Source organism: Impatiens glandulifera, chromosome 4, assembly GCF_907164915.1.
Source record: "Impatiens glandulifera chromosome 4, dImpGla2.1, whole genome shotgun sequence".
In the NCBI taxonomy this organism is placed as follows: domain Eukaryota; kingdom Viridiplantae; phylum Streptophyta; class Magnoliopsida; order Ericales; family Balsaminaceae; genus Impatiens; species Impatiens glandulifera.
The window spans coordinates 46,495,902-46,556,849 of record NC_061865.1 but is presented as its reverse complement, the minus strand read 5'-3'; the positions used below and the strand labels follow the sequence as shown (position 1 = coordinate 46,556,849).

General features: G+C 31.9%; 3 protein-coding genes and 1 non-coding gene across 4 annotated transcripts; 3 read left to right on the top strand and 1 right to left on the bottom strand.

Annotated features, from left to right (window-relative positions):
• The first annotated feature begins 21,887 nt into the window (after positions 1-21,887).
• On the top strand, positions 21,888-31,389 carry LOC124935235 (cucumisin-like). Its single transcript, XM_047475682.1, has 10 exons — positions 21,888-22,133; positions 22,224-22,588; positions 28,416-28,516; positions 28,590-28,836; positions 28,956-29,472; positions 29,569-29,656; positions 30,104-30,248; positions 30,331-30,442; positions 30,564-30,777; positions 30,854-31,389. Exons 1-10 carry the CDS (start codon positions 21,888-21,890, stop codon positions 31,387-31,389), a joined length of 2,571 nt encoding a protein of 856 aa, XP_047331638.1.
• Positions 31,390-31,829: 440 nt separating this feature from the next.
• LOC124934310 (multiple myeloma tumor-associated protein 2 homolog) lies at positions 31,830-36,267 on the bottom strand. The gene is made up of 4 exons (XM_047474821.1): positions 36,145-36,267; positions 34,745-34,834; positions 33,304-33,565; positions 31,830-32,255 (listed from the first exon to the last, which is right to left on the bottom strand). The coding sequence occupies exons 1-4, from the start codon at positions 36,185-36,187 to the stop codon at positions 31,958-31,960; spliced, it is 693 nt and encodes a 230-aa protein (XP_047330777.1). The 5' UTR covers positions 36,188-36,267; the 3' UTR covers positions 31,830-31,957.
• A 7,967-nt stretch (positions 36,268-44,234) lies between these two features.
• TRNAK-UUU lies at positions 44,235-44,307 on the top strand. The gene has a single exon. It is a non-coding gene; the product is annotated as a tRNA-Lys (tRNA).
• A 10,780-nt stretch (positions 44,308-55,087) lies between these two features.
• LOC124936635 (uncharacterized protein At2g27730, mitochondrial) lies at positions 55,088-56,655 on the top strand. Its single transcript, XM_047477149.1, has 3 exons — positions 55,088-55,367; positions 55,444-55,512; positions 56,457-56,655. The coding sequence occupies exons 1-3, from the start codon at positions 55,218-55,220 to the stop codon at positions 56,484-56,486; spliced, it is 249 nt and encodes an 82-aa protein (XP_047333105.1). The 5' UTR covers positions 55,088-55,217; the 3' UTR covers positions 56,487-56,655.
• Positions 56,656-60,948: the final 4,293 nt, after the last annotated feature.

Sequence of the window (60,948 nt, the reverse complement as noted above, 5' to 3'; positions counted from 1 at the left end):
TTTCCTCACATTACTCGTTTTGCAGGTACATCCCTGATGGAATATTCGGCGCACTACCAGTTCGGTACGGCCACGATCCTTGTGCTCAGAACCTGCTGTGTACAATGGAGGCTTTCCAATAGAAGAGCGCCACGTATCATTCTTGAAGATTCGACCGTTAGCTCCTAACCAGTATTTAACCAATCCTTAGAGCAACGAACGAAACACACGAAACCTTACGAACAACCAAGCATTCTGATTTTGCAGAGAGACTACTCAATCATCTTGCTTACTAAACTCATTCTTGAAGCTTCTTTCTGATTGTACTGTGTGTGAATCGAGAGAGAGAGCTAGAATCAAAACACCATTAGCTGAGTGATATTCTTCATCTTCTTGTAATTAAACAGAAAGTGTTTTGTTCAATAGTGAGCTAAGTGTGTGTGTAAAATGTATTTGATTCTCATCATATAGTGAATCCTTCCGGTGGTTGGAAGAAGGGGTGACGTAGGAGAGTTTCTCCAAACATTCATAAACAAACTATTGTGTTCTTCATTTTCTGTCATCTTTTCCTACTTTGTCTTGTGCTTCAAACCCAAGTAAACAATTCCGCCCTGAATATGTTTCAAGTGTTTACACAAGTTTGCGTAGAATAGAAAGTGAATTAAATCCCTAACAGGATTTCTTTCAAACCGTTTTTCATAAGCCTTCATCCTTAGCCAGACCCCCGTCTCTAACGATAAAGCCGATCCTATCAAGATGATATCCACAACTAGAACTTTTCTGGGGAATGAAAATTTTTTTGTATTGAGGATGAAGAAAGACCTTTTAGGTGACGTGACAATAATCACGTTGGGTGGTGATAACAATCACGTTGTTGTGGGGGCTGTAGCAACCATCACTCTATGGGAATGATTACAATTGTGCCGAGAATATGGGTTATAACAATAACCTATAGATAAGCTGAGTGATTAGAATCACTCTGGTAGGAAGTGGTCATGGAAATGACCGATACAGATACCTATCAAGAGATAGGGCTTACTCTTGTAGGGGATATGCGAAAGCATTAGCTTCGAGGGGAATGGGTTATAACAATAACCCTTATGGTTGCCAACCTATTGGGGATGGTTTATAACAATAACTCATATGTGGACGCCAATCTGTTGGGGATAGGTTATGACAATAACCTATATAGATGCCTATTGAAATAGGGCTTTAAGAATCATAACAATGATCTTTTGTGCCTATTATCTAGGGCTTTATATATGTTTTGTACAAAGTGACCTTCACATCTGATTGAACCTTTTGCTTCCGCTGGGGATTGTTTACAAGAGGGGTTGTCCTAATCGACAACTTATTTTTCTTGGGCCTGACAAAGTGTCCTTCTCAAAAAGATTAGAACCGTTGACTCCGCAGGGATTTAATACTCAAGGAGCTTCCCATAGAGTTTTTCCTTTGGCCTTGCGAATGGTCCTCACAGTTGGGTGAAATTGTCGACTCTTTGGGGAGTTAAGGGCATGGTTTAACATAAACTTTTTTTCCTTTGGATTTACAAAGTGTTCTTCATAACCTAGTTGACATCTTAACCAGTTGTTTTATCACACTGTAAGGTGGAGAGCTTTAATAAAAATTGTTCGGGGAACAAACTATTCTTAATTCTGTCTCGTACAAGGTTTGAATACAGAAAAAACCCTGGTCTTACTTATGTAAAAGGGTGACTTGGATTCGAAACGTGTTCATGGCTAAGACATGAGCATTCTTGTGTTGAAAGGGATTGTCTCATCTCTGAAAGATCCCAAGCTCCTTATTCTCCTATGTTAAGATATGGATGATAAATTCGATCTCGTGTAGATGATTATCCAAGATATTAACTTGCGGGGAAGGTAACCATGATAATCATGTTCAGTTATATTTTTTGTTGCTTTTTCCGTGGGCCACAATTGTTCGAAAATTCGATTATTCTGGGTATCATCACAGAGAGAGTTTCAACTTTCCGGTTGGGGAAATTTTCTCTTCTTTTTGACTTCCGGGGTATATCTGGTGGAATCGATATGTCTTGCTCTTGCGATAGACATCGGGACAACCACCCGAGTGAGCATAAACGATGATTTCAACACCTCAACCTACATGGGAGTGTTTTCTATTTTTTTTGTCCTTGTGGGTTTCGGGGGGAATCAATACGTTCTACTCTTGCGATAGTCATCGGGGCAGCTTCCCGAGTGAGTATGAATGATGACTTCACCTCGACCTGTAGGAGATTTTTTTATAGATATATATTTTTTTGGAGCCTTGAGTCTAGTTCTCTCTGATCTCTTATACAAAGGGTGTTAGGATCGGGATCGCCGAAAGGGGACCGAGGTCCGGCTAAAGGAGACTTCTTACAACACACACTGGTTGGCACTAATTCGGTTAAGAATTAACACCACACAAACTGTCATAAACTCTTGAACCGGGTTCAAGTGCGGAAGTAGTTTGTTTCAGTTTGAAACAACACACACAGATCGGTTAAAGAAGATAGAATGAAGAAATCGATTGGGATAACGGGAAAACCGGTTCGGTTGGTTTAAGGAAAAACCGGTTCGATTGGTTTAAGGAAAAACCGATTCGGTTGGTTTGGGGGAAAATCGGTTCGGTTGGTTTGAGGACCGAAAATAAATAAAGAACACAAGACAAATTTTATGGATATTCAGAGCAAACTCTCTTACGTCACCCCTCCTTCTCAAAAAGTGAGAAGGATATTCACTAAGGAATATTCCACAACACAGTACACATTACAATCGAGTCTTATTTTCTGCTTGATGTTCACTTTACAATACTCACACAGTATTGTAATACACTTTTACAAATATGTAAATACACAGAACTTTTCAGTTCGTTCCTATCACTCAATAGCTTGGTAGATTTCTCAAGGTATGTTCACAAGAGTGAAAGGATCCCGCAATGAGTTTTTTTTTCTCTCTCTCTCTCTAACTTTGTAATCAGATAGCACGTCTTGGAGCGTCTTGCTATTCTTCAGCTCTTCAGCTTCCTCCTTTTATAATGGAAATATGACAACGGGCATATTTTTCTCTCATCCAGTAATTGGTCAACCGTGCCGGTTTGGATTAGGTAGCTTTGCTTTTTGTACACATGGCAGCCATGCATGAGGCGACCGCCTGAACCATGAAGGTTGCTTGTGAACTTGGATAAAATCTGCAATCATTAGATTGTCGCATGCCTTATCTCAGAACCTTCTTTTGCATATTCCCAAGATATATTCATTACGTCATCTTCAGATTATTCATAACTTTGAATAATCTTCCTGTTGGCTTTAAGATCTTCAATGCGTTGAGCCAGCCGAACATTATCGGTTAGCACCTCTAGTCAGGCCTGAATTTGAGCCGATCCGGTTTAACTTCGAATGTGTTTGAGCCGATTCTGTTTAACCGAGAGGATAGATCAAGTTATGCATTTCGGTTTGGCCGATCTTGTTGATGGCTTTAGCCGATTCGGTTGAAGCTATTCGTTTTTCAAGAGGTTGAACCAGCCGGATATGTCCAAACGTATATTTTCGGTTTGCAGTTCATTTAATAACCAGAGCTGAAGGAATTTAATTAATTGGAGTTCATTTAATAACCGGAACTCATTTATGACCGAAGTCATTTAATAACCGTAATTCATTTATGACCGAAGTCATTTAATAACCGTAATTCATTTATGACCAAAGTCATTTAATAACCGAAATTCATGTATGACCGAAGTCATTTAATAACTGGAATTCAATTATGACCGAAGTCACTCCTCATTCAATGCCGAAGTATTTAATTAACCGGCCATGCTTCATTAAATACCGGTTGACCGATCTCCTCTTTAGGAGCATTAAGTGTGTGTTGACCGATCTCCTCTTCAGGAGCATTAAGTGTCGGTTGACCGATCTTTCATAGAGCCGAAGTCGAACTACTGGTCAAACTGTCGAACCGATATCCACGGCTGAGCCGATCTCGCCTATAGGTAAATTTCGATATTTTGCTCAACTTCCCTAAAATGGAAAAACATTAAATATTATTTCCAGTCAGTGAGATTCAATCCCTAGTCACCTGTGTGATAGGCAAGAATGCTTACCACTGCACTACAACACCTTCTTGTTATATTTAAACCAATTAATATACTTGATATGACTTAGCGGTTTAACATATATATTTATCTGAACTTAGTTTTATCTATTCATTAAACTTTTCATAAGTTCTAACAATTATATTCTAACAAAGGGGAATGAGACGTCCTTTCTCAAATTGCGGCTTTGGCTTAGCTTTTGAGGGTTTATTCCATTTCTTTTTTCAAAAGTCTTCCCTTGAGTGTTAGTTTTCTGGATAATCGCATAACACGAAAACAAGCTTATTAAGGATATCCATCGATATGAGTTTTCTGGAAACTCAGGGTTTTGATTCTAGAGATCAATCATAGTTTGGTTAAAGGAAATGCCCCTTAATTTCGCCCTTACTTGATTCCTAAAATCCTTATCACCGGTTGGTAGAAAGAACCAGGGTTCCCAATGTCCTAAAACCCTATTGGGATAGAACTAGAAATAGTTCATTTATTTTGAGTTTGAGCATCTTGAGTTTACTAAGCTTCTTGAGCTTACTAAGATCAATGAGACCGGGCATGTACAAAGATTGCCTACGTATCTTCCATTTGTTCTTGATATATTCTTTTATTATTTTCTTTGGAAGAATTAGGTCTCACGTAGTTCTCCCATTGTTATGATGATATAGTTGTACAAAACTAGAGGTCGATTAGTCCACCAAAGTTGAGGACTAACTGGGGATTTTCAATGTAGTAATACAATACTAGACGTTGATTAGTCCACTCTCAGTTGGGGACTAACTATTGGGAAAATTCCTAACAAGGCTAGAGCTTCGATTAGTCCACTCCTGGTTGGGGACTAGCTTTGGGGAATTGTAATATGGTCCTACAAGTCCAGTGGTTCGATTAGTCCTTTAGAGGCTATGGACTAATCATTAAGAATGTTGACATAGTCGTACAAGACTAGAGGTCAATTAGTCTACTCTTAGTTGGGGACTAACTGATGGGAGTTATCGCATAGACATACACCATTGGAGGTTGATTGGTCCAAGAGGACTTAATCCTGGTAAGGATGGATCGGGAGCCGTCGTGATCCTGCTAAGGCTAGATCAGAGCCGTTGTAATCCTGCTAAGGCTAGATTAGAGTCGTGGTAATCCTGCTAAGGCTGGATCGTGAGCCGTGGTCGCGAAACGATATTAGACATAATATCGTTTTAGAGAGTCTAGATTGCTAGGAGCAATAAATTCTTCGCCTTCAACTGTTGAAGGCGAACTGCACCTCTAGAGAGGATTTTCTTGATGAGGAAAGGACCTTCCCATCGTGGTCAGAACATGCCCTAGGGTCTAATAGTTCACGGGTTACTTTGAGCACCAGGTCACCTTCTTTTAGGCTTCTGGGTTTAACCTTTCTATTAAAGGTATCGACCATTCATTTTTGGTAAGCCTGGGTTTTGCATAACGCATCCAACATATGGTCTTCCATCAATGTCAACTGGTCGTATCGAGCTTTTACCCAATCTTCTTCAGCAACGTGAGATTCCAACAGGATTCTTAGTCTGGGGATTCCAATCTTGATGGGTTGTACGGTGTCCATGCCGTAAACTAGAGAATAGGGAGTGTCGTCTGTCGATGCTCGAGCATTCGTACGATATCCCCATAAGGCGAATGGCAGCTTTTCATGCCAATCCTTATATGTGTTGGTCATCTTCTTAATGATCCTCATCACATTCTTGTTTGCCGCTTCGATTGTGTCATTGGTTTGGAGTCGATATGGTGAAGATTTGTGATGTTCGATCTTGAATTCTTTGAGAAGGGATAAAATCTTTCCTTGGAAGTGTCTTCCATTATCCGAGATAATAGCATGAGGTACTCCGTACCTAGATATGATGTTAACACAGATGAATTTTGCTACTTGAGTAGACTTGAGGATCTTATAAAACGATGCCTCGACCCATTTAGAGAAATAGTCAATGGCTACGAGTATGAACTCGTGTCCATTGGAAGCATGAGGATAGATTTTCTTAATGACATCAATGCCCAAGGTCGAAAAGGGCCATGGTGATGTCATGTAGTATAGCAGAGATGCTGGAGTATGCTTTAGGTTAGCATAGATTTGTCATTGGTGACAACTTTTCATATAGCTGACACATTCTTGCTCGATGTTTTGCCAATAGAATCCGAGGCAGGGTATTTTCTTGGCAAGGGCAAGTCCATTCATGTGTGGACCACACACACCTGCGTGTACTTCTTCTATGATCCGTCGTGCCTCGGGACCCTCGACGCAAATCATGTTTTGACCATCAAAAGATCGTCTATATAACTTGTTAGCTATCCAAGCATAGTTGGTGGAATACTGGCACAGGGCTTTTCGTTCCTTAGCTCGGAAGTGGGACGGATATTCTCCATACACAATGTAGTTTTGAAGGATATCGAACCATGGTTTGGTGGGCACTTGAATAGAGGCTACACTCCGACTTCGAAATCGGATTTTCGTTTCTGACGGATCTTCAGAGGTTTGACCTTAATTCCAACAGGAATTTGGGTCATAGCTGCAAGCGTGGCCAAAGCATCGGCAAAGCGATTTTGGCTTCTTGGGGCATGTACAAAAGACACATGATCAAACTTGTCGATAAAACAGAGTAGGCAAGTGTGATAAGGTTTGAGATTTTCTCCTAATACTTGCCATGTTCCGTTAACCTGGGATATAACCAGATTAAAGTCACCAACTACGTCTAATTTAGTTGCTCCTCTTTCGTATGCGATTTTGAGACTTGAGAGACATGCTTCGTACTCAGCCTCATTGTTGGTTACGGAATATTCTAACTTAATAGAGATGGGATTGTAGGTTCTCTAGGGATCTATTAAGAGAATTTCAATCCCGTAGCCATGTTTGGAGGAGGCTCCATCAAACATTAACTTTCATGTGTCTGAAGAGATAGACATTATGGAGTCATCAAGAAAGTCGAGTTCAAAAGAAGGCTTGACTATGTTAAGTTGATCCGCTAGAAAGTCCGCGACAACACTTCCTTTAATAGATTTTTGAGCCATATACATGATGTCGTATTCGGAGATCATCATCATCCATTTAGCGAATCTAGGCGACAACAATGTATGTTGAAATAGATAATGGATTGGGTCAAGCCGGGACACCAACTTAATGGGGGTGGACTTGCATATAATGTCTTAGTCTTTTGGTGACCCATGCGAGTGTCCAACACACTTTATCGGGTGTTGAATAGTTCAATTCGTACCCTGTCATTCTCTTGTTTAGGTAGTAGACGACAATCTCGAGCTTATCCTTGTTTTCTTGAGCCAACAGGCTACCCATAGCCGAGTCTGTCACTGTGAGATAGAGAATTAAAGGAATATCGGGTCTTGGGGGCATAAGGACCGGTGGTGACTTTAGATAGTCTTTGATTTTGTCAAAAGTTTGTTGACAAGTGTCATCCCATTGGAATTTCTGATCCTTTTTCAGTAGCTTAAAATGAGGATCACAAGTAAGAGTTAGTTTTTTCTGATGAAACGACTGATGAACTAGATTTTTTCGAGGAAGCCTCGGACTTCTCGCTCATTCCGAGGTGTAGGTATAGTCGTAATGGCCTCGATTTTGGAGGGATCGATTTCTACTCCGCGTTGGGTGATGAGAAATCCTAGCATCTTACCGGCAGTGACTCCGAAAGCACACTTCTTCGGATTCAACCGAAGCCGATACTTTCGAATTCTTCGCAAGAATTTGTCTAAGTTGGGAATATGACCCTGTCGATCCTTAGATTTTACGATCATGTCGTCTATGTAGGTAACGATCATCAAGGAGTTCATGACTAAGCTGAAATCTATTCTTCTCAAAACCTCATGTAGCCAATATACAAATCTATCCACCAAGATTGATACTATTAGTATGCAAATTTCCAAAGTAACAAACTACCTCAAGAATGCAGCAGACAACCGAATTGAAGATGTTGATGCTATTAAAAAGGGAGAAATCGGTCGAGGGGGAAGATCAGATAGGGGGAAGCCTGGACGAGGAAGAAGGTGGTAGCGAGTCAACCGGAGCAGACTCGGAAGAATTGAAAAGAGGGATATCTAACTATAAATATTTTGTGTATTTATGTTCATATATAAATATATAATTTGTCTTTAAATTATTTGTTCTTATGACTTAGTTTTAACAATATCAAAAAGGGGGAAATTGTTAGATTAAGTTAAAGAAAGAAAATGAGGAAATTAATTAAGTTCAATTAAGAAAAACACTTTAATTGATTAAAATGAACTTAGGATAATAAAACAAAGTTTAATCAATACGACGTATTTTTGATAATGCATTGATGATTGAATTAAACTAAGTTCTGCAAATGTTTAATGCGCAGGTAGAGCTGATAAGGCGCTGACAGTAGAGTTGACGTTAGTAGTGCTGAAGAAGCGCTGGCAGTAGCCTTGCTTAAGCAAAAGTCTGAAGAAGCGCTAGTAGCAACCTTGCTTCAGCAGTAATCTGAAGAAATGCTATCAGCAGCTGTCTAAAGAAGCGCTGGCAGCAGCCTTGCTTCAGCAGCAATCTGAAGAAGCGCTAACAGCACCCTTGCTTTAACAGAAGTCTGAAAAAGCGCTGGTAGAAGCCTTGCTTCAGCAGTAGTCTGAAGAAGCGTTAATAGTAGTCTTGCTTTAGTAGTAGACTGGAGAAGCGCTGGCAGCAACCTTACTTCAGCAGTAGTCTGAAGAAGCGCTAGCAGTAGCCTTGAAGAAGCGTTGTCAGCAGCCTTACTTCAATAGCAGTCTGAAGAAGTGCTAGCAGCAACCTTGCTTCAGCGGTAGTCTGAAGAAGCACTAACAGCAGTCTTGCTTCAGTAATTGTCTGAAGCGCTAGTAGCAGCCTTGCTTCAGTAGTAGTCTGAAACAACGTTAGCAGTAGTCTAAACAAGCGCTAGAAGCATCCTTGCTTCAGCAGCAACCTGAAAAGTGTTAGCAGTAGCCTTGCACTAGTAGTAGTCTGAAGAAGCGACGGCAACAACCTTGCTTCAGCAGTATTCTGAAGAAGCGCTAGCAGCACTCTTGCGCTAACAACAACCGAGTAGCCAATAGCAGTATTGCGTCAACAATTGTCACATCAGCTTAAGAAGACAAAATGTACAACTTCCACGTACACGATTAATCCATTAGCCCGCGCAGTACTATCTAGTACACCACATTCTACCGAATATTTCACGCACTACCATCCCGTACACCACGATCCTTGAATATCATTCTTATGCGTACGATCCTGTACACTTGACGTACAACCATCAAAAAGTTGATACGTGTCCAAGAATTATATTCGACCATTGCTACACTTCAAATATAAAAAAGTAGACAGAGTACAACGGTGAATTCTCTCAGTCAATTCACGATCTAAAAGCATCTCTAGCTCATCTTTCACAAGTGCATTATATATTTCATTATGCTAAGCTGAAAGATAATTTACTATACTATCTGAGAGTATATTTAGTGTTGTAAGTTGAATAGAACGTTGTCTGTTCAATAGAGTGTGATAGCTAAAAGTTCAAAACAGACAGCTGTTAAGACCTTAGTTCTGACTGAGTTTGTGTAGAAGTTATTCAAATCAAAGTCGTCTAGTGGAATCCTTTTGGAACAAAAGAAGGGGTGACGTATGTGTTTTATCTCTGAACATCTATAAAATCTTGTGTTATTTCCTTACTACTTTATTCAGTCTTGCATCTGCCGCTTTAAATCTAGCAAGTACATTCCGCACCTAAAAACATTCAAGAGCTTGCTACAATTTGCCGAAGAATATAAACATATTTTAATCTCTAAGAATATTAAAATCGCATTGAAAATGAAAATTAGCACAATAATATTGAACCCCCCTTCTATTGTTGTCATCAATCCTAACAAAAACGTTTTTCATAATTCAACTTAATTTAACGATTTCCCCTTTTAACTTAATTTAACAATAATAATATTAAATTATCAAAACAATTGATAATAATAAACTCATGTAAGTTACACTAGAAATTAACAACATTTTGTTAATTGATTATCAAAGAATTTAAAATAAATTAGTTTATTCAAATTATACATTTGGATCAAATTTCACCCATTAATTCACGTTTGAATTTCATATGAATTTGATTTGATTTTATCACCCATATTCTAATTTTCATTCATTAATGAAATTTATAGAATTAGTTTAAAAAATCAAACAATAAGGACTAGCACGATAAATTTTTATAGGCTCTATGGGGTTATTGAACAACTATTTGAGCTTCTACTCTTGAAACTCTATATTCGTTGGTCTACCACATCGAGGTATTTTCGCCAATTTAGATTGAACTACCCACTTTGAGAATGTTGCTCGAGGCTCATATTATCGAAGAAAACTTGGTCAATCTCTCTATGACCAACTTTCCCTAATGAAGGACAATATGTTAAATGCACTTTTTTGAATCCATGACTATAATAAAAAGATGTTCAACGCGTTCAAAAAGAAAAAAAAATCAAATTAAGAAATCTTTGAGAAAGAGATTTAATATTGAAGATGACTTGTGAGCTTATGGACCCGCGAGGAAAATTCCAGCCCCGCTGGGAAGGCATATCCTTATCAAGAAGATCCTCTTGGGCGGAGCAGTCTGTTTGGCCACGATCGACGGAGACGAGTTGTCTGCCCTATTCAATCTCGACGTTCTCAAGAAGTACTTCATCTTAGACAAAGAGGAGAAGGGTGTGATGCGGAATATATTGGGATTGATGAATGACATATAGTTTTCTAACTTTCTAAAATTCAGGTGTTTTCTGAAAATGTTCAAAGTGTTTTCCAAAAACATAAAAATAAAAATAAAAAACCTAAAAGAAACAAAAAAAATACAAGAAAAAAAAACTGAACATTGGATAAAACGAATCTAGTAGTGATTCAGCACTAGAATCACTACACAATGTACTAGACAAAGTACCTGATCGATCATTGGGTTTCAACAGAAATATAACAAGTCAAGAACTCAAACAACACTCGGTTGAGTGAAGAACTCAAAGAACACTCAAGAAACAAAGAAAATACTTTTCGAGTTCTAGAGAGATAATTAGATGAATGAAATAAGAGCTATATGAAGAGTTCCAACATTAGAGGATATATAGTTGTAAATTAAAACATCACAATAAATTCATTTATTAATCCAACGGTTGATAATTCATCAAATGACTATTATTCCTAGACTCTTGTCATTCATTCTTATCCATTACGTTAAATTTTATCAAAAATTCACATTTGAATTTGGTATGAATTTATATTTATTTGGATTAAATTACATTTAATTTATTTATCCAAATTCTTATTTATATTTAATTAATGTAATTAGTTTAAAATTCCAACAATCCCCCACATTATTGGAAATTAAAAGATTAACCCCGATGAAATATTCATTAGTTGAATCCTAAATATGATAGGTAGGTGGTAACCCTTTGAACCTTCACTTATGAAAGTATATAACTTTACTAGCCGATTAGCAGACTCGATGTCCTTAAACGATTTTGACATTTGTGTAAACAATTACACACTTTCACATAGAACTTCCTGATACATGTCAATCTCTCATGGTTTCATCTGTTTTGGCCATGGAACACGCGTCTGGTTCTGTAAGTGGATCTAGAATTGAGTCGTGCAATTCCTTCAAAGTGACCCCACTTCTCCCTCACATAGGTGATCTCTTTACTCACAAAGAATCATTAAAAACGATATGTTTATACTCGTCAATATATATATTGTTTCGTTATAGGATTAATCCTCAAAATAATTTTCCAAGTTAGTACGATTAAGTTATCCCATTGAACCTAGTTCTTGGGATCTCCAGACTGCATAGGTTGGATTTTCCTTCATACAACCTTATAATAGGATCATGTATTACAAGACTTTTAAACTAACTCTCTATTCAATAGTTTGGTTAGTGGATCCATAATGTTATATTTGACTAACATAGTCGAATGTGATAACTCTATTAGAGAGTATAGTCTAATGAGATTATATCTAAGACGTGTTTGCCTAGACTTGTCATTTACTCTAAGCTTATCCAATGTCATATTACTATCAAAATAATTAGAAATTTCCTTTTAGAAAATCTTGAAATACCTTGTAATAAGCATGATCATTCATATATACTTATAATTTAAACATTTTATTTGAAAAATAATGTTTACTTGGCTAACTAGTAGACAAAATATCTTTTAACTATTATGTCTTTGTGTAAATGAATACATATTTAACAAAATAATTTTTTTAGATACATGTCAAAAAATTATGAATATAGACTATATCATTTAATCTATCAATCATAATTTCGTTAGAAGATTTCCACATATATAATTGCACTTTCAAGTGTAAACATATTCACGTGTACACGTAAAGTCTTTTATAATTTCTTGTTTATTGCAACTCACATCTTTAGTGAATTTAATCATTTTTATCATAATTTTCAACGATAAAAAGATCGTATAAAGACACGTAGTGAAATAACCATGTTTATTGTCTTCATGATATACGCAATTGTTACATTCATTGACTTTTCAATTAAAATCAAAACATGATAAAAAAAAGTTTCATACCATTATTTTAGCCCTTGTTATAAGTCATACAAAAATTTTACAAGGCAATTTTTCTTATTTATTTCTTATTTTGGGGAAAACGGTTAGAACCATTTCATTAAAATCCCAAAAGTGGGAGGGTTAAAAATCAAAGTTAGACAAACTCTAGTTATGATTAAGGATGACAATCAAAAGACCCTAAAAAAATTGATTGGTAATATTCATACATTCTAAAAAAACAGAGATTACAAACAGAAAAGACTACATTCCAACTTAACAATCCCAGCCTAGCATTTTCCCATGCCATCTGTTTCTATTGAGAGGCCTTCTTCCCCTTCTTCTTCCATTTCCAGTTCCTTTGTCGATGAAGATGATGATGAGTATTGTTGTTTCTCATTTTGAATTCTCTCTTTGTACGAGTCCGTTTTGATTTGATAGAAATAATTGTTTCTGAGAATTTCAGGGATTTATCATTGTTATCTTCAACTTAAATTTATATGTTCTTATCTTCATTATCTTCGGCTTCAGCTTCAGACTCCACATTGGTTTTGGAATCTTCTTTATCGGCTTTAGAATTCTCTATTTCAGCTTTGAAATTTTGGTTATCTTCCTCTTGAGTTTCCTCAACAACAACTCGAGGTTCATTTTCCATTTCCATTATGATCCTTCACATTATAGAAATTTTTATTTTCCTCTTCACCTTGATTCCCTTTACTTTCTTTCCTTCACTGTTTTCCTTTTTCACATAATATTTCTTACTTTCCTCCTCTGCATTTTCCTCATTTTTGTCTTTTTTATCATTATCCTTGACTTCCACGATATGCTCTTCCATTCTTGATTTTTCTGTTTCATTTTCTTGTTTTTTTGCTTCATGTGCTTTCATGATTTTATGTTCTTCCTCAATTTCTTTTGCACATTTAGTACTAACGTGTTGGAAAGTATTGTAGAAAGCACATATGTTTGGCCTCCATTTATATGAGATTTCTATTACTGTGAGTTTTCCCTTCCTATCAACAACTGTCATGTTCTTTGGTAGTGTACTTTCAGGATTCACTTCAATGCTTATTATAGAAAAATTAATGTGCTCTCCTCCCTCTGTAATTTGGTTCATATATAATAGTTTCCCCAATAGACTAGGAAAGTGACATAGAGCTTCTACATTATACATGTGTACTGGGATGTTCCTAAGTTTGAACCATATTTGGGTTGTTTCCTTTGGCTTGCTTAGAAGGCTCAATTCTTCAGACCATCTCTCAAACTTCATACAGTTGGATCCAATATAAGTATGCCTAATTTTCAGAATATCATCCAAGTTCATTCCCTTTTTTAATTGTAGAAATAGAGATCATGAATGTTTGCAGAAACCTTCTCTAGTCATTTTTACTCTCATTGTTTCATTAGTGATTCCTTAGTGTCTGGGAAAGATACACGATTATTTCCTATGTAGTTCCTAACAACTACATTTTCCCATTCTTTGACGCATTTTTCCTCCATTTCAGTGGGCAATTTAAATTCAAAAGGAGAGTTGAGAATCTCAACTTTTGTTTTAAACTCACCCAAGTAGATTTGACCTTCGTATGCGTGATCTTCTTCTTTCTTTTCTACATTCTTTTTTTAGACTTCATTTACCTTCTAGTTGGAATTGTTCCTGATAGTATAGCTCTTTGATTTGGGAGACTTTATTAGCTCCCTCATTGTTTCCACTAACCAGTTTACTATCTTTTCGTATTCTTCCTTCTTCAGTAGGTTCCAATCATGAAGATAATGTATATTCAATTGGACGGTTGTTTGCTATATTTTTTCTTTGTTGAGAACAATCTCTCCTTTCTTTGCATGCATCAGTACCTTTGTGATTTTATTTTTAAGTCCAAAGAGGTTTGATATTTCATTATACTCAACCTTCTTTGTTCCCCTGTTTTTCTACTGTACTTTCTTCAGAATTTATATCAGTAATTGGTTCTTTACCTTTGATGCATTCATATTTTTCATGGATAATTTCTTCAGCAATCCTATCGATTTCTTGTTCAGCTACCTCCCTTACTCATTCCATCACAAATTCTCTGACTTCCTTATTCTTATTGCTTTTCTTTCTTCCCATTTTGATGAATTAAAATGAGCTCTCTTAATTTCTTATTTATTTCATAAAATCTATTTTGAAGATATTTGTTCTTCAAATTTATATGCAACTAATGTTAAAGAAAACACGTGTCTCTTGATTTCAAACCCTCAAATTTGAAATAATAAATTGAGCACCAATTAAACAATATAAACAAGTCATTTTCTTGTTATGTTAAGTTTCGCAACTTTATATTTTATAGAGAATATATTTCTCTAATAATATATCATCCTTTTATTTATCATAATATACACAATAATACTTTGTTATTATCAATAATAACATTTGCCACCACATTCGTGTTGGTACCTTTTAAAACACACACATCTATGTGAATTAAATTCAAATTAATCAAGAAATTTCCACACAATTCTTTAGTTATACTTATCATTAAATTAATAAGATAACTATTATTGTGAATATTGAATTGAATAAATAAATTATACATAATTTTTATATAAGAGATTATAATGTTTATTCATATGTAAACCATTCTATATAAGAAACTATAATGTTGAATCAATCAAAATATTCATTTCAACATATTATTTCTATAAAAGAAAATTAAAATATTTAATCAAATAAATATTCTTCATCATATCATATGATTTCTACAAAAGAAATCATAATGTTTCAACCATCTTTGGTCGAAACCGCTTGAATATTCATTTTTGGTTGCACGTTTGCATCCAATGATATAGCAAGTTTGCCACATCTTTGATCAATTTAAACATGCCTTTATGGTTTTAATTTTAAACAAACCAAATCAATTTAGTATACATGCTTAATTAGTTTATTTCAAAATACAATTAGAAATGGTCTAGGAGTCTAGGATCAAACTATACCAATATTTTCTTTGGACAATATGTTTTATTCCTCTTTGAATTCCCCATATTAATTGTAGTTCAATGTGTTTCAGCTCTCCAAAATATGTTTTTTCTTGATTCAATCTAAAGAAGCAAAGAAATCAAGTAACTATTTAATATGTATTCATGGAGAATTATATAATACACATACATGTATACATGCATATATATTGAGCTATTACATGGCTAACTTTTAATTAAAATTGAAAACATTCATTCTTGTCATAAATAACTACTAAACAAATTAATTATAAAAAATAACTTATTAATTTCTAAAAATCAAAACAGAACATTTTAGTTTAAAGTCTACAAATGAGTATATTTTTTTATTAAATTTCATATATATATATATATATATATATATATATAAGATATTGACGATATTGCCATTTTTCATCATTAACGGTATTCAACTAAAAATAATGACCACTTGACCACTCCTTTGGAAGGATTTCAAATCGACTCCATCCTTGAGGCAACATTCATCATCTCTTTTATAACATCATATCTCATATTTCTAAAAATCAAAAACAAAAGTTTTCGACGGCACAAGCTACTAAATAACTTAGTACACGAAACTATTTTAAGATTGTTAGTTTTCTTGACTTCAAAATAACAGAATATATATATATAAATACGATGTTACAACAAAATAAACTATAATATACAAAAAATGAAATCACCAAAATACAGTGTTAATTCGAGGCAAGTGCTTAGCACATTTCCCTTAAAACAATTTCACCATCTTCTCTTGTGATGGAACTTATCGTAAATGATTGTCTCCCAAGATACAACGAATCTAATAGTGATTCAGCACTAGATTCACTACATAGAGAACTATAAAAAGTACATAAATCGATCACGAAGTTTCAATAGAAATACGATGAGTCCTGAACTCGAACAACACTCGATTGAGTGAAAAACTCGAAGAATATTTAAGAAACAAAGAAAAAAAATTTGAGTTCTAGAGATAATTTAATGAATGAAATAAAAGATATATGAAGAGTTCCAACCTGAAGGGATATATATAGTTGGAAATTAAAAACATCACAATAAATTCATGTATCAATCCAATGGTTTATAATTCATCAAACGATTGTTATTTTTAGACTTTTCACATTTTTTGACTCGTTGAATTCAATCTTATCCATTGACATTAAATTTTACCAAAAATTCACATTTGAATTTGGTATGAATTTATATTTATTTAGATTAAATTACATTTAATTTATTTATCCAAATTCTCATTTCCATTTAATTAAATGAATTGGTTTAAAATTCCAACAATCTTTGTAACCGATGATCGTCTAAAAAGGGGCTCGATGATTTTTTCGAGATTTAAACAAAGAGCTACATTATTGGATTTCATTTGTATCTCTCACTTGCCAAGGAAATAAAAATCTAAAATTGGCTCGTGGAAATATCAATACCAAGCTCAAACCAAAAAAAGAAAAAGAGAAGGAAAAATCAGCAAGAATACTTATTAAAGTTGAGACATTGAAATCACTATTTAATTGTCCACTAAGACTCTTTGTTTTTATTGCCAAAAATAAGTACAAGTGTAAGATATACTAATGATACGAAAAAAATAAACTCCCCGTGATGGTGTTGCTCACCCAGGTTCGTTTCTTGATTACCAAAGTGAAAGAGAATGAATGTAGATATACCCAAGTTTCTAAAATACTTGTAGTTAGTTAAGGTATTAAAATCACTATTTGTGGATCACATAACGCAAATGTACTGATTCTAACTATAGTAAAGTTCAAAATTCAAGGTTCTAAAAACATCTAAAAATATAAAGAGTGAAGTATGTTAAAATTCCGAAAACATGTGGTCAAGAGAAATAACTTGATAAAAACGTCAAGTTTGTGCTGGGAGCCAAAATTCCTTTCTTGAAAAATAAAAACTCGAAGCAATTGTTTGCATCCGAATTGGAATCCACTATCGATGACTTTCGTGTCGGAAAAGAAAAATAGGGAAATTGGCCCCCTTTTAAGACGGTGGAGGGAGGCGAGCCCTCAAGTTCGGAAAAAAAACGAAAATATTTTCATCCATAAACAATTGTTCAAATGAGAGATCGATGTTTTTTTCAAATCAGAATAAAGAGAAAATAAGATCTTAAAAATTGATCAAGGCATTTCTACCAAAACACAACAACAAAGTGGAGATATGTCATCAAAAGAGCACACCTCCAAGGGAGAATTATCATGGGACCATTGAGATTTCTTCCAATGTTGAGGAGGAGGATGACCTTGGTGAAGAGGTATCCTTGGCGATGGATGAAGAAAATAATGGTACACAATAAATCTTATCAAAAATACATTTGATGATGACAACATTGTCAACATGTTGACAAGGCAATTCTTTGGGCCAAATTACAAGATTGCATTAAGTTGGAAATTGATTAAGGATTGTCATATTTCTAGGTTACACTCAATATGAATGAAAGACCAATAAGAGGAAGACCAATGGAAGACACTTATAAATTTAGTTGGAGACATCATAAAGCAACTCTCAAACGAACCAAGAAGAATCATTGTATTATCTTTCAATGTGAGCGGATGAATAAAACCTTGAGTGAGATTCCTAGTCATTAAAAAATGGGCTAAATGGGAGGCTCGGTTAATTTAAAGGTGATGATTTGGGTACTTCTTTTATTTTATCTTAGTTGTTTATGCATTATGGATAAAATTAAGATTAATGAGATGATTGATTTATCATCTTATTGAGAAGAGGATTGAGACTGTAGAATTATCTCTCAAATATGGAAAATCAGTAGCAAATCAATCAACTGGACTAATTGAGTTGTTAATTGACTGAGAATGGAATGTTGAGAATGTCAGTAGAAAATTAATCAATCAGACTAATTGATTTGCTAATTGGTCATTGATTGTCAAATCAATTACATGATTTTATTATTTAATTGACTTCCTTTCTTGTAAATGTAATGTTTATTATTTAAACGTTAGACCTCTTATGTAAAGAATGGTGTAATAAAATATATTTTTTCTCTCAAAATTCTACATGATATCAGAGCAAGATTGAGCTCTTAAAAGTTTCATTGTTTTCTCGATCAGATATCCCCTATCATGGCTAGCCAAAATTCTTCCTCATCCACCATCCCTTATGTTGATTATTCTCCTATCTCGTCTTTAGATCTAACGGCGACAACTACATCAAATGGGCAAGCTCCGTCAAAATGAACATTCGAGGTAGAGGAAAACTATCATTTTTTACCGGAGCCATCGTCGCTCACAAATCTGGTGATCCCACCTATGAAGCATGGGACACCAACAACGGCCAATTATGTGCTTTTCGTCAACTCCTCGTCGCTAATCCCGTGTTGCTGCACTCTAGAAACAACGATAACAGTTCTGTTGCCACAAATTCCTTCGACATAATCAACTCTAACTGTCCTAAAGCGTTTAACGCTCACTTAGATACATCTAACTCTAAATATTTGATTGTTGATTTAGGGGATTCGGAGCACATGACAGGGAATCTATATCTACTACATAATTTTTGTACTCAAAATCATTTGCCCACCGTTCGCGTGGCTAACGGCCAGTTCGTAAGAGTTATAGGAATTGGATCGGCTTTCTTAATGCCTACCATTTGTTTAAAAAATATTCTTTATTTTCCAAATCTTGAGTGCAATCTATTGTCAATTAGAAAGATTTGTCATGATTTAAAATGTCTTACTAAATTCTACCCGAATGGCTATGAATTTCAGGATACGAAATCGGGGAGGACGATTGGGAATGGTAAGTTGTGTTCATGACTCTACATTCTACAACCTAGTCTATCTAAGGAAAATGTCTCATGTTATTCAACTTCCCTTTCAAATAAACGTGCCGAGATAGTGTTGTCGCATCGTAGACTAGGACATCCTAGTTTTTTGTATTTGGCAAAACTTTTTCCGAAATTGTTTATTAATGAAGTCTCTAGTTCTTTTCATTGTGAAAGTTGTCAATTTGCAAAACAATATTTTATTACACCATTCTTTACATAAGAGGTCTAGCGTTTAAATAATAAACATTACATTTACAAGAAATGAAATTAATTAAATAATAAAATAATGTAATTGATTTGACAATCAACGGCCAATTAGCAAATCAATTAGTGTGATTGATTGATTTTCTACTGACATTCTCAACATTCCATTCTCAACATTCCATTCTCAGTCAATTAACAGCTCAATTAGTCTAGTGGATTGATTTGCTACCGACTTTTCATATTTGAGAGATAATTCTACAACCCCAAAACACACTCGATCTTCTTATCCAAACATTGCATACAAACCTTCTAAACCATTTTCATTAATTCGCAGCGATGTGTGGGACCCTCTCGCACTAACTCTTTAAATGGTAAACGATGGTTTGTGACCTTTATCGATGACCACACTCGTCTCACTTGGCTTTTTCTCATGAAGGAAAAATCTGAAGTTTGTCAAATCTTCACAGACTTCTTCGTCTTAATCCATAATCAATTCAAAGCCACAATCCAAGCTTTTAAAACCGATAACGAACACGAATTTTTATCTTCCAATCTCGATGACTTCTTAAAATCAAAAGGCATCATCCATTTAAGCTCTTGTGTTGATACTCCCCCAACAAAATGGAGTCGCCGAAAGAAAAAACCGTCATCTGCTCAAGTAACTCGATCTCTTCTAATTGACTCAAATGCTCCCAAAATATATTGGGGGGCAATGCCATATCCACCGCTGCCTACCTTATCAACTGTATGCCATCACACATTCTCCAATTCCAAAGTCCAATTGAAACTCTCTTAAAAATCTTTCCCAATTCCAAAATCGCATCCAAAAACACTCTCGCAAAGATTTTTGGATGCACCTCCTTTGTCCACATTCATAACCATAATCAGGACAAACTCGACCCTCGATCCACGAAATGCATCTTTTTAGGATACTCACCAAATCAGAAAGGGTACAAATGCTATTGTCCTCGCTCCAAAAAGACTTTCTACTCTATGGATGTCTCATTCTTTGAAGATCAACCCTTCTACCACCATGTTGAGGGAGAGAATCTCAACAATCCTCAACATGATGGTCCTCTCGAAGACATTACCTCTAATACATTCGTACCTATACCCAAATCAATACCTGAAATATCATCTTTAATCGAAGTCACATCCGAACCCACAACCACATCTTCACCAACCTCACATCCACCTCTCGAAGTTACACCCGAACCCACAACCACTTCTTCACCAACCTCACAGCCACCTCCTTCGGAAAAAGAGCTAAAAGTCTACGTTCGACAAAAAACACAACTTGCACCAGTCCATGAATCCTCCTCAGGCCTGAGTCCAACAGAAGTTTCAGGTACAATAGTTAATCATGATATTCCTCATATTGACTTACCCATTGCTCTCAAGAAAGGTGTTAGGTCATGCACAAATCACCCGATCTCAAAATTTGTTTCATACAAATGTCTATCGGAGTCATATCGGGCCAGCATTGCCGACTAAGACAACGTGAAAATACCTACATCCATTCATGAAGCCTTCGAACAACTAGAATGGAAACGTGCTATTAATGAAGAAATTGACGCACTTATAAAAAATCATACATGGTCCCTCTGTGAGCTTCCAAAGGGAAAGAAACTCATCGGATGTAAATGGATCTTCAAGACAAAACATAACTCAAATGGATCGATTGAAAGGTACAAAGCTCGTTTAGTCGCTAAAGGATTTTCCCAATCATATGGGATAGATTACTTCGAAACTTTTGCGCCTGTTGCAAAACTCAACACCATTCGAATACTTCTATCTTTAGCGGTTAACAAAGATTGGAAATACACCAACTCGACGTAAAAAACGCCTTCCTAAATGGAGACCTTGAAGAAGAAGTTTACATGAAAGTGCCTCCTGGTATTAGTGCTTCACCTAACGAAGTGTGTCGCCTCCATAAATCTCTATATGGTCTCAAACAATCACCAAGGGCATGGTTCGAAAAATTCTCAATCTCCATCATCGAGAATGGCTTCTCTCAATGCCATGCCGACCACACTATGTTTGTCAAAATTGCTCCGAATAAAAAGATCACAATCCTCATTGTCTACGTTGATGACATAATCATAACCGGGGACGATAAAAAAGAGATTCAAAATTTGAAAGAATTCATAGGTAGCCGATTTGAAACCAAAGATCTCGGATCCCTCAAGTTTTTCCTAGGAATGGAACTTGCCTGATCAAAGAAGGGAATCTCCTTATCTCAAAGGAAATACACCATAGACCTTTTAAAGGAAACAAGCATGCTTGGATGTAAGCCTACCAACACCCCCATGGACTCGGTCCACAAACTTGGAAATAACAACGACAATACTCCAACCGAAAAATGTAGATACCAACGACTTGTGGGGCGACTCATGTACTTATCTCACACTCGTCCCGGCATTGGCTTCGTAGTGAGCGTTGTTAGCCAATTCATGAATCGCCCTTCCGAAGAACATATGAACACAATTTTCAGAATTCTAAGGTACCTAAAAGGTTCTCCGGGAAAAGGCCTTCTATTCACACGTAAAGACGACGTCAAGTCAATTTGTGTGTTCACCGATGCCGATTGGGCCGGGGACATTACCGACAGAAAATCCACCTCTGGATATTGTTCATTTGTATAGGGCAACCTCATCACATGGAGAAGCAAGAAACAATCTATTGTTGCTCAGAGTAGTGCCGAAGCTGAGTATCGTTCTCTTGCACTCGGAATTTGTAAAGGAATTTGGATACGCCACATCCTTGAAGAGTTAGGATTGCCTCCAGATAGACCTATTCAAATGTTGTGTGACAACCAAGCTGCAATTAGTATTGCAAAGAATCCTATTCATCGTGCTAGGACCAAACACATTGAAATTGATCGTCACTTTATTTCAGAGAATGTAAATAAAGGCTCTATTGCACCTCTCTACGTTATATCTCGCAATCAGGTGGCTGACATACTCACCAAAGCTCTTCCTAAACCGAATTTCGAGGAACTATGTGGCAAGTTAGGCACGTTCAATATCTACTACCCAACTTGAGGGGGAGTGTAGAATTATCTCTCAAATATGGAAAGTCAGTAGCAAATCAATCAACTAGACTAATTGAGTTGTTAATTGACTGAGAATGGAATGTTGAGAATGTCAGTAGCAAATCAATCAATTAAACTAATTGATTTGTTAATTGGCGGTTGATTGTTAAATCAATTACATGATTTTATTATTTAATTGATTTTCTTTCTTGTAAATATAATGTTTATTATTTAAACGCTAGACCTCTTATGTAAAGAATGGTGTAATAAAATATTGTTTTTTTCTCTCAAAATTCTACAGTGACCTTGAATGAGATTCTTAGTCATGAAAAAGGGGCTAGATGAGAGGCTTAGTCAATTCGAAGGCGAATGAGATCATTGAATTGGCATCTGATGCGAGAAGATGAATGAAACCTTGAATGTGATTCCTAGTCATGAAAAAGGGGATAGATGAGAGGCTCGATCAATTAAAATGGAAGGACATTAACGATTTCTCTTGAAGAAACTATGAAGCATAGTGAAAACAATTGAAGACAATTAGACAATTTGGTTGAGTGTGCAAAGTTCAATGCAAGATGGGTGGCAAATGTTTGGCTAGATCTTCAGCTTGAGTAAAGAGATGTCATTAGATACCTAATTATTCATATGATGTAAGTTTTTCTTGGGTCTTATTGGCTTTCGGTCAGTATCTAACTTTGAGAAAGTAGACGATGGGTGTTCGTTTGGAGTGTCCTCGATTTTTGACAAATATCTGATTTTGAAAAATTAGACAATGGAAGTTCTTCTTGGGTCTTATCGGCTTTGATCAATATCTTATCTTGAGGATTAGAAGATGGATGATCATCATTGGTGTCCTCAGTTTTGATAAATATCTGATTTTAAAGAAATAGACGATTGAAGTTCGTCTTAGGTCTTCTCCGCTTTCGATTGGTATCTTATTTTGAGGAAGCAGATGATGGAAGTTCGTTTTGGGTGTCCTCATTTTTTTGATAAATATCTAATTTTGAAAATGAAGAAGATAGAGAGAGGGAGGCAAAGCAAGGCGAAGGAAGGTGTTAGGAAAAATATATATGTTTTTTCAACTACTTTCTCTTCACTCCCTAGATACCTATAATTAGGTATTTCCACAATTTGTGAAGATACATTCCATATGTATGAACCATCTTTCATGATGATATTGTTATTGAGGATTTACGTAATCAATCAGATTGTAAATTTCAGTGACAAAAAAAACAAAGAGAGGGAGACGAATCAAGACGGAGGTAGGTGTTAGGAAGAAAAAACATTTGTCTTCAACTATTTTATATGTATGTACCATCTTTAATGATGATGATATTTTTGAAGGTTTATATAATCTGTTAGATTATAAATCTTAATTTGCAAAAATATTGTATAATCCATTATATGTGATATAATGGATGATTTAAATAGCATAAGGGTTCCGTGGCTTTACTCTTGCCGAAGGGTTTTACACGCTAAAGTTCGATGTGGGATTCACATCGAGAGTAGCATAATCGAGCGAAGATACGTTGTTATCAAGAAGATGACAATATTTTTGATATGCTGATAGTTCTTGAATTTAGGAGCTATGAAGACTTTGCTTTTTGACAAAGAAAAATGATGGAAGACACGAGGGAGATAGCATGTAAATCAAGGTGAAGTGTTGAGAATGGATTTACAATATTACAAATATGGTATATTCATAGTACACAATCTTAGTACAATGAAGGGTATATTCAACAAAAGGAAACTATATATTTTTGTGTATAATCTTGATATTTGGAAATAAGATTAACACAAAAGAAAAGTAAATATTTTTTTATGGAAATACAATTAGGAAATATGGTAAGAATATTTTGGAAGCTCTTTAAGAGATTTGAACAAGATATTGATATTGACCTAATTGGGGGTTTATTTAAAGGTGCAGTCAGACACTTTAGAAAGTCAAGTCTTTGCCTTGAGAACATCGCTTCCTTGTAAGTTGTGTGTGAGATTTCATTATGAGAGAATCATTGTAATACTCTTATAAAAATCTTGGTAATAAAGTTGAGAGCCTTTTGTGCTTCAAAGTGGATGTAGGCATGTTATGGCCGATCAACTATAAATATTGTGTTTGCGTTATTTAATTGTTTCTTTCGTTTCTGTAATAGTTTGATGTTGTTGTTCTTAAATTAAAGGATACTTCATCTCCTGGTATCCCAACACTATTATCATATAGGTTCTAATTTAATTTTTTTGTTAGCTTAATATTATTACATACTTTGATGGTGATCATTTCTACCACTGATATTTAAGTTGTTATATTGGTCTCTTAACTTATTAGACTTCGAAATAACATATTGGAAAACTAAGAATTTAACTTTATTTCTCAAATATATCTTTTTAAGGTTAATACAATCTATAAATATGCTTTTAAACTAATGTTATCTATTTTAATCTTAATTTTTATAAAAAGAAACCTATAAAAAATAGTTATTGTAGCATTTATTATTTTTTAAAATGGTTGTCAAATATACTTTCTTAAATTAATATAATCCATAAGTTAATGCTTTAAGACTAATGTTTCTTAATTTTTTTTATTTCGTTTCCTTTGAAAACCACAAAGACAATACTCTCTTGTTTAAACATTAGTATACAATGTTTTACATATTTAGCCTGGGCTACAACCCACCTTCGCCTTTGATGTAGCTCCGCCGGTGGGTACTATAGATCCAAACATTTACTAAGTTTTGAAGGAAAATAATATGAAATTTTAGAAGCAAAAATAAAATCCATAAAAAAACATGAAAAGAGGTACCAAAAGTATTATTTGTACACAAACATCTTTGTGGGTATAATGGAAGAAAAAAATTTAATTTTCTAAGTGTTTTAAAACATTTTACTGCAAAATTTAATTTAAAAAAGTCAATTTTCTCAAAAAAGTCATAAATAAGAAAAAAAATATATATTGACCGAATATGCATTAGATTTGCCAAATTTCAAAGAGTTCTTAGTGTTGCTACAACTTTTGGAATCTATAAAAGGGTTAAATATAGAACCTCCCTTCCAAACTAAATTAAGATAAAAAAAATATCTTACAACATGATGCATACAACAAAAAAATTATTTGTTCCAAGTTTTCTTCAATTATGTACCTTCTATGTCATTTTTCTTAATTGTACCCAAGCTAGTGGGCATGATCGAAAGGCATGTGTTTATTTTTTATTTTTAATAGTTACTCTTTGTTTTATATATATAAAATAGATATCTCATGTGACAAGACTTAGACTAAATGATATACGATCTCTAAAAGTTAGGAGGAGTCATGAGTCATGACAATTGGTCTGTATTCTAACTTGTGCCCAAAGATAACCAAAACCATAGAAACATAAATAATAAAATTTAAATATGTGTATAAGATGTCTCGCATCGAAAAATTATAGTAAATATAACTAGTTATAAAAATAAGTCTAATAAATTAGAAATAACTTCATGTCCATCTTTTTAAGCTTGGGCTTTGGTTGTCCAATAATTTACTCGAAGATATTTGTGGTCTATTTTCTCACACATAATGTTCGGGCTGCCTTAGTTCTAATTTAATAAAAAATATTTTTGATTATATTTGAACTAATGACCAAATAAAAATTCTCAATTTTCATGTTGAACCACTAAACTAAATCCTTTAATGTTATAAAAAAACTAGAAAATTTAAATAAAAATATTGATTTTTATTAAATAGGCTTCCCTAGGATGTGATGTCCTAGCCCGTGAGCTTGCTGGAATTACCTTAGGGTCGGTCCTAGGTATTAGAGCCGACTCGATGGTAAGACAAAGTGTCATGGGTGAGCACATCTTGAATTTCGCATGAACTACGTGTCACATAGTTCAATTCTAGAGTCTTAATCGGTGGAGTTTGGAACTATAAATGACAATAAATATCCGTATATTCGATGGTCGAGTTTGAGTATTTTAAATCGAGTTTGGGATCGGGGTCAGGTAATAGAATAGATACCCGATCGAGTTCGAGATCAGGGATGGGAAGTATACGAAACCTAAATCCGAACTCCAATACCTGACCCAATACTTGTGGGTACCCGATGGTGAGATTTGAGTATTTTAAATCGAGTTCGGAGTTGGGATCGGGTATGGATTATAGAAAAGATACTCGACGAGTTTAGAGATAGAAAATATGCAAAATCCAAACACAAATTCCGATATCCGACTATATTAATATTAAAAAATATTTATATTTGTTTTACTAAATATTAATGTGAAACTTTATATGCCCATCATTACATCCATTCTAATAATTACATCATTTGTTTCACTTTTATCCACACTTTACACTAATTGTTTTTTCTAATACCAAAAAAATTAATTCTCCTTCATCATTCATCTTCATTTTTAACTAACAAAATATTATTTCTCTCTCTAATCACTTTTCATCTTCAATCTTTAATATTTTTTCAACATTTAATCCATATATTTTCTTCTTCAATTATATTAGTATACAACATACTTATATAGGGTAAGTAATGCTTTTAATTCTTTTTAAAAATTTAGACATTACTAGTTTTAAAGTTATTGATTTAATTATTTTTCAATCTATATTTTGTAACTTCTTTTTAATAAAATATATAAATTCACAGCGGATGAGAATAGAAATAGAGATACCCATCAAATTTTGAATCGGATGGTAAAATAAAATATGGGTTGGGGACAAATATTCACTCACCAGATAGGGTACCCGTTAAAATTCCTATTTGGGACTACGAATGAGATGGTGATAAGTACGTCACGTGACTAAATTTGAAAGATTGTGATGTCCCTAATCAAGAATTTATAGAAAATTTAAATTTTTTTATAAAAATGAATATAATATATATATATATATAATATATATATAATATAATATATATATGAGTACGTTTTTGAGCTTGATTTGTAGTGGCCTACTGATTTGTTCGAATATATTTGTAGTTTATTTCTTCAAAGATAAGGATACTCGAGTTTGAAATATTACACCTCATAAGATTCAAATTGATTAATAAACTTGGTCTTAGTTATCTGTATGTCTTTATTTTATTTCAATATTTTTTAAGTTTCATATTAATTATATATTTTTAAGTCACTTCTAAAGTCCTAATCGGTAGAATTTGGGACTACGAATAGGATCGCGTCGAGGATGTCAAGTGACTAAGTTGGGAAATTGTAATGTCCCATATCAGAGATTTATAGTGAATGAGATTTCGTTATAAAACAAGTTTAATAGGCTATAGATACCTTAATGGTTATCTCTTTGAGTTTGGGTTATGGTGGTCCAGTGGTTTACTCTAAAATATTTGTAATTTATTTCATCACACATAACGGCTCCTGAGTTCCAGCGTAATCAAACTTAGTCTTAGTTATGTGTTTGTCTTAAGTTACATATTAAGCCATATTTTTACAAACTATATCTCACTTTCACTAAATCAATGCCTTGAAACAAAAATAACTTGTAGAAGAAAGAAAAGAATTTGTGAAAAAGAAATTTGATTTGCCACAGGAATATAAATTTTATTAAATGAGTTCCACTATATTTCTCACTTCAATAGTTTTTTCTATCATTCAGGAATATATAGTATACTTGGGAGACTTGAAACAGGAATCAGACATCCCTCTCCATGTCTTGCATTCAAACTTTCTTAAAAAAGCATTTGGAGGGTAATATTATCATCAATATAGTTTCTTAAACATATTTTTCCCTATTTTCTTTTATTAATTTAAACAATGTCATATATATGAGATGATTGTTTAATTATTTCTAAGATACAATTTTTTTTAGTTTAAACAACAACATTTCTACGTCACTTCTTCACACTTATAAGGCCGATTTCAATGGTTTTGTCGTCATGTTAACGAAGGACGAATATCATCGAATTTCATGTAAGATAATTCATTTCTTCTCATACAAAATTATAGATAATACACTTATATGCATCAATTTAATTCATTACAGTAATGGAAGAAGTGGTATCGGTATTTTCAAATAGAAATAATCATTTGTACACTACGAGATCATGGGACTTCATTGGATTTTATGAAACAAGTAGAAGAGTAAAATCGGTGGAGAGTAACATCATTGTTGGAATAATCGATACCGGAATTTGGCCAGAATTAGATAATTTTAGAGATACAGGATTTGGACCTCCACCACGTAAATGGAAAGGCTCGTGTCGAGGATTAATAAATTTCACCTGCAATAAGTAAGAATTTGATTGTATTTATTTAAATTAACTCCTATTATGTTATTATTTTTATTCAAAAAAAATAAATAAATAGTGAAAATATTGTATTCATACCAAGAAGTACTCTTTAATTGCAGTAAAATTATTGGAGCAAGGTACTATAACATAAAGGGAGACTTCACGGAAACTGATATCAAATCTCCAAGAGACACCAATGGTCATGGAACTCATATAGCATCAACGATCGCCGGAAACCCTATTAGTTCGGCAAGCTTTTCCGGTCTCGGCAAAGGTACAGCTCGGGGAGGAGTTCCGTCTTCACGGATTGCCGTATATAAGGTTTGTTGGTCCAATAACATTTGCGCAGATGCTGACATCCTGGCTGCATTCGATGATGCCATTAAAGATGGAGTTGACATAATATCAATTTCTAACGGAAATGACTATAATGCAAATTATCTCGACGATTCGATAGCTATTGGATCTTTCCTTGCCATGGGAAAGGGAATTCTGACGACAATGGCCGGTGGAAACGATGGTCCGGAAATTTCAACTGTTACCAATGTTGCTCCATGGGCAATTACAGTTGCAGCAAGCACCATTGATCGAAGATTCTTTACCAAATTGAAGTTGGGTAATCATGCAACTTTTCAGGTAAAATCTTTCACTATCATTTCTTCTCGTTTCAGCAAATCATAGATACAATGTTCTTAATATATTTTAATTATTGATTCATCTCTTTAACTGCAGGGAGATACAGTGAACACGTTTGATTCAAATGGTTTCCTCCCTTTAGTGTATGGTGGTGATGTTCCAAATAAAACATTGAATATTTCTGGTGCTGTATCTAGGTATTATTATCAAGTTGAATGATAGAATATGTTTAGTTTGTTTGATTTGTTTGATTTAGGGTTTAGGTGAATGTTTTAAGTAAATGCAAGGAATTTTCTATGGTCAAAACTTCCATCCCTCTAGGGACTCTACCCATAATCTCTCTTATCCTTCAACCCATTAGTTCATGAATCTGATCAGTTTTTATTTTTTTTTGCTATGACATTATGAGAGGTTGCATGATCATGATATGGGGTTGATTTGTAGCAATTCTTGTATAATTTTGTTATATGTTTTTATTGAGATTCTGAGAATATGAAGTTGCCCAGTAATTTAAAATCTTTTGTTCAGACTATTTTATTACTCTCATACAATGCAGATTCTGTCAAATCAATTCACTAGACGCTAACATTGGTAAAAGGTAAAATTGTTCTTTGTGACCAACTTAATTCAGGAGCAGGAGCTCTTTTGGCAGGAGCAACTGGTATGGTGATACGAGCAAATGGACCCAAAGATAATGGTCTCGCGTTTCCCCTCCCTGCAACTTATGTTGACGATAAGGTTAGATACGACATCATGAGCTATATTAACACAACAAGGTATATACCATAGTATTTGAGTTAATCTAACAATTTTGGATTATAATTTTATTCATTGACTATTTTCTTGTTTGAAAAACAGAAATCCAATAGCAAGCATATTGAAGAGCAATGAAGCTATTGATGAGTTTGCACCTTATATTGCATCCATGTCATCTAGGGGACCGAATCCCTTAACATATAGCATCCTCAAGGTTGTATTATGGTTTCTAGTTAAAAATAAATATGAGAAAACATGGTTTCTAGTTGAAGTTAGACATAATGAATGTATTTACCTTACAATAACTTATATTGAAGATTTTGCTCTTATTGTAGCCGGATTTATGTGCGCCTGGTATTGGTATATTGGGAGCATGGACACTTTTGAATTCTCCTGAGGGAGTACAAATTGATAAAAGGAGGCTTCCTTATAACATCCTATCGGGTACATCAGTAGCCACTTCACATGTTACTGCTGCCGCCGCTTATGTCAAATCCTTCCATCCTTCATGGTCTCCATCTGCTATAAAATCTTCTCTTATGACTACTGGTATATATACAATGTTTAATGCATTTATTCTTACAAACTTTTGAGAAACTTGAAACACGTAATAATTCTCTTGCAGCCTTCAAGATGAATGCAAATACATATTCTGGACAAGAATTTGGTTATGGAGCAGGCCAAATAAACCCTGTAGGGGCTATTGATCCCGGTCTTGTGTATGATGCTAGTAAAGCGGACTATTTACAACTCTTGTGTTCACTAAAGTATAACAACAAGCAGTTGAAAAGACTTACTAAAAACATTATACCATGTTCCTGCATCTTCTCTGGATGTAAAACTGCTTGGAATCTAAACATTCCTTCATTTTCTAAAAATGTATTGCCTACAACTCCTTTTAATGTCACTTTCACTAGGAGAGTTACTAATGTGGGATTAGCATCATCTATTTATAACGCCCAGATTGTTGCTCCGCCTGCACTGAAAATAGTAGTCGTGCCGAACAAACTCTTTTTCTCTAAAGTTGGACAAACTCGATCATTCATGATGACTGTCACAGGAAGACTTAATTTGAAACAGAAGTTTGTGTCTGCTTCTTTGTCATGGATAGATGGCACACACATAGTAAGAAGCCCCATTATTATTTTTGCTCCTAGATAAACAAGCATGATGATATTACATTGGGCATTTTAGTAATAAGCATTTGTTTATTGAATAAAAATAAGGTAAAGATGAAAAGGGATATTGAGAAAGTTTATATGACAAGTTCATGAATAATGAATTTATTTATGAGAATGTGTATTGATTATGTGTTTTTAGAATTGTGGTGTGGGTTACTAACCCAATTATTAATTAGGTTGTATGTTTTAACCTAATCTTGCATATGTGATTATTTCTCCAAGATCTCATACGGGATCCTCATTTCAACTTAAACCGTTTTTAATGATTTGAATTTGTGATATTATATCTTTTAAGTAGACTCTTATTATTTAAACAAATCGACGTATCATAATATTATTTTTCATATAACTCCCATATACTTCCCACAATAACAAACAAGTTACCACATTTTTTACATAATAATATAAGAGAATCTAACAGATTTCAAGACATAATAATAAAAACAAATCTATCTGTATCAAGAGTGGAGTATTAGTCAAGATGCCAATATTCATTTTATCAAATACTTTAAAACAAACACCAACAATTACACAACACCAGTTTTTAGTTAGTCGGAATCGTGTCTCCTCTTCTCTCTTCTCTCTTTCTTTCCACTCCGCCTGTCCTCAGAATGTCGTTTCTCTCGCCTGTCACGTTTCTCTTCCCGCCTCTCAAGCTTCTTCTCCCTTTTCTTCTCTTCTCGCCTCTGTTTCTTTCGGCTCCTTTCTTCATCTGATTCCTCATTGTTGTCTCTCACAGATGGAGTAGGAGCCAGCGCAGGTGCAGGAGTGGTCATGTTTGATGGTTTAACTTCTGCTGTGGGCTGTAGTGTAGCAGAACCAGACTCTTCATAAGCCCGGGGAGCTCTGCAATCATGAATAAAGAGTTGCCACTTTTCAAAAACTAATTCAAAAATCTCTACCACTTTGCACATTCATTATGGGAAAATTAGTAATCATAGTACTAATAAGGTTGCATTTAATTTCAAAACTTATCATTTAATCTTAGGCAGTGTTTCATAAAACAGCTCATCACTTAATCTAACTAATTAAGTGCTTGTTTGAATTAAGTCTATTTCATAATTATTCTTTAAAATCACTTAATTATTTGGAATAAACTCAAATTAAGCTAGAAAGTTTAGCTTCGTCGGTAAGTTATGAATAACTCAAAAATAATAATACGAGCATATAAACAATTATAAACCTGTAACTTCATCAAATTAAATTATAAGGGTAAAATAGTCTCTAATTATGTTTTTGATATTAGCTCCATATTTGGTCAAATCTAACTTGAAATTCAGATATTTTTATTTGGATTATTCAGCCTTTATTAATTCAGGCATTTACTAATTCAGTACTTAAAATTCAGCATCAAACACCTAACTTTTAATTTTATCAAACATACCCTAAATGATTGAGTATTTATTTGAATAAAGTTTATTTGATAATTATTACTTCAAATCATTTAACTATTTAGATTCAGCTCAAACTAAGCTAAAAAAAATATTTTAGCTAAAACAATTTAATTTGTTTAGTATTTTATGAATGGTAAATCTCTATAAACGGTTGAGCAATACAAAAGACAATTTAAATTACTGAAAATTAATCAAATTACATCATTATAAGGGTAAAATAGAATTTAACTATTTTCTTCAGCTTACATATCAAGTATTTAAATTTTAGATATTTGTATTTGGTTTAGTTTCACATTGTATCATCAACTTTACCAAGTATTTAAAATTTAGATATTTGTATATTTTCTATTAAACATTAATGTTTGAAATGCACATAAAATTCAATATTGAGCACTTAATTTCAGTTTTATCAAATAAACCCTAAGTATAAATTTGATGTGGAAAGAAAAATTTCTATAAGGAGTGCATCAATGAAAACAAATACATGTTTTGTTTCATACCTTGAAAATCCTAGACCTTGAACTTGAGCAGCCTCTGCATGTCCTGCTCCCAAGTCTTCAGCTGTGGAGCCTCGTTTTACAAGTTCTGAGAACTCGTGTTTGTCCAGCCGAGAACCTTGAAGCCGGTTAGCACGTTTAGGAGCCAACCCCAGAGCTTCCCTCATGGACTGTTCCTCGTCTTCCTTGATTCTTCTTATTTCTTCCTTTGCAGCCTCTGAATCTGCAGAATTCCTGTCCCTTGTGTACCAGATCAGATCCTTCCCTGTTTGGATTGAATTTTTTTGCAACAATTTTTATTAGACTAACTTTCAAATACATCTGCAACTCGTCAATTATGTACAAAGAAAATCCAACACAATACCAAACAGAGAAGGAAAGTATTGATGATGATAAGAATTTCATAATAAATAGCATAACAACAAAGTCGACGACATAGAATCCTGTTTATGCAAAACTTATTTAAATTATCTAGTACCAATGAGTAATGTTATGAGGAAAGCAATCTGGATTATAGATCAAGTCAACTGTCTCATATCTTTAATCAAGCAGAACCAAATTAAGGCCTTGTTTGAACTGGGTTTATATGAATAACCAGGTGATTCAAATGAAATTTGGAATGGGTACACTCAAACAATTCTTGTTTGATGTAGATTATGAAAGAACATGTTATTTGGGGTTATTTGAGTAAAAAGACATTAAGGGTATAAATATATAATGAATAAATATTTTTCTAAAAGGATATTTTAGTATTTTGGTTGATAATTTGATTGATGAGTAGATTGTGATTGAACAGTGAATTATTTGAGAATAATCGCAATATCCCATATCAAACAAGGCCAAAGTATGTGTCTTGCAACAGCCATTATCTTCCACTAAAGTCTGGGAAGTGGAAATTTTAATTTAAGCAGAATCTATGCCTCATTTGGAAAAAAAATTAAATATGTTTTTGTATTTGGATCTAGATACAAAAACATAAATAAATTTCTGAATGCGTTTCTGACTAAGATTAGTTTTGACTAAGATTAGTTTTCAAACGTTTATGTATATGAATCCATAAATAAAAATTGTTCTCAAATGGAGCCTATGAGTGAAATCTTATGAACATCCATTTTTTACATAATTACAGAACATAGTTGTATTATACATCAACACAAATGATTAGGAGGATCTTAGAAAAAGAAATATGACTTATCTGACAGGATCATACTAGAAAAGAAAGTGTAAAGAGACAAAAAGAAACATGATGAAATGAGATGGAGTAAAGATGAAAAACAGAATGGAATGGTAAGTAGTTTTTTTATATCACCAATCTGAATACCAGCATCATAACATTATTTTATCTAAACCCATGTTACTACTGGATAATCTTTTTAAAAAATACAAAGTATGTAAAAGATTGTGAACTAAATGTTAACTGATTACGGAGGCAACTAGACAATACCTTTCTGCCATCTTCCTACTGGAGCCTTGACGCTGTGACCTAAATAATTCTCCCGATGCTTATCAACCTTGACTTCATCCCAGGTAAATTCTGCATGCATCAATCAAGGAAGACAAAAATACCCAATCCCAGTAAATCACAAACACAAGCAGAATAAAGTTATAGCAACAATGAATGGGATCCAAATGAAGGAATAATTCAACAAGCAACAGCAGTTCATAAATGATGAATAAATCAATTACAGTGGTATACAGATAATTACACACAATTTTTCATCTTGTTCTTTTGGTTTAGAAAAATATGGCATATGATGTTAATTAGATGACTTTTAAATGTTTCAGGCTTGAATTGCACAATTAAGAATGATACACTTGAGTCCTTGACAATGACAACTTAGACTATAAATATTTTAAGAAAAAAAAACTGCAAAAACTGCTTATTCAGCTAAAATGTCAGGTCAAGGGAATTCGTGGACAATGAGAAATTTCAGTTCCAGCCTCCAATTTTTTAGCAATATCAAGGGAAAAAAATGTCAACTACATATTTTTCTTAATGACTAGGGTGTCATGCCAATTTGCAAGTATGTCGACTAATCCTCAGGAGGCTAACAATTTCGAAGTTCATAGCTCATTCTCAAAACTCTACACAATGAATTTAATGATTAACTAAATTTTGTCACTAAACAAGCTAAATCTATTCAAACTAAGTGTCATGTTATCAATCTTATTCTAAGTTAATCCTAAATATTCAAAGACCTCTCCTATATTTGCTTTCATGTTTTAGGTAATAGTATACTTGTCGCACAAATTTCAAGTTACTTAGTTGGAGCTAGATTCTGTTTTCTACGAATTGGTACGCAAGAATTGACACAATAGTTGTGGGATAGACCTTACTCATGCTACAATCCTAATAACTGATTAATTTGTGAATTATTGACAACAAGCTAACATACATCAATAAGAACATGGTTTCTTAATGAATTTCTCAAACCCTAGTAAGAATTCATCCCTGACTCTCAATAGGCATCTAAGAACATCAAACCAACCACCAACTTTACATCAGTTTCATGCTTCGCTTTGATTCAAAGCTGAAATTTTTTTAAACGGCAAAAGAAAAATAATGTTCCACAACTCAAGAAGCAATTAATAACTAAGTCCCGGTAGAACAACAAAGAAGGTATGTAGCGAAGCCGGTATCCAAAGAACCACAAACCTCACAAACAGAAAATTATAATAGAATATAAAGTACGATTCTCCATCTCCTCTCAACACAATTCGACAACACGCTTTAGAAAAATTGGTTGGTTATACATGAAAAACAAGGACATGGCAACAAAACTAAACACGATCGAGATCCGTAACCCTAGAAGAGAAACGAAAACAAAGAAGGAGAAAACTTACGATCTCTACCACCGCGAACTCCTCCTCTGGTAGGATGATACATGTTTCTCAAATCTCTATGCGTATGAAAACGAAATTAGGTCTTCAAGTTCAAAGAAAATTTGAACAAATATATTTTCTTTCTAGTACAAATATAAATAACTTTTTTAGCCTATTTATTTATTTATTTATTTATTTTTATTTTTTCTAAAAATAAAATTTATCATTCAATAATTTGAGAGTATTAAATTTATTTAACATTTTTAGAACATAAAAATATACAGTTATAATTTCATGAAATTAAAATATGTTATTTTAAAAAAAAAAAAATCAATATTAATTTTATATCTCATCATCAATCATTTCAATAGTCATTTTTTATATAAACTAAAATTATATATATATATATATTAAAATTATATATATTTAGAGATAGTCACTTATCATTTAATTTAATATATTAAAATTTTATTTAATATAATTTTATTTTTTAATAAAAAAATAATTCTTATTAAATTTAAATAAAAATTACGTATTAAAATTAATGAATAAATAATACAAATCAAAATCAATAATGGACAAGTTATATATTAAATTCTATAAGAATTTGCAAAAATAAAACTCTTTTTAAAAATGATTTATTTATTGAGAATTTCTCCATAGACGAACCATTTGAGTTTTTGATGATAATTGTTTTAATAGATTAAATCGAATGAAAAAATGAAACGGTGTCGGAATAATCTCTACCAAAGATTCTGAGCAACAGTTATTATTATCTTTAGTCGAGAGTTAATAATTAATGTAGAAAAATGTTCTGCCAAATTTAAATAGATCATCTACTGAACCAATTCTTAAAATTATATAGTTTCCGTTCAACTTCCCAAACTAACCTACTTTATTATTCAAATTCGTTTTTTTTTAAATTAATTAATATATTTACATTTAAACTTATTATTATATATATATATATTTAAATTATTATTTTTATAAATTTTATATATATTTAAATTATTATTTTTATAAATTTGATATATTTAAATTATTATTTTTATAAATCAAATAATTTTATAAATTTGATTATTTATATTTTGTTTATTAATCTCAGTTCCAATACACTAACATTGACTTTGTTAGTTTTTCAACTATCCCAATTTTTAATTGAAAATAAGATTAACATATTTCTCTCAATCATGTGCTATTGGGAACGTAAAATATTATTTCGTTTGGTTTGAAGAAATAATATAATAAAAAAGTGAACTATAATACTCATAATAGATTTATTAAGAATAAACAACACAATAAAAAAGTTAGACTAGACTACTTCATAATAAAAAAATTGTATTTAGTAAATATTTATGAAAAATTAAAATTTAAATATATTGTTATGGAGATAGAGAATGTCTTTTTTAGAAAACTAGGAAGATCCCCGTGCGATGTATACGGATAAAAATATATTGTTATATCGTCCCGCGTTAATCAAGTTTGATGTTGAATTTAAAATATAAAGTGTTATTAGCCTAGTTGGTTATAAAGTTGTATTTGTTTTGTTAGGTTGCAAGTTCGAAACATATTTATATTATTTTTAATTTTATTTTTAACCGTTTTAAGTTTATGGGCGGGTCAACCCACAATCCGACCCAAATATCAATTTACTATATAAGTTAAAAAATATTATTATTTATTTTAATTATTATTTATTTAATATATTAAATTATATATTTCAATATATTGAATTTATTAAATAATATAATTAATACATAAAGGTATAATAGTGATTATGTATTTTCCATATATTAGTTATCAAAGTAATTCAAATATTGAATACTTAAAATGTTTTTATTTGTTATTTCAATTTTTTATCTCCACACATTTAAATTATTAAATACTTAAAATTCAATGTTAAGTATTCATATATTAATTTTCAATTTTATCAAACACAACGTCATCCTAACCATGTTATACTTAGTTTTTAAAAATCACTCATATATTTCAGTTTTTGAAAAAAAAGACATTATTTATATTATATTCTTAATAAAATAATATTTTTTTAAAAGATAATCTTATCTTTTCATTATATATAATATAATAAATTTAAATTTTACATTATTATGAAATATACGTAATACATCAATTCTTTTATTTTTATTAATTATATGTGGAAACATAAAAAAAAAATTAAAATAAGATGTGAGCAACGATCATTACACTTACTTCAACTTAAGACGTTTTAATTGAGGATCAAACACATGTGACCTTTTCATCACTTGCATCCCATTCTTGATCAATTATCGGTTCAAAACGTCCTTAATGAGATAATTTCTACGATAAATTATTGAGTTCCAAAAATTCTGAGTAACCTTGTTTATATTATAGATATAAAAAATAATATATTTTTTTTTTATCTATTTTGAAATATAAATAGATGCACAATTAAATAAGATATTGGAGAAATTTTAACAAGTTCTTGTAGCTTAGTTGGTTAGAGCACTGCTTTAGTAAGTGGCAAGTCTTGAGTTTGACTCTCAACAATAGCATGTTTTTAAATTCAATTCATTTTTTATGTCTAATACTTTTATAAGATTGTAGCTTAATGGTTTAAGATAAAAACTTAGAGTTTTTATTTGTTTATGATTTCAAATCTCACAAAAACCATTTTTATATACTTATATATCACATTCTTACCCCATCTATGTAGTCTAGTGGTAAGAGTTGGCTTAAGAGACCAAAAATATAACGGGTTCGATTCCATCTGAAAACTTTGAGTTTAAGTGGGGGTCATGATTGTGGAGTGTCATGCTAATTCTTCATTAATTTAAAAAAAAAAGTCTAAAAAGATTATATATATAATTGGGAAAATTACTTGGGTGACCCTCCAATTCCTCTAATCTCTCACATTTAGTCATCAAATTATTTTTTAAAATAAATCGCCCCTCAAACTTTCAGAAAGGGTCACCAATTCCCCTTCTATTAATTTTTTCCATTACACATAATGTTTCTAATTAAAAGCCATCATTTTCTTCGAAGCATATTTTTACAAATAACCTTTTTGCGACTAACCGCGTAACATCATCTTTCTTCTTTTTGTCCATATATTTACATCATTCTTTGTAAAGAGTAAAGAGAAGCCTAAGTTTCAATCGCTTCTTATTAATTCAACTACGTGTCTTTAATTTTTTTTTCTAGTTGTCATCAAATTTATGTACGCGATAAATGTTTAAGTTCTTCAGATCGGTGCGAGAAAAGGGTGTACTTGAGGGGTAAAGAGAGGAAAGAGTTAAAGTTCATAGTATTAGAGCAATGACTTGGGTTATTAGACTTAGTAATTATAATTTTGTTTCCAATGGAGTGTATGGTAAGTACTTGATTTTTATGAGAGGTGATAGTGATTAAAATTTGTGTTAAATGTTGGATGTATTGTTACCCATGTTAGTTATGTTAGTATTCTTGTCTTTAAATTACACAAATATAAAAAAATTCAATGTTACAAATAAATGAAATAAACTAAATGTATACAAAGAACGAAATCATCGAATAAAGGTTGATCTGAGTCATGTGTTAGATATATTTCCCTTAAAATAGTTTCATTGTCTCTCGTTTATGTTGGAGCTTATCACATATGACTGTCTCTTAGGGTACAATAAATTTAGTAGTAATTCTGCACTGAAATCACTACACATCAAACATGATAATGATACATGAATCCAATCACCGAGTTTTAACAAAACTAGTCGAGTCAAGAACTTGAACAACACTCACAAATATATGGAAATAACTTTTGAAATTTTAGAGTGAAAAATGATAAGATGATGTGATGTGTTTGAGATAATGAGAGAATTGGATACAAGGGCTATTTATATTGTTTTAATAATAAGTTATCATAAAAATAAAATCAACCATTAATCATTGATCCAACAGATGACATTGATTGTCTCTTCATTGTCCTTTGTATTTCCTCTTCATTAGGAAAGACATGTTACATGATTTATTTCTAAATTGATAGTAATAATCTCATGAAGGTTATAATGGAAATAAACAACATTTTGTTAATTGGTCTTCAATGTATTTTAAATGAATTAATTCAAATTATACATTTAGATCAAAATTCACCTTATAATTCACGTTTGAATTTCATGTGAATTTCATTTGACTTTATTACCCACATTTTAATTTCCATTCATTAATGAATTTACATAATTAATTTAAATTTCAACAAGTTATGCTAAATTTGTATGTATTAGTAGAAAGTGAGGTATAAAATTTATATTATTAGTTATTTGATATGCATTGATATTGAGTCTACAACATTCACATATTCTTCTAACTTTTATACTATTTCATTATGCATATATTGGGTTACAAGTCTTAAGTCAAAAATTTCAATATTCAACTTTATCATGGAGGAAGAAGAGATGAGTTATTATACATTGGTGATGATGTTGATTACATTGATTACTATTATGTTGATAAATTGTCTTTCCAAGATATTAGGACAATGTTTAAAGAACTAGGGTATGACAACAATAATATGTGGTTTTTGTATGTGGAATCAGGTGATCATTTAAAATGTAACCCAAGGAACATTGTAAATGTTGATGTTATGAATATGTATATGTGAGTATACAAGAGCATATTGATTGAGGTTTATTATTGGGTTGAAATTAAACTGTCAATCGAACCAACTCTCAGTATAAAAGAGTATAAGGGGCTTAAGTGGTTGTAACAACTCGGATAAGGAGTGCATAGATCTCAAAGAATATTGTATCAATTTAGTAAGGAGTGCACAAGGCGAAAGGGGTAATGCATAAATTTTAGTAAGAAATAGTACACAGGGCTCAATGGGTAATAGTACACAAGGTTCAAGTGGTACAACACAAGAAGAATTACATGAGGAATATAGGAATGATGAAGCAAACCGTGATGAAAAACTATTGATGATACAAACATTACTGAGGAAAATAATGATGCTGCAAATGATGATAATATAAGTAGTGAAGAAGCAAAGAGTGAAGACTTTTCAGAAGGAAAACTTTATTTCAAATGGTGATAATATAAGTAGTGATAATATAAGTAGTGAAGAAGCAAAGAGTGAAGAGAATTTTTAATAGAAATAATACAAAGAAGAAAAGATAGCATGTTTAGGTGTCCACATCCTACTGGACCATTAATTAGGAAAATTATAGAATAAATGATAAAAAAATTCTTTTAAGTGGAGGTCAATCTATAATGTTGTGGATGACTATTAGGTTAGGGGCCTAGTGCATTTTGAAACCCAGAAAAACCTTAAGCTTTGGTTCCGTAGAAAAGTTCAAGGTTCGAGAATTTTAACATCGATTTGTATGTTATGATTCTTCTTTTAAAATAAAACATTATTTTTAAAAGATATTTTAAATTACCCCTGACAACTTTTGAAATTAATTAAAAATAATTAATTTGGTGTTCAATTTTAAATAATCCGGGGATTTACGGTAATCAAATTATAATTTGATTTTTTAGAAATCCGTTGTTTAAATCAGATATAATTAATTTAAATGATTATTTATTTGAAATAGAGCCGCCTATTGATTTTTTTTAAAATCAATAAAAATGACACACGTATTGTCTAGAGTTTCTTTTTAGTTCGTAGTTGGTGATACTCAGGAAAGAGTTTTCGCGCTTCATTCTCTGTACCCATTTTAAAAACGGTCTCTATTTATAAATTTGGCTTTTGAAAGTCGGTTATATAACATTTTATTTGTACCGATTATTCCTCCAGTCTTTAGCATGCATAAGATTTGTGCGTTATTTAAAAAAAATTGTAACAACAATTATTTAAATGCTGATACTTGTTGATGATGATAACATAGGGAGGAAAGTACCCGAAGAATATTAGTTCAAAAAGCATTATGGTTTAAAAATATATCCTAAACAAGACTTTATTAAAATATTTATGTATAAATATCCCAAAAATATTTTGAAATAATTTCTTAATTTTTGGGGATATTTAGAAAATAGTTTGAAGTTTTAAAATTACAAAAATAATTTTGGATTTGGAACATGAAAACTAAACAGGCTTTAAGATTGGTGTCCTAGGCATTGTGTTTGTTTTCATCGGTCGGGGTCTAGGACCCTCAGTTGGACCCATTGGTCCGGGCTAAGAAGCCTCGATTGAGGTGTTAATGGCTCTTGGTCCTTGGTTACAATTATCGGTTGGGCGTAAAAACCACTAGTCATAGGTTAACTCTATCGGTCCTAGGTTTGAGAATTCTTTGTTAGGGTCGAGATTCCTCGGTCTGACTTCTCGGTCCTATGTGGAAGCCATCAGTCCTAAGTTCAGGAGTTCTCTGTCCTAGGTTTGACCTCTCGGTCAGATGTAAAAATCATCGGTCGGACCTCTCGGTCATAGTTGAAGAACATCGGTCAAACCTCTTCTTTGAACCGTAAAAAGGGAAATAAATAAAATGGCCCTTCTCATTATCTAGTCCTCGATGAAGAACATCGGTCGGACCTCTCGGTCTTGGCTAAAAAAGCCTTGGTCGGACCTCTCGGTCCTAGGTTGAATTTCTTGGTCGGACCTACTGGTCCTCAAGAACATCAAAATTGTAGATTTTTAATTTTGATAGAAGCTTGGATTCTTCAATCCAAAGGCCTAAGTAGCTTCACAAAGCTCCCAAGAACATTTAGAACATCACCCTATGGTATCAATCGACTTGGGTGATGATCAATTTATTCAAATCAGTTTGTAGCAAAAAAATGAGGTTATTGGTTTTAAAGCTGTTTTGAAGTTTAAGGAGTTAACCCTATTTTTTTTTTTTTGTTAGAAATAAAATTTATCCATTCTATAATTCAAGACAGTATTAAATTTATTTAACATTTTTAAAATATAAAAATATACAGTTATAATTTCATTAAGTTAAAATCTGTTATTTTAAAACAAAATCAATATTAATTTTAGATCTCATCATCAATCATTTGAATAATTATTTCTTTATATAAATTAAAATTATATATATTTAGAGATAGTAATTGATAACTTAACATTTAATTTAATATAATCAAATTTTATTAAATGAAGATAACCAAGTTCAAAAATAAAAGATGGCAAGAGAACTTCATTTGTTGATAAAAATATAGCCATATGATAATGTAGTAGGCGATATGAAATGGTTGATTTAAAGATGAGAATTAAGTCATTGAGAAACAAATATAACTTCTTTTAAGTAATGAATTTCAAGTAGTCTTAGCTCAGACAATAGAGTGCATGACTTTCAACCATGTGTTGTGGGTTCGATTCCCATAGACATCGAGAATAATTTCTTTGTTAAGAAGAACGTATATAGTCATCTAGTTAGGAGTGAAGAAAAAACAACACACTATTTTGTTGGAAAAACACACATTTTGCTTGCTCAAGTGCATCCTTATCCTTAAAAAGAAAACTCATAAGGCAATACTCATTCTTTGCATTCTTAAAGGATCAAATCTCACATAAAGATAACCAAGTTCTCTCATGAAAGGTGCCTAAATTATATAGTTCAATCAACTATGATAAGAGAAATTCTCGGTCTAAGAATGATAATGAAGTTATTGAAAACAAATATAAGCTGAACTACCGTCTTTTGAATATTAAATAGTCTTTTGAATATTAAATAGCAAACTCTCTTAGTTCAGCTAATAGAACGAATGACTTTTAACTATATGGTCGTTGGTTCAATTCCCATAGAAGGCGTGAGAACTTTCTTTGTTAAATAATTTATTGGAGAAATTCTCTTTTTGCATGCTTAAAGGATCGAATTTCAAATGGAGATAACCAAGTTCAAGAATATAAGATGTATATATTATATAAGGAAATCAACTACGAGAAGTGAAATATTTAGTTCAAACATGACAATGATGCCACTAAAAAAATATTATAGGTGACCTAACTTTTTTGTTAAATACTTTATTGGAGAAATTCTCTTTTTACATGCTCAAAGGATCGAATCTCGAATGGACATAACCAAGTTCACGAATAAAATATGTATAAATTATATAACTAAATCAACTACGAGAAGTGAAATGTTTTTTTCAAACATGTCAATGATTCCATTATGAAGTGATTCTAGGTGACCTAAGTTCTTTAGAATATTAAATATCAAGCCGTCTTAGCTCAGCTGGTAGAGCGCATGGCTTTTAACCATGTGGTCGTGGGTTCGATTCCCACAGACGGCGAGAGAACTTCTTTTGTATATGATAATTAATGACGGTGAACTCTTAACGCAATAACCATTTTAATAACCATTCTTCGATGTGAATTAAGTCATTGAGAAAAGATTCAAGCTAACGTAACTTATTTTCAGTAATGAATGGCAACCTGTGCTAGCTCAGACAATAGAGTGTATGACTTTTATCCATGAGGTCGTGGATTTGATCCCCATAGACGTGGGGTAATACTCATTCTTTAAATGCTTAAAGGATCAAATCGCACATGGAGATAACCAAGTTCATGCATGAAAGGTGCCTAAATTATATAGTGGAATCGACTATGATAAGAGAAATTTCCTGTCTTTGAATGAACTGAAGTCAATGAAAAAAAATTCAAGCTGAACTAACATATTTGGAGTATTAAATAACAAGTTGTCTTAGCTCAGTTGGTAGAAATGAAATGTTTGGTTCGGACTTGGGCTGCAATCGAGTCAAGCTCAAGCTGAAAAATTTCCTGTCTATGAATGACAAAGAAGTCATTGAAACAGATTCAAGCTGAACTAACGTATTTGGAGTATAAAATGACAACCCGTCTTAGCTCAACTAGTAGAGCGCATTGTTTTTAACCATGTGGTTGTGGGTTTGATTCCCACAGACGATGTGATTATTTTCTTTGTTTAATCCTTTATTGATTAAGATCTCTTTTTGCATGTTCAACATTTCGAATTTCAAATGGATATAACCAAGTTCAAGAATAAAAGATGTATAAATTGTATAACAAAAGTTAACCACGATAAGTGAAATGTTTGGTTCAAACTAGGGCTGTAAACGAGTCAAGCCAAAATCAAGCAAGCTTGAGCTCGACTCGATTAATTCTTTTTTAGCTCGACTTGAGTTCGAACGAGTTTATAAATTTTAGCTCAAACTCGACTCGATTATTTACCCACAAGCTCGACTCAAAAAACTTGAACTATAATTAAATTTTCAAATATATATGAAGAAAAAAAAGTTATTTTGAATTTTAGGTTTTAATATTAAATAAATTATTTATAGGCTCGAAAAAGCTCAACAAGCCATTGATCAAGTATTATATGAGTTCGAGTTCGATCCAAATATTAAATGAGCTGGCTCGAGCTCCACACGAACATGATCAAAATCAAACTCAAGTCGAGCTTTGATCGAGCGGCTCGCAAGTAGCAATGAATAGCTTGACTCATTTGCAACCCTAGTTGAATATGTCAAAGATGCCACTGATGCCACTGAGAAGAGATTCTAGGTGACCTAACTTATTTTGAGTATTAAATGTCAAGATGTCCTAACTCAGCTGGTAGAACACATGGCTTTTAATCGTGTGGTCGTGAATTCAATTCCCACCGGCGAGAGAACTTCTCATGTTGATAATAATATAGTCATATGTTAAATAAAGATGCATAAATTATAAAGTGAAATTTAGTAAGTTGATAATAATATAGTCATATGGTAAATAAAGATGCATAAATTATAAAGTGAAATTTAGTAAGCGACGTGAAATGGTCGGTTTAAACATGAGAATTAAGTCATTGAGAAGATATTCCAGCTAACCTAACTTCTTCTGAGTAATGAATGTCAAGTTGTCTTAGCTCAAATAATAGAGTGCATACCTTTTAACTATGTGGTGGTGTGTTTTATTCCCACAGTTGTTAAGAAATAATTTGAGACAATATTAAATTTATTTATTTATTTTTTAAATATAAAAATATACAGTTATAATTTTATTAAGTTAAAGTTTGTTATTTAAAAAAACAATATTAATTTTATCAATCATTTCAATAATCATTTCTTTTTTTTTTTTATATATATATATATATATATATATTTTTAGAGATATTCATATTGGTAACTTATCATTTAATTTAATATATTAAAATTTTATTTTATTTTTAATAAGGAATTAATTTTTATTAAATTCAAATAAGAATTACATATTAAAATTAATTAGTAAATAATACAATATAACGTCTATAAAATAAAAATTAATAATGATTTATATATTAAATTGCATAAACAATTTATAAAAATAAAATCCGCATTAGAAATTAGTCAACGACTATGCGATTTGTTGAAAATTCCCCAAAGACGAACTCATTTGAGTTCTTGAACGATGACTATTGTAGTAGATCAACCCGAACGAACCAATGAAATAGTGTCGGAAGAATATTTACCAAAATTTCAAAGCGACAATTAATATTATCCTTAGTCGAGAGTTGGTAAGCAACACCGAAAAATGTCCTGCCAAACTTAAATTGACCATCTCTATATATGGTCAAAATAGTGAGAAATCCATACAAATCATGGTAGGATACCTGTAAGAGGCCCTCCATATGAAATATCAAATCGAGTAACTTTTATTGAAAAAATAAAAATAACTCCAGATCTGATTATTTCATGTCATTTTTTGCTAAGAGGTGATGAATACAAACTCGTTAAAGGATCACCAATACAATCGGAGGATATGAACAACAAACGACCCACTAACAAATGAGATTATTATTCGGACTATAAAAATCTGAGATGAAAAAATTGATCCGGCTAAATAGGATGAAAAACTGAATAAAATGCAACATCAACTCAAAATTAAGTGATAAAAAGAAAAATAAGGCATTATTCGATGCTAAAAAAGTCACTAGAGGCCATGAAAATTTGACATATCAACTCCTCTAGAGTTTATTTTTCTAGAGAGGAAGACAATATATAAATTTATTTAATAACAAATATTTATAATCACTTACTTTTATATACCAAAAGATATAATTACTTTTATTTATGTACAGAGAATTGTATTAGGTTTGAACAAATTTCTTTAAGTCTTTAATCATAATTAATCTGAAATTTATGAGATTAATTTATAATCTCATAAATAAAAATTTGATTATATTTAAAATAATTATAAAATAAAGAAAAAGAGAGGAGAGAAATATATATATATATAATAAATATATAGAGAGAGAAAGATTACAATTTCGTCAAGCGAATGAGAGTTCATTCAATATTATATTAAAAGATTTTTTAAAATACATGTGAGTTTTAGAAATTAATTATAAAAAATAATTAAATTTATTCAAATTTTAATAATATGGAGTCAAATAATAATTTAACCAAAACCCGTTTGAAATTAATCAAACATAATTAATTTTAAAAATTATTTATTTGAAAAAAATAGATCGCCAAATAATTTTAGAAAATTCAGTAAAAATGTGTAAGTGTACAAATGTATTTTATACTAGAGTTTCTATAAAGGGTTCGAATTTTGGTTACGCTTGGAAAAGGGATTTCATGCTATGTCCTCCGCACCCATCAAAGGACAATTTTATTTTTAAATAAACAAAAGTCTAACTATTTCAAAATTTATTTATAACATTTTTTTATTTAGTAGTCTGGGGTCCTAAACAAGGATAAGTTTAAATTACGTAAATAATTATACAAAATTATTTAAAAGAGCGTACTTATGATTGCGTTGATATAAAACTAAGTAAAAAATCCTGAAAAATATCAGAAAAGTGTTAGAATTTAAAAATAAATTTCAAATAGGGCCTTAGACAAAATATTGGTTTAAGAAATATCCCGAAAATATTTAAATATCATTTTCTAACCTTTTAGGATTATTTAAAAATAAATCGGGTTCCAAAATTACAAAAATAATTATTATTTTTGGCTAGAGGGGGATGATCCAACTTCCTTAGATATTTTTTCAACCAATGTATCTTTTATTGCCTCGAAGATGTATTCTATTCCAACATCACTTGGATCTTGAGCATCTGGTAAATAATCAGATGCCATGGTTGAGTCGGACTTATTGGATTTATTATCATCTTCAAATTTAGACATAAAGTCTTTCTTCATTTCTTCAATATATGCGGTTATCATCTATTCTTTTGTTAGGTTCTCTGACCTTATCTTGAATTTCTTGAAGATATAATCAAACGGAGACAGGGCCTCAACTAATTTTCGTCTTTTCTCATATAAGCGTACTTGTTTATTTAGGAGGTCCATTGTTTCCTTCCCAAATCTTTCATTCGTATTCGGGTCTATTCTCATCATTTTATCCTAAAATTTGTAATGAGATGTTCTGAATAAACAAAGAATTCCTGTTTTGGTATAACTATCAGGTACCCATTTTCAAATCTAAAGAATGGAGAATTATGTGAAGAAGAAGTATGAATCTATTCCTTCAATGAATAAGTTTGCTTCTTGTTTCTTCAAAAGTTGTGGGGAGATATCGCTCCATTTATCAAAAAATATTTTAATTTATTCTGGTAGAATTTTTGGACTATGACCAAAATAGTAAAACCAGTTGATAAACTAGTGGGGTATATCTCCTCTATAAATATTCGTGCATATCTTGATGAACCAGGAATGTTTATATCTATTATTATCGTAATTGAGTGCCTTAGTGAAGGCATCACAATAATCCTAATAATTGAATTTAATTATTGTTGTTTTGTTAAACGACAATTCTCTTTCTTTCATTGGGGATATTCCCCAATCTTCTAAGGACATCGCCTTTTTTATGATAATTTTGCTGAAATTATAAATTTCTTTATTTGCACCAGAGAAGTGTGATATTTCACACGATCCGCTTTGAACAAGTATTTGTTCGTAAAATATTCAGGACTTATAAGTCCTTGACGGTGAGGATGAATTGTCTAAATACCTCTATATTATTGTACATGGGTCATTTTTTCATCTGAGGTCTTTTTCTTCTAGGAGAAATATAATTTCTCTATATTCATTTCTTTTAAATCCAATATTACTGGATTCTATTTCATCATCGCCAAGTATTTTGTCATAGGTGGGCTAATCTTTTTGACTCTCGGGATCTTGAGAGAGATCCATTGCTATGAGCTTTTGTTTCCCATATTGAGATATAATCTCTGGTGTCCTACCTTAGCCTCTTTCTCTAAGAGAGGAGGGTCCCGTTCCTCTATTAGAGAATAGTTCAAAATCCCTTATGCTCATTCCTAAAAATTTAAAAATTCACGAGTCAAAAAATCAGGGAAATTATTATCTTTACCTTTCTTATACGCTATTTCAAAATCAAATGGGGCCAAATGAGCTTTCCATCTGGAAAACATTTGTTTTGATACATCAGGTTTAAAATCTTTTTGAAACATAAATTTAGCTGCATTACAGTCTGTTAATATAATATATTTTTGATTATATAAATCGTCTTGAAATTTTAAAACACATTTTACTATAGTAAGTATTTCTTTGGCGATCCTTGCATAATTACATTTTCCCAATTAGGGTTACCAATCATTAAGCAAGAAAGTACTTTGATCTTAGTTTTTATTTTTTTAATTGAGTATGTATGGTGGTTTGACCATGGTATAGGGTTTATCTTCAGCCTATTATATAAGATTGATATAAGATTGATGTATCTTTTGTTAAATTTTTATAACAGGGAGCCACATAATTGAGATTTCCTAAGAATCTTTGTAAATGTGTTTTATCAGTGATTATGTTTAGGAATTTTTCTTCAAATTTTATATTTCTATTAATAGGAATGATATTTCCTTTTATAATGATGTGGCATAAAAATCTTATTCTTGTCTAGAAAAGTTCCATTTTTGGACTAGAAATTACTAACCCGTTTTGACTAATTATTGTTTTAAACATATTTAAATGTTTAAAGTGAGTTTCAATTGTTTTTGAATAAACTAGTATATCATCAATATAAACGATTATGAATGTACTATAAGGATTGAAAATATTATTCATTATTTTCTGAAATTCTATGGGAGCATTTTTTAATCCGAATGACATAACATTTCATTCATAATGTCCAATAGGGACATTAAAACTGTTTTATACCTATCAGATTTTTCAATCTGGATTTGCCAATATCCTGATTTTAAATCAAAATTTGAAAATATTATACTATCATATAGTCTGTCTAGTAAGTCTTTTTATTAGAAATTAGATGTCTAATCCATTTTAATACCTTATTGAGGAGTTTATAATTAATTACTAATATTGGTGCACCCCTTTCAGTTTCCGAGTGTTTATTCACGTGGAAAGATGTACATAACCAAGGGGATTGTGATGAACTTATTAGCCCTTTTTGTAAAAGAGTATCTATCTCTCTTTTACATAATTCTAGATATTCTGAATTCATTTGGCAAAGTCTTGCCTTTATAGGAATATTATTTCCATTAAAAGAATCTTCATAAGGTAGTGAACCATATGTTTCTTTCTATCCCAGAATGCATTAAAATGTTCATAACAAATTTCTATTGAAATTTGATCTCTTAGTAAAAATTCTTGTAATATGGGGTTTCTTAATTGTTCATCAATTGTTGCAAGACTTATTTCTTGTTTTAAAAAATATATTTGATCTTGTTTTGCTTTGATATTGTCATATATACTATGCAACATTTTAGTAAATGGTTCAATAATAAATTCTAGAAAAATATTATTTTCTTGAAAAGTTCCTATAATGCCCTTACTATCGATTTTTTTTAATTGGATAAATAGTATTTTAAAATGGGTACCAAGTATGACCTGGTTAGAAATATCTTTAACAAGTATAAAACTTTGGACAATGCACTTTTTATCAGTACATATATAAGCTTTAGGAAGCTTATATTGGATTTGGAGTTTATCTCCACTTGCATGCCACAAGGTATGTCTTGTTTTATGAAAATATCTAGTAGGAATTAATCTTTCTTGTGTAACATTTAGATTTGCTTCGTTATCAACAAAAACAGTAAACGACTTTGTATAATGATTATCTATCAAAAGGGATATTTTTATGAGTCATTTCTATTGTGGATAAGAAATTTTCTGAGAAGATGTTTTCTTCAATTTTTATTTTCTCTTTTCTTTTGTCATAAGTTTGATTGTTTTCTTGAGTTTTATTCTCAAGTTTAGTGATTCTAGATTCCTGTATAATATTTTAATATTTTAATTTATTCTTTAAGATTATTTATTTCTTTGTAAAGATTTTGGATAGATATATTATCTTCTTTGCTTTAATATTTGTTCCTAAGTTGGTTCATTAACTCAGTCAGATTATAAGATTTATTATAATTTAAAATCTTGTCTTCTGTTTCTTCTCCTCTAGAGGATGAAGTTATTTCTTCAGTATTGAACTGATCTATAATCTGCATTCTTCATTCTGTATCCTTAATTGCTTTTAGTAATTCAAAAGTATGGTTAGAGGTTAAAACATTAACTATCATATATGAGAATTGAGATATGATTCTATATAATTCTAATTTTTCAATATTTTGATTTTGGTCAATTTTATTAATTTCTTTCTTGGGAAATTTTAATCTCGATTGGCGTCTTCTGAGCTTAATTCAGAAATGTCCTCGTCATTTAGAACATCTAATCCACAATTTCTACTTGTTGAATCTGAGTCAAATTCTTCAGATTCTGAGTTTTGAATAGTTTGAATAATTAATCGTTTTGTATCTTCTGGGATTTCAAGATTATTAATTTTTTTCTTTGCCCAACAATATTTTGATGTGTGTACAAATATTCCACAGTTGTGACATTTCCTATTACTTTCGATTTTTTTTATCTTGTTCGAGATTTTTCATCCCTCCTTTGATTTTTCATCTTTAAATGTTTCTAGGAGGATTTTCTATATTTATGAAATTTATTGTATTTTGACCATCTATCTTTGATAGATGTAAGGTTATCTAAACCGAATTGACCTAATTGTTTTCTTTCATTTAAACTCTGTCTTTTAATTTGTTGGCTTAGCTTAATCTCATTACATAAGGCTAATCCTTCTTGAATACAGATATCTATTAATGCACCATGTATAGTTTTCATGTGGTATATTGTATGATTCTTTTTTTTTTATTTCTTCTAACTCTCTTAGCAAATAGGCTAGGGAGTCCGTCAATAAATTTTGATTTTCAGTGTACATTATTACATTCTAGGAGTTCCATGAATCTACTAAGGAAGGTATTTGTATACCATCTAAAATCTGAAAATGTTTTACATATTCGATTTTGTAATAAAGTTCTTATGGTATCACACTATCACTTTTATCACTGAACCTTTCTGTGAAGTGTTCAATAATATTAACTACTAGTGTATAAACTACATGTTTAACAAAACTATTGTTTTCTTGTTGTACAATGTTAAGGATTGAATCTCTATCCCCTTGGGAAAAATAATTATCCCATCAACTCTTTAGTTGTCCAGTATACCCAACAACAATCATTATACCTATAGTTTTATCAGAAATTTTACTATTTTATAAATTGTTGAGTACATTAACATTCTATGAACCGTATTATAAATTTGTTTGTTTGAATATCCATTAATATCCCATTCATAGATCTTGTTATCCATTGGGGTTGGTCTGCTATAATAGAATTTGCTTTGTATGGGTTTATCAACCCATTTATTAATTTTATTAATCTGGTCTTTGGAGATTTATTTTTTATCTGAATTTTCAATCAAGTCAAATTGTAATTCTTTATCTAGACTCTTTATGCTTAGTTTGTTAAAAAAAAAATCAATTTTTTTTCTAATTCCTACATCGACCTTAGTTTGAAATTAAATATTATTGGAGTGAAATTGGAAGCTTGGGGAAGTGTTTTTTTTCGGGATTATTTTCAATACGTCTAGTTTGATTTCATTTATTGATCTTATTATTTTTTTAATCTTATTCTCGATAGATTGTAATTGTTCTCCTAGAATATTTAGGAATACATTTGCAAGGCCGGCCTAAGGCAGGCCCAAGGCAAGCCCGGCAAGCCCATGGGCTAGGACAGACCCACACCCTGGGCAGCCTAATTCTTATTAAAAAAAAATTACTGTAATATTTTTTACCTTTTTAAACGATAACTTTTTTTTATCTTTTCTTATTCTTTTTCTTTATTTTTTTCTCTTTCTATAATTTTATTATTATATTTTCAAGCATGACCATCATAATCTAATTATTTTATATTATTCTTTCCTAATTTTTTAATTTAATATATTTTTTTAAAAATTTTATATATAAACTTCTTAAATTAATATATATTCTTATAAATTATATAAACTTCTTATACTTACTTATAAATTCTACCTAATATATTTTAACTTTATTAAATTTTTTCTAATTTTTGAATTAGTTCTTAAATTTTCTAAGGTCATTTTTCTAATCATCTTTTAATTTATATACTTAAATATTTTATTATAACTATATTGATTTTTTGAATTAGGTATTTAGTAAATTAGTAATTAATATGTTATTGTTAATACTTAATGTTTATGATAGATTTTAGTTATTTAGTATTAATCCAAGGAATTTAGAAATTTAGTTTTAAAATACTTAATCTCCGTTACTTAGAAAACTACTAATTAATATGATAGTTATTAAATTATAAGTTTATAAATTAGGATTTAAAATTATGTTTTACATAAATAATGTCATAACATGTTTGTTGAATTACTATTTGTTATTTTTTATAAAAAAATTAATTATTTTAATATATGTATTTTTTTTAGTTATGACAAAGAATATAAATTAAAATAGAGTAAGGTTTCGTCCATTTCAAAAACAAACTTCTAGATCTTATAATAAAAGAATCAAACGAAGAAACGATGCAATGACAAAGTCATTAGTGCGTTCAATTTTCAAATTATTCAATGCAAAAAATCAAAGTTCTATCCCTTCGAGTTCGAGTCTTAGAGATGAAGACATAAGTGATAGAGAAAATGACACTATCAGAGATAAAGAAATAAGTGATGAAGAAAATAATGTCATTAGAGATCAATGTATCAAGGAAAAAAATTAAAGAAGATGATACTTTTTAATATGAGGTTTTGAACCACCTATAAAAAGGAGAATATTAGAGATCAATGTATCAAGGAAAAAAATGAATATCAAGGTGTTAATAAAAAAAATGAGAAAGAAGAAAATTGTATTGATGGAGAAAATGATGAGAAAGAGGAATGTGTTAACGAGGATTACGAGTATAAATGTGTTATTAAATATGTGAACTACGATCCGAGAATGTGAAGAAGTATCAACGACAAAATGAAGATAATGTTAGTTGTTCGAGGTCCAATTAAGATCATAAAAGAAAATGATGTGTTTTCAAACGAAAGTGTTCGAGGTAGACACTTTTCATCTTCTCTTTATTTAAAACAAATTTTTTGTATTTATGAGTTAAAAAATGTGGGTCTAGGACAGCCCATCATTGCGAGCCCGGTACTGTACATTTGTAAAATGTATCATTTTCAATTAATTTTTTGTATGCTGCAAAATTGATTATTTTTCCACTTTTTTCAATATATATATTGTTTTGTAAATAAATTTTGAAATATTAATTTTATATATTTTAAATTATTATTTAAAATATAAAAAAAATATGTAAATTTCTTTTTATAATTAACCAACTCTTTTATATTATTAAGGTTTATTATATATATATATATATAAATTAAAAGGTTTATGAAAGAGTTGTACATGGACTAAATTTTATTAGATGGTAAGTTTGAAATATATTTATATCATTTTGAATTTTATTTTTAAAATTTTAAAGTTATGGGCTGAACCGAAAATCTAACCAAGTATCAATTTATTCTCATATATATATATATATACAAATTAATCACAACTCTAAACGTGGTAATCCGGACACTATAATTAAACATTATTATTTATATATTAAACTAACTACACCGGTGAAATGTAGAATTCTTTTCGGACACATTCGCTATATTTCTTTAATTTGCATTTTTGTAAATTGTTATTCTATTTTTGATACTTTATTGTTAGGTAATTTTCATTTTCATTTTCATTGTACTATTTTTTTTTTCCAATTATTAGTAAGACCGGCTAGATCGGTTTCCCCCAAATCGGCGTATGTTTCGTTGACCTTCATCCCGATCAATCAAACAAGTGTTTTGTTATTGTGTTCTTCGATCTTCATTATTGATCAGAAAAAATGGCAACAACAACTTTGGTTTTGCGCACTCAGATCCGTCATCTGATGGAAACTGCTCGAGGCTTAAGCTCAGGCCTTCGCTACTTCAGTGACGGCAAAGGTAAAGTCCTCAGCGAAGAGGAACGCGCTGCTGAAAATATTTATATCAAGGTTATCATTCTCTCTACAAAAAATATGTGTATATGATTGTGGTCCAGTTGGGGCTTTAACCCATTTGTTCGTTCAGAAAATGGAGAAGGAAAGGCTGAAGAAGAAGGCTGAGAAAGAGAAAGCAGAGAAAGAACATGGGGAGAAGGTACATGGATCATGGTTGTTGAATTTTATTTTATGAAATGAATTGTCATTGTGAAATCTTCATGTAAATTGTGGAAGTTGGTATGATATGGAATTATGGATGAATGTCTTAATAATTGGTTAAGGAATGTACTGAAGATGTTTTATAATCTTTGAAACTGAATTAGTAAGAACATAGTGTATATATATATAGAAATTGTATGCCTCCTACCTGTAATGTGATATTAAGGTTTATTTTCTTGTTATTTTGATCAACTTTATGGATTTAGCTAATTGAATCATGCACATCACATATACAAAGTCTTATGGGATTAAATTTCTTTTACACTCATTTTATATATAAAACATGCATTGCTTGTCAATTTCTTCATTCAATTCAAAATAAGCTTCTTATCTGAAATTTGCATTTTCCCATCTGTAATGACCACTATTTTAACCAGGGTTTGTCTATATTTTATGGGTACACTGATCTGCCACTGAATTTGAGTTCTCTGATTGTTGTATAATGTTCTGATTTGACATTGTGATGAAGTTCTTGGAGCTTAGTTTTCATGCACTTATTATGAACAATTGTTTATGTCTTTTCTCTTGTCTTCTTTCAAGTGGGAATTATTTGTTTTGTACAGGTTTGATAGGCCATAGAACATACTCATCAGTTATAAGAAACGGTGAGAAAATGATAGTTATGAAGTATTAGGGAGGTGAAAAGTTAATTATTAATGAACTATAATCATGAATTAGGAACAATAATTTTTTTATTATTGATTTACTATCTTGATTATAATATCAATCAAATAAAGTTTAGGAACTTTAAGATTTTTTCTTAAGTATGGTTCTTGGTGTTATAGTTAATAAGAGATGAGATCAGTTTCTAATTGGCTTTTTTGTCTGTAGAATCTACTATTTTCTTTGGTTTTATAACTTGAATGTCTTTTGGGTGATCAGAAAGATGAAGGGGATGCTCATAAAAAATGAAGTGACCATCAGCACTACCTGGAAGGAGATATCTTTAAAGGAAGTGGGCTTTATTTGTGCTGCATCTCTACCTACTATTATGACCTAATATTTGATTTACTTGCAATTTCATGAATCTTGAGTGGCAATATTGGTATCAATTTTAGATAAAATTGTTTGAGCGTGTTCACAAATTTCTGTTTTAAAACGGAAAGGGAAATAATAAACTAAAGAATGTTTGGAAATCACGTTACTTATTTGTATCTCATTTTTAATCGCGGGATGTCTATGTAACATTGATTACATTGTTTTCTTTAAGGAGAATTTCTATTATATAATTATTTTGATTGAAATCTATTTGAAATCCCTAGAAAACATTTGAAGTTATCGATGGAATTAGCAAATACCAACATGTTTTGTCATCTATCTACAGATTTAATTGTGTGGATTTAATACCTTCAATTATAAGTTATTTTTGTTTAAATTCTTAAACTTCTTAAGTTATGGCAAAAAGAATAATTCAAATTTCAGGTTCCATGACTTATCAAGAGGTACTTATAGATCATTTCTTTGAAATTCAAATGTATTTAATTCAATTATTATTAAAAAAAATATTCTCTTTACTTGTATGTTGAGACATCTTCATTAAAAACTTGTTTATATATATAAACTATGGTTGAAAGTGCTTCACAAATGGACTGTAGAAGGCAACATGTTCATACAAGACAAGGTTGTAGAAAACGGGATTAATCCGCGATTAATCGGAAATTGAAAAAAAAAAGCATCCTATTTTTTCCTAATCGGTAACCAAAACTCGGTCAACTGGCATCGGTCAACCTGGGTCGAACCCGGTTAACTCGGATCAAACTCGGTCTAATTTTTTATTAATATGTAAAAATTATATTCTAAAGATTATAAATCATTTTCTCCCAATTTTTTTCTCACTTATGTTCTTATTACCTTCTCTCTTACTCAAGCCGCCGGTCATCTCGTCTAGGGAGCTTGAAACCGGCGACGCCATTGTTGATCTTCCATTTCAAATCGTGTTCTCACTGGTAAATATCTATCTCTTAAGTCTTTAATGCGACTCTATAAGAATTTGAGTGTGTGTTTTTAACTTTTGTATGAATGGAATTTAAGATTGTTCTTAAAAAATAATGTGTAGGCTAAAAACGATTAAATCAATTAATCTCGATTAATCTGTATGTGTCGATTAATGTCTGATTACCGATTACTGCAACATTGGTCTCGAGTCTATTTGTTGTGCATAAATAGATCGGAAGACAAGCGTCTTAATTCAGCTGATCGTCTTGAAATGATAGTTGAGAAGATTAAAAGAAAACTAAAACATTAGTAACTAAATTCTAAATTCGTGCATAAATTACATAACAGAATCAATTACGACAAGAGAAATATTTGGTCTAAGCATGACAATGAAGCAATTGAAAAGAGATTGAAACTAACTTAACTTATTTTGAGTTTTGAGATGCCCATTTCATGAGGTTTTATTATTATTATTATTATTATTATTATTATTATTATTATTATTATTATTGAAAAGACAAAAGTCACGTCTATTTTTATTGAACATCTCAATTATTGTACCGACTGGGTCTTTCAGCTCATAGGGTGCATGGCTTTTAACTATATGGTTGTGAATTGATTCCCATATACTGCAATAACATTTTACTTTGTTGGTACACATATAACCATGAGTTATGACTTCTTGATATAATAATTATGAGCGCATAACTTTTAACCATGCGGTCGTGGGTTCGATTCCCGTAGATGTCGAGAATACTTTCTTTTTTTGTTAAAAAGAATATATATAGGCATCTAGTTAGGACTAGGACTAGGAGTGAAGAAAAAAACAATAGTCTATTTTATTGAAGAAACACACATTTTGCTTGCTCAACAACATCCTTATCATTCAAAAGAAAACTCATGAGGTAATACTCATTCTTTGCCTGCTTAAAGTATCGAATCTCACATGGAGATAACCAAGTTTACGAATGAAAGTGCCTAAATTATATAGTGGACTCAACTATAATAAGAGAAATTCTCAGTATAAAAATGACAATAAAGTCATTGAAAAAAGATTCAAGATAAACTAATGTTTATGATTATTAAATTGCAAGTTGTCTGAACTCATCTGGTAGAGTTATGTGGTGATGGGTTCAATTCCCACAAACGGCGTGAGAACTCTCTTTAATAAATCCTTTATTGGAGAAATTCTCTTATTGCATGCTCAATAGATCGAATCTATAATGGAGATAACTGTTGTTTTTTTGGCACAATTAGAATCCCACATCGGAAGATAATGGGAGTGAAAGAAGTTTCTTAGTATATAAAAGAAACTATATTCACAATTAGCATAAATCCCACATCGGAAGATGATGGGAGTTGGGGAAGTTTCTTAGTGTATAAAAGAAACTCTCCCCTCTTTGGTTTATTGCACCCAAATTTGTATCTCTTCTTCCTTATTAATTGATAGCCTTAGTGCTCGGAGACGTAGGCAACATTTTGGCCGAACTCCGTTATCAAATTCTGTTAGTGTGTTCATTATTTTGTTTTCTTCTTTTGTGGTTCTGTCAGGGTTTTCCCCAACAAGTGGTATCAGAGCCGAAGGTTCGTCCTTGGCATGGTGGAGTCTTCAAAAGGGGCGTCAACTCCTTCGTCATCTTGGACGAGGACACCGATGTCGAATTTAAAGTTTGCGGTGGAGATCTTTGATGGAACTGGGCATTTCGGCATGTGGCAAGGTGAGGTTCTAGATTGTCTTTTTCAGCAGGGTCTAGATGTTGCTATTGAGGTCGGAAAGCCAGATGGTATAGAAGAAAAAGAGTGGAGTATCATGAATCGGTTGGCGTGCGGAACAATTCGGTCGTGCCTGTCCAGAGAGCAGAAGTATGCTGTGAAGAATGAAACTTCTGCACAGAAGCTGTGGCAAGCATTGGAGGACAAGTTTCTGAAGAAGAGTGGTCAGAATAAGCTCCTTATGAAGAAGCGACTGTTCCGGTTTGAATACCAATCAGGTACTACGATGAATGAGCATATAACTAAGTTTAATCAGTTAGTAGCGGATTTGTTAAACCTTGACGTTAGGTTTGTGGATGAAGATTTGGCTTTGATGTTGCTATCGTCCCTTCCTGATGAATTTGAACACTTAGAAACAACGTTACTTCATGGGAAGGGAAATGTTTCTCTTGATGCTGTAAGTTCTGCTTTATATAGTCATGAATTGAGAAAACAGGATAAAAGGAAAAGCAAAGTAGATACATCAGATGAAGCATTGATGGTCAGGGGCCGTCAGCAGAGCAAATCAAAAGGGAAAGGAAGAAGATCTGAAAGTAGAGTTGCCAAAGATGAATGTGCTTTCTGTCGTGAGAAAGGACATTGGAAGATTAACTGCCCAAAGTTGAAGAAGAAAGAGAAAGATTCTGAAGATGCGAATGTTGTAGAAAACAAAGGTGATGCAGATTCAGAATACTCTTTATCGATGTCACACACAACATCACATCTTGATGCGTGGATATTGGACTCAGCCTGCACTTATCATATGACACCAGTACGAAAGTGGTTCTTTGACTTTAAGGAGCTAGATGGTGGAGTTGTTTACATGGGAGATGCTAATACATGTAAAATAAAGGGGATAGGTTCAATCAAGCTGAGGAATGATGACGGATCCACCAGAATTATTAGAGATGTTCGGTACATACCGAATATGAAAAAGAATCTCATTTCTTTGGGGGCCTTGGAGTCGAAAGGCCTACATGTGAAATTGGAAAATGGAGTTCTTAGGGTAATATCTGGAGCGGTAGTGATGTTGAAAGTTATCAGGAAGAGTAATAATTTGTATTACTATCAAGGTAGTACAGTTAATGGGACATCATGTGTATCAACTTCCGGGAGCAGTAAGGAGTTAGAGGCAACAAAGCTATGGCATATGCGATTGGGGCACGCTGGTGAGAAATCTATGCAAACTCTTGTCAAGCAAGGATTATTGAAAGGTACAAAAGTTTGTAAGTTAGATTTTTGTGAACATTGTATTCTGGGAAAACAAAGACGAGTAAAATTTGGCACTGCTATGCATAATACCAAGGGTATTTTGGACTATGTGCACTCAGATGTCTGGGGACCTGCCAAGACTCCTTCTCTTGGAGGTAGACATTATTTTGTTACTTTTATTGATGATTTTTCCAGAAGAGTTTGGGTGTTTACTATGAAGAACAAAGATGAAGTGTTTGAGATTTTTCTTAAATGGAAAACTCAAGTTGAAGACGAGACAGGAAGAAAGATCAAGGTTCTCCGGACTGATAACGGTGGAGAATACAAGAATGATCCATTCCAAAAGTTATGCCAAGAGTGTGGCATAGTTCGACACTTCACAGTCAGAAAAACACCACAGCAGAATGGAGTATCGGAACGTATGAACAGGATATTGGTAGAGAAAGTTCGATGTATGTTGTCTAATGCTGGGTTA

What these genes read in the sequence shown, in the direction of transcription:
- LOC124936635 (XM_047477149.1), top strand. Translation starts at nt 55,218, where the DNA reads ATGGCAACAACAACTTTGGTTTTGCGCACTCAGATCCGTCATCTGATG. An exon ending in CTGAAAATATTTATATCAAG is followed by an intron (nt 55,368 to 55,443) that starts GTTATCATTCTC and finishes TTGTTCGTTCAG; the next exon opens with AAAATGGAGAAGGAAAGGCT. An exon ending in AGAAAGAACATGGGGAGAAG is followed by an intron (nt 55,513 to 56,456) that starts GTACATGGATCA and finishes TTGGGTGATCAG; the next exon opens with AAAGATGAAGGGGATGCTCA.
- LOC124935235 (XM_047475682.1), top strand. Translation starts at nt 21,888, where the DNA reads ATGGACTCGGTCCACAAACTTGGAAATAACAACGACAATACTCCAACC. An exon ending in TATTCACACGTAAAGACGAC is followed by an intron (nt 22,134 to 22,223) that starts GTCAAGTCAATT and finishes TCATTTGTATAG; the next exon opens with GGCAACCTCATCACATGGAG. An exon ending in ATAAATTTCACCTGCAATAA is followed by an intron (nt 28,837 to 28,955) that starts GTAAGAATTTGA and finishes CTTTAATTGCAG; the next exon opens with TAAAATTATTGGAGCAAGGT.
- LOC124934310 (XM_047474821.1), bottom strand. Translation starts at nt 36,187, where the DNA reads ATGTATCATCCTACCAGAGGAGGAGTTCGCGGTGGTAGAGATC. An exon ending in AGTTCGCGGTGGTAGAGATC is followed by an intron (nt 34,835 to 36,144) that starts GTAAGTTTTCTC and finishes TGATGCATGCAG; the next exon opens with AATTTACCTGGGATGAAGTC. An exon ending in AGTAGGAAGATGGCAGAAAG is followed by an intron (nt 33,566 to 34,744) that starts GTATTGTCTAGT and finishes CAATCCAAACAG; the next exon opens with GGAAGGATCTGATCTGGTAC.